We start from the raw sequence: 68252 nt of genomic DNA, 5'->3' as shown, positions 1-68252 counted from the left end.
TTAGCTTATGCTAATTGACCCCTTGTTTGCCTCCTTCTTATTTTAGTAAGGAGAAAAGAGGAGGAGAAAGCAGAAGGGAGTTATGACATCTGGATTGAACTGATAGAAGCTACCAAATGGGTTTCCCATTGCAGTCCCCTTTTCTGACCACTCCAGCATTTGTGCAACAATTGCTTATACAAATCCACTTTTGAAAAAAGATTTCAGTGTTTGTTAAAATAATTCACTTTCGATTTCAAACCAGTACCACCTAGTGCCTAAGCTTGCCATGATAATAAAAATATATTTTTTTCCTAAAAGTTAGCCTTCTTTGCCAAATGCATTTATGTGCCTGGTGGGTTAGGAAGCTCTGCACAGGTCTAGAGCAACCAGGTGTGTCCTGTTTTAACTGGATGGAGCCTGGTGTGTTACAAAAGGGATCTGCAGGATTCTGGATCATTCCTTTCTGTCACCGGTACCTGTTAAACCAGTCCCTACAAAAGCAACCAGGACTATGAAGAACACAGTACTTTAGTGTCCTGCAGAAGTTTTTAGAACATGAGGACTTGTCCATGTGGGAAAGGCGGTGTAGATTAGATCTGAATAAAAGTAGAGTGTTTAATCTGAAAATATTCAAGTGCAGGAAATAAAAAGTAGCTGTTTCAGATTAACTTCACATTGAGACAAGACCTAAAAAGTCTTTCAGTGGGAGAAAGAAGGATGTCTTTTTCAGCTGTGGAAGGTATTTTGGGACAGAGGGACAGAGCAATCATGTCCACCTCCATACACTTTGCCCTGTGAATTATTGTCCAGATTTTGCTGTTGCAAACATTGGAGCACCATGCCTTCATCAAAGTTACTTCTTCAGTTATGGCCTGGGTGGTCAGCAGAACTCAGATGTTCAGCTGTAGTGGAAAATGAGGTAGTTTTCAAAAATGTGAGGGGTTTTTTTTTGATCCCATCACAGGTCAAAACACTGCAGCTGTTTGCCAGTTCTCCCCACTGGAGCTTACTCTCCTTCCATTTGCAGGATCCTGCTTAATTTCTTCCAGGCAAAGCTACCCAGGTTATCTTAAAGAGCCTTCTTTTCCCATTTGAACTGAGCCATGTGTCTTGATCTGAGAGAGGCTGGAAGTTACTTGTGTGGCTTTCTCATTCCTCTTTTAGCAGGAATAGTACTGCAGTTATCTTCATTTGGTGATGACAGTGCTTTGCATATTCATTGCTGACCAAAACAAGGGGTCTCTGCAGGACTTTTCAGATTATTCCCTTGGATCAGCTTTGGGAAGACTTTTAATTTCCTCCATGAGAAATGGAATAGCAAATGTAAAATAATTAAATTCAGTGGCTGAATAATTTTTTACATTTTTTTCGTCCATACTGCACTGATAAGTAAAGCTTTAGAAAGCTCTACAACAGGGTGCTTGGAGCAGGGAAGGGAACCTGCATTTACAGTAATGGATGCTCCGGTCTGTGTGTGTTATTTTACAGTACGAACAACTTTTGTGTTTACTGTTTACATGTTTTCATTTAGAAACCATGCCCTCTGTGTGATGAAGCAAAAGAAGTTCTCGAGCCATACAAGAGAAGGGTAATGTATGGAAATACAGTATATATTTTCTATATGGAAAGAACAGTTAATCAGGGTTCTTTCTTTGTAAAAAGAAAACTGGTTGGATTTATTTGCATCTGTTATTCTTTCATGGATGACCTCTTTAAGACAATTTCAGCACTAATTTACATGAAACTCATTATCCAACAGCATTTTGTGACAATGCTACAAAAATAAGTATTGGCAAACTAAATCAATATACACCGTGTTGCAGTAGTTCTTAAAAATGCTCCTTTTGTAAATACTGTTGCTTCGTCTGAAGGAGGAGTTTGCAACTTTTATGAGGCAGCTAATGATATAATTTGGGAAGGATGTGGCTAAGTGAGGCTTTGAATGTTTGAACTACGTGTGACTGCAATTTTTGCCATTCTTTGATCAGGTTTTGATCTCTCTGTTGAAGGATGAAACTTTTAATGGAAGCATTAAGAGCTGTTGCACTCTTCTGCCTGTTTTGTTCCCAGCTGTGTGTTTGTTGAGGTTGCTGCCCACAGGAGAGTGGTTCTGTACAGTGGAACAAGAGTATTCTGGGTTGGGGAGAGTCCCTTGTGGAGAGGCAGCCAAGGGTTGTACCTACATGTTTTTTGTTCCCAAAATACAAGGCCCTTATCTACAACACAAAGAACAATCCCACAAGCTTCAAGAAAACAGCCTTGCATTTCTGAGGAAAACACTGATCAGAAGACAATCAGGTATTGTTTTCCAGTGTCCGGTAGGAACTGACATGTTTCTTTTCTGCCACAGTTTGTTCTGCAGGAGGTGGATATTACCCTTCCAGAGAACTCAGCATGGTATGATAAATACAAATATGACATACCTGTTTTTCACTTAAATGGGAAGTTCCTAATGAAACATCGAGTTGACATTCAAAAGTTTGAGGACCGACTTCAGAAGCTGGAGTTGCAGAGTGAGGGAAACCAGTGAAGAAAATGCAGCTGCTTTGATGCAGATCTCAAAGGTGAAAAGAACTATGTGGAAAAAAAAAAAAAGCCATATTCATTATCTGGCCTTAAATTTCTTGTGAATTTTCAGACTCATATGAGTCTGAAAAATGTGAGTGACTTGTGTTCTATTTTGTATTAATCACCCAGCCGAGCTGCAGCAGGAGCCACCTTTTCTGTGCCGTTCATTTGCTGCTCTCATAGCCTGGTTTTTCACTGGCAAAATAAAAGCTGCTCCATAACAGCAGATAAAGTAAATTCTGCATGGGGGTGGCATGGCCAGGTTTGGGTAGTGGCTGTGTTATGGGGGTGATTTGTCTGAGAAACTGCTAAGAACTGTGTCCAGCTGAGCCAATGCCAGCCAGGTCCAGAATGACCCCTCTGGCCACGTCTGAGACCATCAGTGATGATGAGTAAGATGGAAAGAACATTTAATAAAATGACCACAAACCCCGTTCTCCATCTCCCTGAACCACTGAGGGGAAGGAGGAAGAGATAACTGAGAGTGAAGTTAAGCCTGGGAAGAAGGGAAGGGTGGGACAAAGGAGTTTTTAAGATTTAGTTTTTAATTTGTCTTTATTCTATTGTGATTTGATTGGTAATAAACTAATTTCCCTAAGTCAAGTCTCTGCCTGTGACAGTGACCATTGACTGATCTCTCTCTGTGTTCTCATCTCAGCCCACAAGCCTTTCATTGTATTTTCTGTCTCCTGCCCAGCTGGTGAATGGACTGATAGGGTAACCTTTGTGGTTGTGTGGCACCCAGCCAGGTTCAGTGTTTAAAAGGATGATTAGCAAGTGTAGATTGTAGTTGTGTATGAGACCTCCTTGGAGAAGTCTAGGAGCCTATCCTAAATGGTAATTTGAAATGGAAAAGAGGGCATTTACTGTTAAAAGGACACTTGATTAAAGACCACACACTCACTGGAATTGTGTCTATAGAATGATCATCACAATTTGATACAGGTATTGCTAAAACCTAACACTGAATAGTTTATTTTTCATATTTCAGTTCAGTTTGCTACACAGCTGCAAATCCATTTATCATGTGGCAAGAATGCCATTTTATCAAGGATTGCTGCAGTTACATTAGAGCACCATAGGCAATATAGGCCTGTGAAGGAGACAGAATGCCCAAGTCAAACATATTTTCAGGAAGAAGAGAATGACAGATTCAGGAAAAGTCAACCATTTTGGGCTAAATAGTCTGTAATAGAATGGAGAAAGATGCTGGTGTTTTTGATGTACTTAATAGATTCTTTAACACAGAAGCTAATCCCTACCTTCTGCATTTCTGTTCTTATCATGGTGGTATTCAGTCTTTTCTTCTCACTAGGAATTTAAGCAGGTTCTCTTGATAGATGTGTCTTCACATGGAGAAAAATCCAGACGCAATGCCTGGCTGGAACAGCAAACTGAAATACAGCAGGATTCATGACAGACTCTAAGTTTTGGAGTATGGTTTAATAAGAAGTCAGCTGATCTGCTGTGCTGAAAATGGGCTGTTCCTTCATGGCCTCATCCTGCAGTGTCTTTAGCATTTGACAGATAATTTGCAATCCAGTTTTGATGTATTCCCTAAGATGGAGAATTTCTGGGGAGTAAGAAATTAAAACTTCCTTCCAGTTTAGCAGCTTCAGTCCACTCAGGTTGGGGTCTGAAACTATCCAAGATTTCCCAGGAGGGAGATCTATGCCATTTTTATAGAGGACTTGAGCTAAGTTCAGCCACATCATGGATCTACAGTGTTTTTCATCACCATTAGCAGAAGAACAGGGCTCTAGAGACAAAAGCTTCTGTCAGCAGTTCATAATGCTATGGTCAAACTTGTAACTGTTCCACAGGTTACTATTAAATAAAAGATCTGAATTACCTCTGTATCAGCAAGTACCACTCAGTTTTCTTCTGTGATTTGGGATGGTTTCAGAGGCACAGGTTTTTCCCTTACTGAGGTTTTGTGATAAGAGAACTGCATGAAGCACTTGTCAACCGTAGCTCAAGTGGTCTTCTAAAATGTCAACAGCATTATCTGTAAGACAGGGAGAGCAGAGGTCATGTGGACTTTGCCCCATTTCCCAAAATACAAAACTGACAGAGACTGGCAGAGCTCTCAGAAAGCATTTTGCCTTTGTTTTACTTTAATAAGGTCTGTTTTGGGAAGGGGAAAAAAAAAACCAAAAAAAACCCTAAAACAAATCTTCTTAATCATTTTAGAGTTGATAAATCCCTTGTTCCTTTTTCTGTCAGACTGTGGAGATTTTCCTCTGTAGCCAGTGCCAGATACATTTTCCCCATTTATTTTGTAAAGTAAGTGATAACAGGATTTCCATTATAGCTTTTGTCCATTGCGTAGCTTTTATGAGTGAGATGGAGCTTTTCCATTAAGGTTGTGCTGCCAAAAACCTACCAGTGGCTTTACTGTTCTACACTTTGAAGAGAGTGGAAACCTTCTTTTCATCAGTTTGGACACAAGGATAGGAGTGTTGGCACAGTGACCAACTTTCATTTGGTTCGTTTTCCAAAAGCAAGAAAGGTTGCTTCATATTTGAGGCTTTTTGTTAGTTTTATTTTGTTATTATTATTGAATGTAAGAAATGCAGCAGTCTCCCAGCACATGCATCTCTCTAATCAAATGTGTTAAAGTATAACACGGATATTAGAATGAGAAAGTATATGCTGAAAATATATTTATGGAGCAATAAGCAACTTTGTGAAAGCTGGCAGTTTACTCTTTTGATAGTGAGTATTGGCAGAAGGGCAAAACCTCAATGCACTATCTCTGTAGTAAAAGGAGCTTGAATACTAGATGGATTTATTTTCTATTTCTAAAATAGGAAATAGATAATGTCCCATCTTCTTCCAGTAACTGTATGTAATACCCACTGGGCTTACATTCTTATATGTTCTGTTTCTCTGACTCTTTTTTTGTGTGTCTTAAAATTGTACACAAGACATAGAAGAAAATATCTTATTTTCTTTAGGCACAGCACTCCAGGCACAGTGTCTTCCTGTCCAAACTGGCCTGTGATACACAATCTCAGATTCAGCTGTAATCACATGCCCATCTGGATTAACTACACGTGGAAGTAAACAAAGGCACATGTGCAAGTGTTTACAAGATAATTTATTTTTTTCCCCCAGGCAGTTTTTCTTCATAGTCTACCAATAACAACTTTCTTCTTTTCCATCATACTCTGCTGGCAAGAAGGCTCCATCCCATTCTTGTAAAGCTGCTTTACTTTTTAGACCCAAACCTGAGTTTTCGAAAGTCATGTCTGGAGCTGTGAGAACAGAACAGTTTCCAGTTAGGGAAATCCAACCAAATAATGGCTTGAGCTGCTTTGGCAAAAAAACAAAACAAAACAAAACAAAACAAAACAAAACAAACAAACAAACAAAAAAAAAACCATACTAAGAACAATAAAACCATTCTCTGTCCTCTTTCTTCACCTCTTGCAGATCAAATTCTGGTTCTTGGTCTGCATCTTCCAGAGATAAATGACGTATGACCAGGCTATCCAAAGGGTAAAAATGAGTTCCTGCAGGAGACAAATACTTTCAGCTGTCTGTCTTGTGCATGGAATGAACTACAGGGCCTGAGGGCTCTTCAGACCTTCCTCACCTTCCTTCAGTGCTGTCTTCTGGGGCACGTGGTTGATTACAAGGATAAAAACTAAATCCCTTCCAGTCACAGATCTGACTGAAATGAGACACACTTGTATTCACTCATTTTTCCTGGGGAGAAGGCAGAAGAACAATGGTGTGGCATGGATGAATGCCCCTAGACATGAGATCAAGTGTGCAAAATTCAGGGTCTTACTAGAGGCCAGGTAGTTTTAGCCTGCGACCTAAAGAAATGAGACTTGGACCATGTAATCTTGTGTCAGTTCAATGCTTTTCCTTACTTTCTCCCCTTCCTTGTTCAACAAGGCTCAACAAGTTCAGCATCTGGGGTTTTTTCTTGAGGGTTTTGGTGGGTTGTTTTTAAGATTTATTTCACAAAAACCTTTTTGTTTGTTATGTTGTTTGTTTTTTGTTTTTTTGGTTTTTTGTTTCTTTATTTTGATGTTTTGTTTTGATTTGAGTTGGGTTTTTTTCCTTAGTATGACACTCCCTGAACATTCTCTGGACATCTACACTCAGAAAGGTGGCACAGTGGAGAAAAGCATCAAAACACCAAACCACATTGATACACACAGGTTGGATTTATACAGTAGGCACTAATTCAAGCTGCTTCTCCAGGGGGTGAGACATCCATTGCAACAAGATCTCCAAGGTGCCAGGAGTTGAAGCTGCAGATCTGTTTGCACGGCTGGTATCCAAACGACTTCGTTGTTGTCCCCATTGCATTGAACACCTACATTTCTGCTTAATTTACCTTACCTGCTTCCTAAGGTGCGCTGAATGACTTGGACAGCCCGTGTCCAGCTCTCCCTTTTTATTTTAATGTACAGGCAGCACCTGTGTGCTGTTTCCATTTCCACCTGGAAGCGCAGCTGTGTGGCTGGGGGTGAACACACAGATACAAATATGGGTGGGTATTTTTTTACTTCACTGGCAGGAAACCAGATCAAGGGCAACTCCTCCCTGCCCCTGTGATTTGCCTTCTAGTAAAATTTTAATCCATCTCGTTGCTTTAATGGGCAGCTGCACCCAGCACACAGCAATTATATGAAATACCATCTCAGCCCTGCAACAGTCCTTTATTTCTGAGCAAAGCAAGCGTAACCGAGGTGGTGAAATGGAGAACCGTGGCTGGGCAAGGAAGAATACTAGCCTTAGGGTTTACCCATGGCTATCTTTGTAACTTGGAGCTGTCATTTTTGCAACTGAGTCTCAGCAACTCGGACGCTTTCATTATTGCCGTCAGCACCGAAGCAGCTTCGGAGGTGCAGCCGGCTCTGGGAAAGCTTCATCCCCCTCGGAGTGTAGAGACACGGCTCTTTTGAGGCTTTTTAACTCCCGTGTGATGAGAAAGGGATGCATTCCCGGACGGATCGCAGTGTTCCAGGCGCGCTGTCGCTCCTTTGTGTCGCTGCTGCTCCGCGGGTGCCGCCGGGGGAGGACGAGGAGGAGGCGGTGGAGGAGGAGGAGGAGAAGAAGAAGAAGAAGGAGGGGTTGATGGAGCGAGGTCCTGTGGCGACAGCCGAGCTGGAGGCTGCTGCTGGTGGCTCTCTCCCGTTGGTTTGGCCGCTTGGTCCGTGTTTTTGGAAGGACAGCCTGGGTGGAGGGTCCGCGTGGAGAAAGTAAGTGTGGCTGGACACACGGGAATGGAAATGCGTGGCTCTGGGGGGGGGGGTGGGGGGGTGGGAGGCGGGGGGTGTTTTCTGTGCTTTCTTGTTATTCTTCTTCTTCCTGGTACTATTGTCGCCGTCATCCTCGTTTTGGAGTACTTCAGCTGCGGTTTGGTTGTAACTCTTTCATTAAAGAAGCAAAACCATGTAGAGAATAAAAATGTCCAGCGTGAAGAGATCTGGCTGGAGGCTCTTGCAGGCGGAATTACCTTCGGGACTTTGGAGCCGGGGAGGAAAGAAATACAGTTTCTTGCTATTCCAGAAGCTGTGACAAACTGTGGCCATTTCTAAGACTCAGCCTAGGAATTCCAAATCCTTTTTGCCTTTTAATTTAAATTCTTTTTCCTTCTAATTGCCGGGTATCATAGGGCTCTTCGCAGATATAAGGGGTTATGAAACTACTCAGCACATGTCAGAGGAGTTTAACTTTCAATGCAAAGCAATTGTTTAAACTTAAATTTAACCCTGTGTTGCACCCTCTGGGGCAACTGGTTTCAGGATGTTTGCCAAGTAGTGTCTCAACCTGAACAGCACAGGGCAATCCAGCCATTCCCAAGTCATCAAACCAGTGAAAGCACAGCATATTTATCTATTAGAAACTACTTGTTTTGGCAAGGATGTTTACAGCCTGTCCAAGGTCCGTCGGAATAAAGAGGAAAACTCTCACTGGTGATGACTCATGTCCGTGGGCTTTGGACCAGTGCGCGGTGTTGGAAATGTCCTTTGCCAAGTGGAACTCTGTAGGTAACCCTCCCACAGCCCCCCTGGCTTGTAAAGGGAGTGGGATGAGGTCAAGAGCAGTGTCAGACAATAACTTGTGGGTTTGTGACTTGTTTTAAATACATTTGCTAATTGCATGTGTGTTCTTTGGGGTTTTATATGTCATTGATCTTTAATTAATTGCTAATGGCTTAGTCTGCTGCTGCTTGCAAGGCTGATGAGGCAAATTGTAACCTGCCTTTCTGCAGTAATTGTTATTGTGACAACATCTTGGGGTGAGCAGTGTCTGCCCTGAAACTTCCAGGTTGTGGGGTGCTTGTGTTTGGGGGTTTACAGGTATCAGATTTATCTGGGAATACACAGATCAGCTGGCTGCCAGACTTCCCAGTCAGCAGGGACTTTTTCTAATACCTTTTTTGACCTCTTGCTTATCACAGGCCACAGGATTTCACAAATAAATTCTGCACCAAGCCCACGACATCTGTGAGGTCTCCTCTTGCCCTTATGGTCAGGCTCCATCCATGGCAGAGCTTCAAGCATGTCTGAGCTACTGGCTGGTGGCTCACAGGCTTTAGCTGTGAAAGGGTGAGTAATATCTTCCATTCTAAATGGCTGTAATTAGGCTAAGAGCCACTTTGATCTATCAAAATATGGGGGTTTTTTTTCAAGTAATGCAGTTAAAACGCATCAGGGTCACTGTAGTTGTTGTGGCACTTGTGTTGGCAGAGCCACTTTCTCTTTGAATTTGTACAGACTCTCTCCTGCAGCAGATGCAAAGAGATGTGTGTAGTTTCTATAGTAGCAGAAACTTCTCCTACATTTGCAAATTCATTTACCTAGTGTGTTCTTTGCAGTCCTGCAAGATGTTTTGATACAATTTTTTGGAAATTTGTTTCTGAATGATGTTCTGGATGGATTCATCCTCAGACCACCATTGATCAGATAACAATATTTCCCTGAAGATGACTCTACCTAGTTGGAGCAGGCCCAGAAGAGCCATTGTGGGCATCCTTACCTTAAAATAGAAGAGGTTATAGACCAATGAAAAGTGTCTGAGAGCATCACAAAAGTGGTCATGGCAGATTTCTGCTGCCAGGAGGATGCCCTGCTTTCCTTATGGGAGCTGGCAGGAAGTAATGCTGTAGCTGCTTAGACCTACAGTCTGAAAGGAAGGGAAATTATTTGTGACACACTGCAGGAATGCTTGTCACAAAATTAAAGTACTGAAAATCACCTAAGTGATAATAAGAATGCTTATCAAGGGATTCTTGCATTGCTCCCGTGTCATCCTTGCTGTGTCAGCCCTCTTGGTGCTGTGCTATAGACATTTTTTAGGTCCTTGCTGTGGTACAACCCCTCCACAGAGTAAAGAATCTCATATCTTTCTTTCTTGTGATTACTGAACCTGTTTTCACAGCAATACAAAGCAATAGGAAAGGGAAAATAATATCTGGTATCTCTCTCACTTTGCTCTCATTTAAGCTTCATGCAAAGCAGTGTAGACCAGAATTAATTACTAATTCTAATTATACTTTGTGTCTTGGAGATATTGATGATATTTTCAATTTCAAATTTATGCATCTGCAGCTTCTTTTTTTTTTTTTTTTTTTTTTTTTCACTGCAGCAACAAAGCCAGCAAAGCTCTTACCACATGCCTATTTTAAGCCTGCCAGCAGTCCCTTTCACTTAATTCAGCTGAGTGGCCCAGGGTGGCCCAGGGCAATTGTTCAATATAAAATTCTCTCTGTCCTGATGGCAGTCAAAGTTGTGGTTTTTTTCATGGTTTGGAGGGAAGAGGAGGTGGGGGGGAGAAGGGAAGAAGTTGTTTATTCCTTAAGCCTAACATGACTTGGCCAAAGCTCTTCTGGGTAAACCCACAAAATAGGGATTCTTCTATGTTACAATTTCTGGTGTCTTGGTACTTGTTTTCACACTAAAAAATGCTGGTTTTACGTGATACTCATGCATTCCAGACAGTTTTAGATGGCCTTGTTCATTCCCATAACACTTAATTATAACAAAACCACAGTTAGATCTGCCTCAGACGTGTCTGTTTCCAACCTGGAGTATGTCCATGCCGTGGCACTTTAGCATCCTTCCACACTTCCTCATCTTCACCTTTTTCTGCCTTAAGCTCTTGCACTTACCTTTTTTTCCCCCTAATTTGCCAGTATTTACCTCACACTTTTTCTTCCCCTGCAAAAATGTAGCTGGCAGAACCAATATATTTGCCAGCATCACTGGCAAATATCACTCTGCTTTTGTGTTTTCCTCTTCTCTGTTCGGTGTCAGCCTGAACACTCAGAGCAGCTCAAGACAAGGATTTCAGTCATCCCTCTGTGCTTGGACACTGGTGTGCACTGCTGTGGTAATCACAGTAATATTTTATTTCTCTGATTTTGTCTCAGATAGGTGTGCCAGAGGAAAACTGCTTGTTTGTTTTCCAGTAGGAACAGTTTGGGGGATAATTCAGCGCCCAAATCTGGACCAGTGTGAGTGTGAGTTACCAGGGGAAAGGAGAGAACAATGATCAGCACCAGTCCTGACACTGATGAAATTTGACTAATTTGGGGCAACCGTGTCCCATTTGGTTTGCTGAATATCACCTCATAAATTCTTGGTCTTTGGACCCTCCCTGGCTTTTGAACTCAAAGCTGCACCTTCCCATCCTTGGTTTTTTGTTTGTTTGTTTTTTTTAATTTATGGATGTTGCAATTAATTCTTATCTAACAGCAGTGCATTTGTTATGCTCTGTTCTGAGAAATGATGATTATTAGCACACTTCTTTCCTAACAATCGGCTTCCTCTTGGAGGTGTCACTCAGTTTGATTTGCTTATGCCAAAGAGCAGCAATATCCTGCTGGTGAAACCCAGTGCTTGAAACCCTGGTATCTCAAAATACACAGAAAGGATGAGGGGACTATTTGTAAAACAGATTGTGGCCAAAAAGCTTGTAGCCCATATTAACTAATAAAGAGAATAAGGCATTCTTGAAAGAATTGGTAGCAAAAGACCCTACAGTTTACCTCTCTTTAAATTCAGTTTTAAATTGAAGTTATGAACAAATCTGTCCCTGATATTACCATGTGGTAATATGCATGAATATCTGTTAGTCTTTTGTCTCATTTGAAATGGTATTTTGGTTATTTATTTTTTTGTAAATTAGTATTTGGTCCCCAGCACCGAAGGTACCAGTAAGGTATCTGTATTAAAATTTAAAGATTACCTCCATCAATTTTTAATAATCTCCACTTATTAAATTTATTATGTAAACAGTTTTAAAATTTCATTTCTTAAGCAGCTGCATTTCAAGCTGCTTTCTTGTCATTTTGGATGTTTGGAAGGGCAGGGTTTTGGGCAACAGTGGCAGAGGAGGTGCAGAGCTGTTGCTAATTCACAGAGGAACAGTCCTTTCTCAGGTCACTTACTAGCAAAAGACACCAGAGATTTTGAGTGGGCTTTTACAGATAAATAATCAGTATAACTCCAGCCAGTCTTCAGAAAGGTTATTTTCATTCAACTAGGTATTTAAAAGAAGGAGAGAGATATTTCTAAACCTGAATATTTGTGATTCAAAAGTATTAATATTTAACAGAGCATTTTAGTCTTAGTTATTGTTCAAAAGAAGGTTTCATAGTTTCCTTTTGCTTTCCAGCATTGTAAGTGACTTTTCATTGTACTTCTGGCCCTTTTTGGATTGAATTCTACTGTCTGCACCTCAGTGTCTGTGTGAGGAAATTTGATCTTGTGCGGCCACTGCCAATGTAAACTCAAAGAGCAATTTCTAGAAAGTTTTGAACATTATGCCCATAATACTTTTTATCAGAAACACATAAGAATTTCAATTCTGCTATCTCTGTAAGGATAATATTAGCAGAGTTCTCATCATCTTTGCACTGTTCTTACTGGAGTCTTAGCTTTGTGTTGAGAGCTCTTCTGGAGGCATTCCATAAAATTAAATGGAGATTAAAACTAATTGGTTTCTATGTAAGCCACTGTAAAAACCTGAATAATAAGTTGAGGAAATTGTCTTTTTGAAAGGGTTTTTTTTCCTACCACTGAAAAACTTTATCAGAAAAGAATTATTTTCCTCTCCCATCCTATAAAACTTTTACTAATGGCAAAGAATCTTTTATTATATGTCTTAAAAGAAAACTCTAAATAATAAGAAATAAGAATCCATGTGATTATTGAGCATAATTTATATCCCCAAAGTTTCAATGATGCAAAAGCCAATTACAGGAGCACTTCCAGTATCTCATTTATTATATTTTGCTAATATTTGTCATGGTGAGTTTCTGACTAGAAAGATGAAAAATTCAGTTTTCATTTTTAAGATCTGATATTTAAGCTTTGAAAATCTCAAGAAAAAAAAGTGGAATGAGGAGGTGATTCAGTGGTGCAACATGGGACAGGAAATGTCTCAGCTTTTAGAAGCCAAACCAGTGCATTTTGTGACTTTTGCTGTTGCCCACTGGTGCTTATCTGAAATCCAGTATGGACTGAATTTCTCTGCTTAGGAACAATGCTAGGAAGAACTTCTTCTTTAGGCATTACCCATTGTCTGCAGAGAGATTATTTCCTTTGTGAGGAAAATTAAGAGTGCTGTAGGTTTTTCTGCAGCTGACCAATTCTTTGCAGCAGGATCCCCACTGGACCTTCTCTGATTTTTGAATCTTCTCATCTCTTTCTCTGTTTCCTTGTGGAGTAGCTGAGTCTTGGTGTCCTTATCTGAAAACATATTTTGAAGGGACTAGCATCCCTTCTAGGGATGCTAGAAGGGAGGCATGGGACTCAAGACACTTTTGAAATGCATGGCATAATATTCTGAAATAATTCAGTGCCCCTGTTAGGAATAGTTTTTAATTTAATCTACTCATAATAAAAAGAGAAATAGAGTGTCAAGGGGGAAAATACTTACATGTAATCAGGTTTCACTTAGGTACTTTTACTTAAATTCCTAGGTTACCTTACCTTCTGTTTTACTTAGTTAATCGTAGCAGTTAGGTGTCTGTTGCCCAGTCCAAATATTTGGCTCCTGTTTAAGTTGAAAATGATTGCTTCAAGTAATTTGTTAGTGTTTTGTTTGCTCTCAGTTTAGTAAGAGAACCCAGTGGCTATTCAGATATTTTTCTCTAAGATGTATGAATATTTTAGATGGAAATCCTTGCTAAAAGGTGTTTGCATTCTGCAGGAGAGCCTTCAAGTTTTTATAGGAAGTGGAAAAAGAAATTGACTCAATTTATCTTTGAAAATTGCAGTTATTGAAAAAAAAAAAAAAAAAAAGGGGGGGAGAGGGTAAACTTAGTAATAATTTAATCAGAATTTTGAAGCAAAACAGAAATTTGCATCCCGGCTGCTTACAGGAGTATATTTACTAGTGCCAGACTGAGACTGGCTCTGGTTGCTGACAGGAGCCATCTCCTCATGCAAACTTAGGTGGTTGAACAGATGCCCAAAAGCCTGGGGTTATTTAGACAAAAGTAGGTAGAGTTATGCAGCGATGACTGAATTTGAATCTGTTATGAGAGAGACTCATCATTCCCTGGCTGAAAGTCTTGAGCAGAAATAACCCAAACACAGGGTGCACCATGCAGATGACTGCTGCGGCAACCTGTAGAGACTTCTGGGCTCTCATTTTCACATACAATTCTTTGATGGAACACATTTAATTTCAGGCAATATGCTTTAAATAAGTCTCTCAAACCCTTTTGGAAAAGGTTGGGGGGGTGGTGCGGGAGGGTGGGTGGGGGTGGTTTTTGTAGGGAACTCCCAATGCCACGGAGTGTTTTAGTGACATTTCAGATTAATAATCTTCATTGTGCTATGGATCTGATCATGAGCTCTGTAGGCACGACCTGGAATTCCCTCCCTTTTCAAGCTATGGATTTTTTGGAAGGAGTTTGAGGTCTGACTGTCCAGAGTTCAAAATCATCCTAACAGAGGCTGCTGCAAGCACATCTGTGGCTGTCCAGCCAGCCCTCCCTGTTTGTGCTGGGTCTGGCTGGGGTGGAGGTAATTCCCTTTAGTAGAAGCCCATCAATTGCTGATGTTTTGGGTTGTGGTTGGACTGGTGCTGTTGTGGTTTTCGCTCTCTGTGTCTCCCTGTCCCCACAGGTTGTAGGTTTTTGTGCTGGCCAAAGGGTTTTCCACAAAATGTTGTCATGCCCAGCAATAAAACCTTGGGTTGGGTAAGGTGGATTGAAGGTCTTGTCCCACAACTGGCAGAAAGCTTTCATTGACTGTGATATTTATTATGATCAGTAAACATAAATGAATAAATAAATACTGTTGTGAAGCTGGGACAGCCCAGGCAGTCTGAAGTATTTAAGAATTGGTAATTTGTAAAAATCTAGTATAGAAAAGGAGTTGTACCAATGAGATTTCATCCAACATTTTACCTTTTATCCAGTGCTCATGTTATGGCACCTTGCACTGCCTTCCAGTCTCAAATGGGACAATCTCCATCATTCTTTTTACTTCCCTCTGAAACCCTTGCCCCAGATTAGCTTCGTCTTTCACCTATTAAACTGAGTCCTGTCCACGCAGCTGAGGATCACCCTGGGAATGTGGTGGCAAAATAAATCTTTGTTTTTTCTTTGCTGTGAGTGCCACCACTAAAGCTGAAACCTGTTTCACTTCTGTTGAGTGAGGTGATGGATAACCAGCATTGAATTTGAGCACTGCCCTACAGGCAATTAGCTGTAGATTGCTCTAACCTTGTTTTTCCCACTGGCCACAGCAGTCCTTGACACAGATTTGTCACCTTCTCTCTGGATGCCTCCATGGAACTGAATTAAAATCCTCATCAAATCCCACTTCACTTTACCTGCTTGACACCTCTTTTCTGCAGTGTGTTATATCCACTTGTATCATCTCTCTGACCATCTGGGCCTGTCTCACTCCACCCTTTGACCTCTGTAATAATTTCTGTGTTTTCATTTGTGCTGCCATGTGGGGGAAGCTGTTCATGACGTTGTCCTCCAAAAGTTCTTGCTGGTGCAGTGGAGATGGGCAAGAAGACTTCTGGAGGTCCCCTCCAACGCCAGCCTCTCTGTGATTCCACTTGGAACAGCTACCCTCGACACCTCATCCAGTATTTTTCAGTGTTAGCTGTGTATATTTAGAGCTGACTGTCCATTTTAGTTAAGCACCAGTCCTATCTCATCATTAATTATTGTAGCACTATAAAAGGGGAATTACCTAGATGTGATCACCATTTGCCTAAATAAGCTGTCACATTTCCCTTTAATTGTTTTATTGTATTTGGATTACAAATGCCCTTGGCTGAAGAGTTTGCTTATTATTCCTATTTGGAAAACATTTAATATATTAGCATGGCCATTAAGAAACTTGCAGTAAATAATTTTTGGGTGCAGTGACACTATAATTTCATGGCTGGCCTTCCAGAGGAGTGCCGCTGCAAGTTTGCAAGTGGTGTCCATGTGTTCATGTGCTGACAGATTCTGGAAAACCAAAATGAAACCTCAGCCATTATTGAGGCTGAAGTCTGCGCATGCACTGTCACCCATCCGCCTGTCACCAAAACAATTGCTCCAGACCACAGGGGCATTTTGAGACTCTGACTTTGCCAAGACGATTTCCAGAGCTAACAAAGGCTGATGTGCACTTTTTCAGGTGATGGTTTCCTCTTTACTCCCAATATTTACAATATATTTACAATACTTGCAGTATTTGAAAAATCGTTGCGGTAATGAGATCATGGTAAATGTATGCGTCCTACCTTCAGAATAATGTATGTGTCCTGCCTTCAAGTTTTTGATAGTAAAAATGGTGGGGTGTCATTTAACCTGAAAAAATAAAGGAATTATTTATCTATCTCTGAACTGCTGATTAGTCCCTATAATAGTCAAGATGTTTAAGCAGCAGCATAGAACAATAATAGAAGCATAACAGTGCTTAGAAATACAGGTTTTTAGAGTGTGCTGTTGACCTTCCCAGCAGCCTGTGTTCAGTAACTTCAAAAGGATGAGGATACTTTAAATTTGTTCACTGAGGGGTTGTATAGACTCGTGGTGTCTGTAGGTGATCAGTTGTAACGTGAATATTCTCTATCCTGTGTATTCTGTAGAATATATATAGTAATCTGTAAATATGTAAACATAAAATGTATTTTCTTTCCTTTCTGAACTTAGCAAGTAATATTAAAACCAATTTTATCTTGTGACTATATTAATTTTTAAAGGGAATCCTTATTAATAAAATCTTTGTAGTGATGCTAGGATTTAACATATTTCTTAGTTGCAGGTATAATGCTAAAGAAAACTTGAATTATCCTTTGGCTCTTGTTCAAACAATGAATCCAAGACAACTTCTACCAGAGTGCAGTCAGTGTTGTCAAGGAGAGTTCAAGGGTTTTCTGGGCATTTGCAAATAGGGCAGAGGAGAGTTCTCCTTCATCTCACCTAGGCAGTTTGCAGTGGAGACATATGGAAGAATTTCAGCCAAAAAAAAACCTTCAGCAGCACCCCTGAATTTGTGGAAGGACCAGTTTAAGCCCAGACTTACAGATACATTGAATTTACAGACACAGCACCCACAAATTTCAATGAAAACAGCATGTGTCCTACCTCATTAAAAAAAAAAAAAAAAAGTTTTGTGTGTTGTGTGATCTAGTTGGTCTATTAAGAAGAAGCTGAAACTCCTCCCTTTTCATGTTGTTCAGTTTCTCTGCATTGTGCTGGAGCAGCCAGCAGAGAATCTAGCACCAGAGAAAACATGGGGATTTAAAGTTGGAGACAAAATCTTGAATGGAATCAGTCTTTCAGAAAACTGTGAATTAGTACAGAAAGAGATCCTGTGAATAAACTGCTGTCTTCTTTAAGGAAAGGTTAAATTCTGACTCACTCTGATCGTCCCCACAATTTGTTGTGGCTGCCTAAATGTTTTGTGGGAATCAGCTGAAGGTTGATGTTTCTCCACTAACTTGTGGTAAATATAAATATTCTCAACCTCTCTCCCTTCCTCTCTCAGTGACAAATGAATTTAACAGGACTGGATATAAGTCGTTGCAAATCTCCTTCTATTACACATAGATATTTTCCCTTTTCTATTTCTCTATCAGTTCTGAAACTACAGCTTCCTTGTAGACAAGAGCTTTTTTTTTTTTTTAAGAAAAAAGGTTTAGTTTCTGATATTTTCTGATGTTCTTAATGTCTGAATGAATCTCTGTGTGTTTATGTGGTCACACCGACCTTCTCAAAATGAAAATCTGGCAGTTTTCAGGTGAAACCAATAGTTTCATCTCAAAAAGGAATCTGAGAGAGCATGTGTGGACAGACTGGAATGGGAAGTGGAGCTTAAGCTTGGCAGCAGTGAAGATGAACTCAGTGGAAGTTCAAGTGGAAAACAAGGCTTTACCTGGAGGTGCTTTGGATTTGTGTGATATTTGTTCCACAACTGACCTTAATGTGCTCACTTGGTGCTCAGAGCACATCTCAGAGTACATGCTGCTCTGAAAAATTGTGCTACAAGAACCCTGCTATTCTATAAACTAACCAACTTTTACACTTCATTTGTACTGAATATTGCTGCCGTGGAAGCATGGCCTCTATAGAGAGCAAGTTCAGCTAAAAAGGGAAATTTGCCAGCCTATTCCTGCCACTGCAAATGGGAGAAAGCCAGGCAGTACTTCCTTACACCTCAGTTTTATGATTTGTAGTATGAATATGACTGCCTAAAAGGGATGGTTTCATATTTTAGTACTGGTCCACTTTGCTAAGAAAGGTTGTAGCAGCTTTGCACACTACCCACAACTTCAGTAAAGTGACAATAGCAGAATTTGTTTATCTGTGATGGTCAAATCCTTCGGGACATTCTCTAAAGCAGTACCAGATATGCTGTTTTACTTCTGTTTGTAGATTATTAGCCCTTTCAGCAGTGATCATCAATCACTGTGTTTCCTTAATGGTAGGGAATGAATGATAGCCAAAGGCAAGAGTGATTTGTCTTTCCTTAGCTTTGCATTTCACTTCCCTGTGCTGGAGAAGTTACATAGTTCATTCTGCTTCAGTGTTGGCTCAGCCTTCTGCATAAAATGATCATGATCAAAGCTTCATTTCAGAAAGAGTTTGAAGAGGTCATTTAGAAAGGACAGAATAGTATTTCTTGGTTTTTAAACCTTGCCAGTCCTCAGTAAATTTTTGCAGGTTTACAAATGTATTCACCCCTTCCAGAAAAAGGTTTGAATTTTTTTGTTGTTGTTGTTGTTTTGGTTTTGCTTTATTTTGTTCTTTTTGGTTTGTTTTTTTTGCCTGAATTTTGTTTTGTGTTTTGCCATTGATGAATTACTGCTAGTTAATTACCCTTTCCCTGTCTTCATCTTCCTTCTGCCTTGATTTGTTTCCTTTCTCTTCTGCTTCCCCCTATCTCCTTCTCCTCCCATATCCTTGGTTTTCTTCCCACTCACACCCATCAGGGCTTCTCAGCAGTAGGAGCCACCAGCACCTCTCAGTTCTAATCCTGTAATTCATGTTGGCTGCACAAATTCTGGGACAAAAGGTCCTTTGCACTGCCTTTTTCATGCTGGCAATGATCTTTTTCAGGTGAGCATGGCACCCACCCACTGGGACATTTCAAAGCTGATGACCAAACCTTTTTTGCAGTACATGCTGGTGGCTCATCCTATCAGAAACAGCAGAATCTGTTTCATCAGCCATTGGGGAAAATAATTGTCCTCCACAGATGTCTGCTTCTGATAAACTCTGCTTATGGATCTGTGGATCTTTCCAGACGGAGCAGTAGGAAGATAAAAAACAATTTTATCTGCTTCATTTGATGTGGTCCTGGATCTAGGCTACCCTCCATAGAGAATTCATTATTCCAAATGTAAAACTCCAGCCACCTGCAGTGGGTTAGTTCTATTAAATTCATTACCATGCTGTAAACGGCAAATGGAAATATTATTATTTCCATTATTATTTCATTTACATTTTGCACTTTACATTTTTTATTTATTTTCTATTTTGTATTTTTATATTTTATGGTTTTTCTTTATTTTATATTTTATATTTTATATTTTATATTTTATATTTTATATTTTATATTTTATATTGTATTATTGCCCTTTTCAAAGGCAGTATTTCCTCACTGCATTTTGGACACAGATCAGTAAAAATATGACATTTTAGACAATGAACTGAGGCCTGGATCTCAACCTTTATGTGCCCCTTGTCTTGTGTCACTGCTGTGATGCAAACTCCAGTACAAGGGAGCACGAGGGCAGAACCCTCTGCTTTGTTTCCTGTCCAAGCAGGTGTGATCAGAAGCCTTTTGGCATTTATGGTCATTCAGCACAAATTATTGAAGTATTTTGCTGATTACCAAAAGAAAGGTAAGTATACTCTTGAATTGCTGCAAGTTATTTGCAGGAACAAGAGTAACATCCACAAATCCTGGGCTTTAACCAGGAACACGTATAGGATGGTGGCTGATCACACCTGATTGTGGATCTCTGGCTGGAAGTTTAATCCTGTTATTTTTGAAAGACATTTTTACACCACATTAAAGATTTTCAAAGTGCTGTGCAAGGGTATAGGGGTGTTTAAAAGTGTGCATGAGGATGTTATGCTGTTGTCAACAGCATTTTTCTGGCAAGAATGATTTTTTTGTTCTCCAGTGTGTCACATTTTATGGCTTGGTTCACTTTTTAATGGCTCCTGGCAGGTCCCTAAACTCTGGGCTCCATCCAGAAGAAGCAGCCAAGGTAAAGCTATGCCAAACCACAGCTACTGTGCTGTTGATTTGTTAATTTTTATTACAGGCACAAATTACAGTATCTAGCAAGCAGTCATTCACTGAAATTTGCAGCAGTGGCTGAGTTTCTCAGTGTCTTATTATTAAATAAAAATAATAATATGCGTCATAAAAAGTCAAGAAAAGCCTAAAGCAGGGTCTTGGAACTTAGTACTACACAGAACTTAGATATGATCTGAACTGGAATCTAAGCTGTGAATTTGGTTTTTTTCTGCTTTTCTAAAGGAAGAGAGAATCTTGCAGGGGGGATTTCGTTGTCTTTTTTTTGGTGTTGTTGGTTTTTTGTTTGTTTGTTTGTTTGTTTTTTGTTTTTTTTTTTTTTGCTTGGTTTTTTTTTCGCTTGTTTTTTTTTTCTAACTTTTTTTTCTAGTCTCCTTTTAAAAGCTCTTGCGTTTGGAAGGAATCAGCTGCCCAATTTCCTAGGACTCTACTCTAGGATCTCACCACAAACTGTGTGTAGACATATGGATATACACACATGCACACGAATATTTATATTTAAGTCAGACATTAAAATACTTGAAGCTGATTTACAGGATGTCTTCACGGTATTAAAAAAAATGGGAATATTCTTGATTTCCCATAATGACATAGTTCTTATTCAGCCTTCTCTAGGTGTAGGGTAGCAGATAGCAGCAGCTTTTTAGTATATGCTACCAAAAATAAATTAGGATTTTCTTTACATGGAGACACAGTGCTTAAAAGATAAATAACCCCATGAATTTTGTGTCTCCTCAAGTTCTCTGCCTGAAAATATTTTGACTAAACCTTTGGGGTGAAGATGTGGTATTTCTTTTCAATGTCCTCTTGTGCTTTTTCTTCTCACTTGAGAGTTCATTGAAATATGCATAAATTAGAGCTGAAGTTTGGTCAGGCTCTGCTTGCAAGAACAGAGAAGAGTCTTTTACAGAGCTCTCTATGCCCTTTATTTTTTATTAGAAGGTAGCTGGATTTAACTAACCCACACCAAGTGTTTTAAATATTTAATCTCTTACATGTTTCATCTCTTACTTCAAAATATTAGTCAAAATAGAGGTTTTTTTTTTTAATCTGATGAGGTTTCCTGCTTCAGAAACAAAGAAGTCAAATCTCTTATATTCCTAAAAACAAAAAGAGAAATACTTTCAGGGTGATAAAACTGGGTCTTTATGTGAAAAGCGAGACTGAGAGCACCAACATATTTTCCTGTCATTTGTGGATCTTTTTAATGGGCAAAAATCCATATTGGCAGCCTTGTGTGTCAGCCCTTAGGCTGTGTAATTTCAATCTTGCCTAAACTGTTTTCCTTGGAAGAATTGCCATTTCTCATCACTGAGAAAAGTGATGTTAAAAGTCTCCTGACTCTCCCAGGCAGCTTTTGAAACAGCAAAGCAGAGGTTGTGCTTGTGCCATGTGTGCGTATATGTGTGTGTGATTTAACTTTTCAGCATTCAAATATTTGCCAGAATATTTGCTTTCTGTGTTTGCAGAAGCTGCTTCTCTTGTGTGATAAGGTCAGGCAGCCTCTGAGCCCTCCTCCCCCACGCCTCTGTAAGACATTAACTCAGCAAGAATGACTGAAGAGGTTTAATTTTTTTTCTCTAGGAAATGTTTCCTCTTAGCTGGAGGCTTATGTGAAAGAGATATCCATGGAGTAAAAAAAGAAAAAAAAATAATGCATACAGTGAAAATCCAGAGTCTTGCTCTTTTCCCAGAGGATAGGAAAGAGACTTAACTTCACAAACATTTGCAAATCTTTTTTTTCTCATTATTAGTTTAGTCCACTGACCTCCCTCATTTTTAGATGGCAGCCTTCTGTGTATATCTTGTATGGGAGGAGAGAGCAGCTGGGTGAATAAGGGAAGAGAAGTTACCAATCAAAAGAGAGCTTTAGCACAAAAACAAACAAAAGCTTAAGCCTGAGATGCAGGAGTTGAAGGGAGGAGAGAGTAAAAAATCTCTGTGTATATTTGAAAGGAAAAGATTAAACACGCTGAATTCCACTGAGGAAAGGGCACTGCAAACTCAAACAAAATTTAAAATAAAATAAAAAAAAATTAAAAAAAAAAAAAAAAAAAGCCAGGAGAAGGAGTGAGAAATGCTAAGGTCACATTATAAATTACTTATCTCATTCTGATTTCAAGGAAGAAGTTATTTACACCGTGTCAATTCACACGCTTCCAAAGAAGCCTTTAAACCTGAAATTCTTTCATGGATTATTGACTGTTAAATGAAGGGCAGAGGAGGTGCTGATAGGAATGGCAGCAGGGACTATTCCAGCTGCCTCTTTTTAATTTTTTCTGTGCTAATTTTACGGGCACATTTGAACAGGGGTCATGAGTCCACAAGTCATTCGCTGGCCCCAGTGCCAGCTAGTCCTGAGTATTTCATTGTTGACAACACTTCTGGTTGGTTTTAAGTCCTTTCCCCTTACCAGATTCTGGTCTGTCAAAATCAGAGAAGATAGAGCTGTGCCTGCTTAGCACACTTAAAAATAAAGTCACAAATCTGATTTTTTACTTTATAGCTAGGATTTTTCTCTCCTTTTTAAAGAAGAGGAAAGAACAGAGTGACACAGATGAGGATTATAGCTCGTTTTATGGTATAGTCTTCTCACTAGTAGGTATAACATCCAGTTCACTTATCTTCTGAACATTTCTTAAAATTAAATAGTCATCTCAGAGAAAGCCATTGCTACTTGCTGATGAGAAGCATCAGTAATTCTTAGCAATGGGTAAGAAATTGATAAGTGTACTATACCTGCTGTAGTCCTCAAGACAGACTATGGTATGTAAAAATTTCTGTCTAAATTAGAAATTAAAAAACCATGAAAATTAAAAAACTGCTATTAGGAAAAAGTCTTTGTCCCACAACAGTAACCACTCACTGTTTTGTGTGGTTTGTTTGGGTTTGTTTTGTTAAGTGACCTGGCACAGTGGGCTTTTCTGTAGAAATTGCCATAATTGCCCTCACCATTCATCCTATTCTGGGTGCTTGAAAAAGTAATTCTCTGCTGTTGGTTTTATGCTGTCATGCAAGTACAGGTGAGCTCCATGCACTAGGAAGTCTCTCTGTTTGCTGGAAGGCATCTTCTGTGGCCTCAGTTAAAATATTATTATTATTATTATTATTATTATTATTATTATTATTATTAAGAATAAGAATAAGAATAAGAATAAGAATAAGAATAAGAATAAGAATAAGAATAAGAATAAGAATAATTGAGTAATTTCCCATTTCTTTCAATTTTGTATCATGGAGATGACATGCAGCCCTTTGTGTGGCATGAGAGGGACACTTCCTTGCTGGGTGAACAGGAGGGTATCACAGGTTGGGAGGCTTTAGGGATGAATTATGGACAGATAAAAAAAAACTCTGTGAAGAGGCTGAGAGAAAGCAGAGAGGACCAGTTTTAATTTACTCTTGGGCTGTCTAGCATGGCTTGTTCTGTTGGGGTGGTGTGACATGCATGGTTCTGGTGTCAAATTTTGGGTGTGGGATGACTTTGCAAAACACTCAGTGATGGAAGTGCTTTATTTTATTTTATTTTATTTTATTTTATTTTATTTTATTTTATTTTATTTTATTTTATTTTATTTTATTTTATTTTATTTTATTTTATTTTATTTTATTTTATTTTATTTTATTTTATTTTATTTTATTTTTTCCCTTCATTATTCTCTGTCTTGGTGGGAAGGAAAATAACCCGTCTCTGCAGACACTGCTGCCAGAGATGCACTTACTCTCTAGGACAGAGAATTCTGCATTTGCCTTTGGCCTTTTTACAGCTCTCTTTCTGGCCATGCAGTTTTCTTAATGGAGTCACATGCCTGATCCTTTTAGCTGAAAGAAGCATTTCAGCATTAATGGCTAAGAAGAAGTTAGGGCTCTGTGTGTGCAAGAGAGGACCTCAGGAATACTGTGGGAGGCAGCAGTAAATCCCCAGGTGGTTGTGGCTCTGCTGAAAGGATGAGAAATCTGTAAGGATGGAAAACAGAATTTTAAAGCATTTAATGAAATACAACAAGATTGCAGCTAACTTGTGCTCCCTTTGTGTGGGTTTTTATTTGATTTATTTATTTTTTAATGCAAACACAAAGTAGGCATGAAAAAAAGAGGATGGAAGTGCTCACCTCTATCATTTCTGTCCTTCCATGGTCAGCTTTTAATCACTGAGCTGTTAACACATCTGTGAGCTAGAAGTGGTAGAAAGAAGGTTATATAGCACCAGCTCTTCCAAAATCCTGACTTATTTAGAAAAGTGATGCATTTCACAATGAATTCGTTTTTCTCCAGTTGAATACCCCTGTGGGAATAAGTTTGGATGATGCACAACTCACATGCAAAATTAGGCATTGCAAAGATTTCATGGAGACATTTCCCCAAGTTTCTGAAGTATTTAATTTACAAAGCAATGTGGAGAAAATTTAAAAAGTTAAAAAAAACCCAAAAAAACTATCAGGGAAACATCTGTTTGCTTTGGAACTGTCTTCCAAAGGTGTACAGGGAGCTGGAGCACAGGAATTGTCATTCTGGATTTGGAGGAAAGGAAGAAAAATACATCCAGGGTGAAGCCTGCTTTTTCATTTTGCTTTGTTGGTTTTCAGATATTGATGTTTGTGACAGGGGTTTGCAGAGGAAAGGATTTGTACACAGGATTTGTATTTTTGTTATTTTAAAACTTCCCTGTATGAAAGAAAATTACTTTCACACAGTCTATTAAGATACATGGGAGAAAACAGGAATATGTTTCTGGGGGTAGAAAATGGTCCTTTTTTAGGCATGCTGAGCTTTGAAATCTTCTTGTGAAGTTTTCATGCTAGATGTGACAAAATAAGGTGAAGGTAAATTTAATAGATTTAAAAGGCAGAAATCACAGCTACTGATAATTGTGCAACATTTGAAATGTGATTTTGAGACTGAAAGTTGAAGACCAGAGACACAAATCATAGGGATAGATAATCTGAAGTATATTTGGATATATTTGGATATACAATAATATAATTCTTGTGCTTTAAATGTTCCTGAAGCTTTTCTCTTAAGGGAAAATGGGAGAAGAGTTAGGAGAAGATGTGTTTGAATTTTGTACAGTGAACAGTTATTTATGTGTTCATGACAGAAGTATAATTCTTCATTTAGCCCTATAATCTGAAGAAAACAAGAATGGAAGACATATGGGATGTCTTCAAAGTCATAGAAAACTAAATGAAGTTTTAGTGTTTGTGCATTGTTAGTGTGAATGAATGGCTAAAGAGACAAACTCAATTCTGAATATGTTAGGGATGGTCATAAAAGTCTCAAGAATGTGTTATAATTGGTTTTGTTGAATGATTGAACACATACTGTGGGGCTGAACTACTAAAAGCTTAGTGTGAGTGCTTGGAATTCCGCTGGTGGGAGAAGATGCCCTTGGAAGGCATTCCGTGCCCACAGAGATTTCTCAAGCATCTTGGCTATGTTTGGCCAACAAGGTCTCCCTCCTGTTTTGTCAGGAAGGCTAAACAAATAATCTTCTGGTTTTATTACTGCCATGAGCTTAGAGAAGAGCTTATCATAATCAAATGGGCTCTGAGTACCTGGTGCTTTCTTTTGTATCACACAATTGGATGCCCTTCTGCTTCTGCAGAATTGAATTCTGGTAAAGCAAAACATTCGTAGAGAGAGGCTCTGGAAGGCTTAAAGTCATCTCTTAGCTTTCAGCTAAGCTGTGGTTCAAAAAACCCTGCTGCCCATAGATGTTGAAGCTATCCTGGAACTGCATTGTAATTCCCAACCAAACCCAGATAAAATAAAACTGCATGCCAGCTTTTCTTGCATTAAAGCTTTAATAGAAGGAGAGTGGCCAGCTGAGCCAGAGATCTGCCCCCACAGCCTGCTGCTTTGTGTTACTTTGAGCTTGCCTGGGTAATGCATCTCATGGAAGCCTTCTTTTCCACCTGCTGGTCTAGTGATACATTAAGCTATAACAAAACATTAATTCCCAGAGCCTTGAAATATTGTCCCTCATGCCTGTGGCATCGTGATTGACTGGATGAATTTTGGAGAGCAAGCAGCTACATATGTGGATGGTTATACATGACTGAATGATGAGCTAAATATTCTTTGCTTGAAATCTCTGTCTTGCTGTAGTGTTGTGGTAACTAACCTGTGGTATTGGTACAGCATAAATTTAATTTTAATTTTAATTATAATTTTAATTTTAATTTTAATTTTCACATAACCTCACTTGAACTGTTGGGAAGGCTGCTCAGCCTGCCTTAGGACTGGTGTGAGGAATTTCTGACTTGGGTTTTGAGATGCTGAAGACAAAAATGGCCACCAAATATTTAACCCAAAATAGCTGAATATCAAGTAAAGAATCAGAGAGAAATAGCTTCATTATAATTTTGTCAGCTGGCAAAAAGGAGTTTAATTGCTGTAAATTCTGTTTCTTAGAATGATTACCATTTGTAATTAGCAGTTTTGTAAACTGGGTTCCCAAGCCTGTTCTGCAAACATGCAGAATACTTGGTCTGGCCAAGAACCTCCTGACATGGACCTTTTTTAAAGCAGCAGGATGATGAGGGCCAATGCAACAGCAAGGAAATATTGACCCTACTGAATTCAGTGGCAAACTTGTCCTAAATATCAGTGGATTCAGTTCATCTTAGGTGCTGGATCAGAACCCCTGAAAGTTGCTGGAAGTAGGTGGAAGGCTTCTGGTGGAATCTGTGCTCATAAAGTCAGCAAGACAGGATGGGTTCCTTTCTTTCTTTCCTCTGCTTATGTTGCACTATTGGATTTGCATCTGGCTGATCTCCCTCATGATGAGCTTGCCTTACTCTCTGCTGCAGGGCTTTGTTTCTGTCACAAACTTTACAAAAATCTGGGGTTTTTTCTCTCAGTGTGGAGTCTTAGAAAACAGCCATCCTTGTTTTTCAAGTGTCATGAGTCTGGTGCTACTCTTGGATCAGTCCAACAGAACAAGGACCAAGCTGTTGGGCCTCATTAATAAATAATAAATAATTAGCTCCCATTATTTCCATATTTGGAAATACATTAGTTTATTTCCAAATAAATTTTGGAAGAAAGCAGCTCTGTTGTTCTGTATCCCGTTTTATTATTTGGTGCCTACAGATGCAATCACTTAAAAATTTAAAGCCTAAAATTAAAAACAGTGGTTTGTTGTTAACTTCAGCCCTTGCAGAAAATTACTTACATATATTACTTACATTACTTAAATACTTACATATGCAAATGAAGTCAAATGTTGCAGAGGATACATAGATTTTAACATTTTTTTCCATGAGAATAAAATAAATCAAAATACATTATAAATTTGTGCTTGGCAGAAGGAGAGAAGTACTGGATTACACCAGACACAAGTTTAAGAATAAAATACTGGTAGATACTGTAAAAATACTAAATTTAGTATTACAGTACTAATATTTAGATTGTGTGTATAATACCCAGACTTTACCCACAGCCAATGCACATTTTACTCTCAACACACCCTAAAAGCCACTAAACTTCTTGTGCACATAGAAAGCCTCCCAAAATCGGAGGAAGTAAATTCATTAAAAATATATAATTCTTCTTAACAAGATGACCACTAAGATGCAATTCTTACTACCAGTGGAATAAATCCTATTACTCCTTATCATATATAAAAGGGAAATATGTGATCAGTTACAACCCAGGTTAACTGCTTTGTCTGCCTTTTAGGCATGCAGACAGGCATGTAAACCTAAAATGCTTTATGGTTTCATAAAACCTAGTATGAAGTGATTCTAGGAAAGTCTTCTAAAATTGAAATTAACTAGAAACTTGGTGCAACAGTCATATCTCCAGCTCTCCAGATTATCCCAAGTTTTCCAGAAAAGCCTACCTTCTTAAAAAAAAAAAAAAAAAAAAAAAAAAAAGCAAGAAAAAAAAAAGCATTAACATAGATATTACTTTAACGTGACCAAAAGTCGTAGTTTTGCATCACATTTTCCCTCACAATTTAACTGTAAGTGCTTTTAAGAAGCACTGAAAGTGAAACAGGAAACTCAGTTTGGTTTGAGAAAACTGCCTTTCTTGCTCTGCTACTTGTCTAGCTGAAGCACAATGTGAATTTCCACTGAGTGAGATACAAGTCAGTGGAGGTGGATGTATTGTACAGAGAAGTCCATGCGGTCAGTGAGAAAATCCCCCTGGCTGTGCTGTCCTACCTGCAGATCATTGCATTCAGCAGCACTATAAACTCTATATAATCAGCATGGACAGCTCGGGCAATATGTGCTGATCCTCAGACTCCTGGAATGAGTAAAAGATTGTGTCAGCTGATGAAAAATGTTAAATTTTACAGGAGGGACCCAGCCTTCCTCCCCTGTAATTGTTTCTCTGTGGTTACATGACCAAGGAGCTCTGTGATAATAATGATGAATTATTATCTGAGGTGCCCTCTCAGTCTTACTCAGAATAGAGATTTTTTTCACAGCAGCATTATCTAAGGAAGGCCCACAATAAAGAGAGTAAGAAGTTTCATGGATCTGGGATTTATCCTTTGGAGTAATTAAAAGCTCACTGTACTGGGCATTTCAGCCTCTGTTCTTTGTAGAAAAATAAGAAAATTAGTAATAGTTGCCATTTTTATTTAATAGAGTGATGAGGCTTTTTTTTTTTTTTTTTTTTTTTTTTTGTTAGCAGAACCAAAAAATTAGCAATCTTGTTAATGTGTTCTGCTCAAAGATATTGGTTGTCATTGCAACACTGCTTTGCCAAGGACAAAGGAATGGAAAACAACTTTGGATAATGTAGTCTATCAATTACTTTCACCTGAAGACCTAGTGTATTCCTGTGCTGAGCAGATCCTAGAAAAATGAATGTTAATTAACTGACTGGTAGACATTTGTTTCAAAGAGAAAAAGTAGGAGTAGGAAAAAAATGTTATTAGGAGAGAACAGAGATATCATCTACTTTTAATTATTCAACAGTATTTTGTAGGGATGAATCACTGCTGGCACTGCTAAAGCAGAGACAAAATATTTAGTCTAACATTCTCTTAAAAAACCGCTAAATGCCCAAGACAGATCTTGGATGCTTTTTCTTTGATTCGTGCAGATCTTTACTTAGTTTTATTTTGTGGAATCACACAGAACCACGGAAGGAATTAGGTTAGAAATGAGCTCTGAATCCAACCTGTCAACAGAGCAGAGCACTCAGTGCCACATGCTGTCATTCTTTGAACTCCTACAGGGACAGGGACTCCACCACCTTCCTGGGCAGCCTCTTCCAATGCCCAGTTGCCCCTTGTGGGAAGAAATTCCTCTTCATGTCCCACCTAAATCTCCCCTGCTGCAGTTTGGACTAAGCTGTGGAAGTGGAATGAGGATATTTTTTTTTTTTTAAAACTTGTTTTAATTTTTTTTAATATTGGGTGAGTCTGGTTCTACTTTTAACATGAAGCTGCTGAATTTTGAGGACAAAATTTCTGTGTCTAACTTACGGCTTTGTGTAGAGAAGCACATTGGCTTGGACAGAGCACACTGACTCTGACAAACTCTTTTACTTCCATTCAGTTTCACTGATTTTTTAATGTTGGCTGTTCTGTGAGAGCTGTGGAGACATATCCTGCCCTGAGGGCAGTCTCTGCAAGACTGGGGATTGCTAGCGTACGGGGAAATAGTCACAGCTATGAAATAAATCTGTGGTTCATGAAGCTTGCCAGAGGACCTTGATAAACTGTGCTCAAATGTTGCTCAAATTTTTAGAAGGAATAATTTTAAAAGGTAGAAGCCATGCTTTTCTACCTGGTGTAAAGCAGCAGTGGAATTCCAGTGCTGCTGGAATTTAGACTAGAACTCTTCCAGATGGAGATGACTGATGATTTGGTGTTTTTTTTTTATTATTCTGTCACATTTATATTAGGCTGTCTAAACTTTACAGCAAGTGTTGTAGGACCACTAAGCAAGTATTAAAAAAACTAACACATAAAATTTGCAAATGCATCTCTGTATTAAAATACACAGGGGAAAAAAGAAGGCACTAGCAAAGAAAACTCTTTTTCTTTCTGGCTTTGTGAAGACAGTCATGATGAAAAGGCAAATTTTGCAGAAGGTTAACCAAAGGATACAGGCAGCTGGCATAAAGCTTTTATTGACTGTGATATTTATTAGGATAAGACAGTAAACAGTAATGAATAAATATGTTGTGAAGCTGTTACAACCCAGGCAGTCTGAAGCTTTTTAGAACTGTTGTGTTATAAAAAGCTAGTGCAGAAAGAAGTTGGCCATATTTCATTCCTTCAATGGGATTTCTTCCAACGTTTTACCTTTTATCCAATGATCAGGTCATGGCACCATGCAGTGGCTGCCAGTTTCCACTGGGACCATCTCCATCATTCTTTTTACTTCTCTCTGAAGCCCAGATTAACTCCATCTTTCACCTATTAAACTGCTGAGTAAACAGCTCAGGATCACCCTGGTTACTTCTGGAGATAAGGTCAGGAGGCTGATGCTGCTGCAGGACTGCAGTTCAGCTCTTTCTGCATTTCCTCATTTTAGTAGGACCTGGGATTCCTATAGGCTGATGTTCAATTCAGAGAGGTTTAAAGCACACTCAGAATGATGGCTGCTTTGGGGTACTGACCCATAGCCTGGTGAGCCTTTATTGCTGCTTAACCCTTAAGCCACCATCAGTGACACAATGCAATAAGAAATAATCCAAGAAGTTTAGATTGCAGGTGAAGTGCAGTAGATCTTCATGTTTTGGGTTTTTTTTTTTTTTGGGGTTTTTTTGTTGTTGTTTTTGGACTTTGTTTTTGGTTTAGGTTGGTTTTTTTGTTTTGTTTTGTTTTGTTTTGTTTGTTATGGGTTTTATTGGTCTTTTTTCTGTGTCTTTTTTTTCTTTTTTTTTTTTTTTTTGTCATCAAGTCTCTACTGTCCCAGTTCTCATTGTAATCCCCACCCAATGCCTTTAAGGTGGTCTTTAACAATCCATTGTACCTCTCCACTTTACCTGCAGCTGGTGCATGGTAAGGGATGTGGTACACCCACTCAATACCGTGTTCCCTAGCCCAGGTGTTGACAAGGTTATTCTTAAAATGAGTCCCATTGTCTGATTCGATCCTCTCAGGAGTACCATGCCTCCAAAGGACCTGTTTTTCCAGGCCCAGGATGGTGTTGTGGGCAGTGGCATGAGATACAGGGTAAGTCTCCAACCATCCGGTGGTGGCTTCCACCATGGTCAGCACATAACGTTTACCCTGGCGGGTCTGAGGCAGTGCGATGTAATCAATCTGCCAAACCTCCCCATACCTGTACTTGGACCACTGTCCTCCATACCAGAGGGGCTTCACCCGCTTGGCCTGCTTGATGGCAGCGCAAGTGTCACAATCATGAATAACTTGAGTAATGCTGTCCATGGTTAGATCCACCCCTCGGTCTCGTGCCCACTTGTAGGTAGCATCCCTCCCCTGATGGCCTGAGGCATCATGGGCCCATCGAGCCAGGAACAACTCTCCCTTATGTTTCCAATCTAAATCTATTTCCAACCCCCCTATTTTTGCTGCTTGATCTACTTGATGGTTATTTTGCTGTTCTTCGTTAGCTCTACTTCTGGGGACATGGGCGTCCACATGGCGAACCTTCACGGGTAGCTTGTCTAACCGAGTAGCTATGTCTTTCCACTCTTCTGCAGCCCACATTGGTCTTCCTCTGCGCTGCCAGTTCGTCTCTTTCCATCTCTGCAGCCATCCCCACAAAGCGTTGGCTACCATCCAGGAATCAGTGTAAAGATAGAGCTTTGGCCACCTTTCTCTTTCGGCAATATTCAAAGCCAGTTGGACAGCTTTGAGTTCAGCGAATTGACTAGACCCTCCTTCTCCTTCAGTAGCTTCTGCAACCCGTCGTGTAGAGCTCCATACAGCTGCTTTCCATTTCCGATTTGTCCCTACAATGCGACAGGAACCGTCGGTGAACAGGGCATAACGGATTTCCTCTGCCGGTAGCTGGTTGTAAGGTGGTGCTTCTTCAGCCCGGGTCACTGGTTCTTGTTCCTCGTCTGTCACACCAAAACTTTCTCCCTCTGGCCAGTTGGTAATTATTTCTAAGATCCCTGGGCGATTTAATTTCCCGATCCGGGCGCGCTGTACCTCAAAGAGAGAGAGCATCAGAAGCATGAGGCAGGGTCAGAGCTACAATAGCCTGCAATCCTTTCTTATCCACATGGTTCTTCCTACCTCTGTGTGAGCTGGGTGCTTTACAAGCCTCTCTGGGCTGAGCACTGAGGAGATTAGTTTTCTCCAAACTAGCTTATGGTTTAGGTAATTGGTTTTCCGAGGGCTTAAAAAATAAAAATTGTAAATCTGACATAAGGTCAGTGTTGGTTCTTTGCTTATCTGCTCCAGGCTGTTTATGAGAAGCATCAAATGCATTTATCTCTGAAATGCTTGGAAATAAAACCGTGTAGCATTTCATGGCTGCAGCTAAAATATAAAGGCCTTGTTTAAACCTGTGGTATCTTCACATGAGGACAGGTTTATACCTTCATCTTCTGGGCTGTTTGAACCCCCAGTTTCGTCTTTAAGGTCTCTATGAAAAACAGAATAAGATACCTTCTGAAGGCCTTATGAACTTCATGTTACAGAGATCCTCAGGCTGCTCCGCCCTAAAGTGAACTGTGCCTTGTCTAAGTGGGCTGGTGCAGCAGAGGAGGTATTAATTCAGTGTCAATGGGAGTATCCATAACACACAGAATAAGCTTTGTTTTCCAGGACCAGCCCCCAGAGACAATCAGAAGTTGGAAATTGAATCCCACCTCTCTTTTCTCCTCCTGGCAAATTGCAGATCCACTTTTTCACAGCTGCTGAAGTTGTAGTTTGTCTGACTCAGTGCATGTGCCTGTGCCAAAACAGGCAGAAAGATGAATCTCCACATTCCTGCCCTCCTTCTACTTGTGCCCAATTCATGCAGCTCAATTGCTGCACAAAAGGATAGTTGCCCTTGCAGCAGCTTATTTTAAATTTAGGCATGTTCTGAAACCCAGGAGATCAAAGTACATTCAACAGCACAAGTGGAACTGATCCCTAACAGCCCTTAAAGCCAGCTCCTTGCCTGTAAGCTGATTTTGTTGTACAGCAATGGTTGGTGGCTCACTGTTTGTGACTGCAGGATTCTGTGACAGTCCTGCTTCTAAGCATGTATTTTGGGCTGGGAGTAACTGGCAGCTGCAAGGCTGGTGTGGGCTTCCAGCTGTGACACACAGCACAGAGTTTATTTCTAGCTGCTGTTTGACTGCCTGCTATTCAGTTGTGTGCAGTTTGACTGACAGTATGGACAGCCAGGGGTTTATAAAGACTGGAAAACTGCAATGGAGAAGAACAACTGGAAGTACTTCACCAGATGTTGCTGCTGTTAATCAGGCTCTGCTGCCACTGAGGTTTGGAAATTAGAGACAACCCTCTCAGTTCTTTGAAATATTTTATACGTGTACAGATCGCTTGTGCTTACTGGCTCTCAACCTGCTCATACAGGTTCCAGACAGAGTTTAATTTAAAAGCTTCTGTCAAGTAAATCAAATTAAATAATGAAATATCTAATAGAAAAAAAAATAAAATGAGAGTGACTGTGGGTGCATTTTCCCCATGTTTTGTATAAATCTGTGTTAAAGCCAGGTGACACAAGGGCATTTCCATCCCAGCTCACCTGGACTGTGGCTGCCAGACCTTCACCCTTTGTCTGTTCACACTTTGTTAGGAGCACAACCTGCTCTGAGGTGTGCAAGTGGGTCTTTTTTTCTCTCCTCCCTGAATACTCAAAAGGCAATGAATCTGTTGCCATGTCCCATTTGCACACACACAAAAACCACCACCAAAGTCCAAGTGAGATTTTCTACCACCTGGACTCCCTCACCTTCTCCAGTGCTGGCCTGTTGCAATTGCCTTTGTTGATCATTAAGTAGGCTTCTCTTGTTTTGCTTTTGACAAAAGACAAGTGTGCTCTGGCCTGGGCTGAGATTGTTCAGTATTTTGGGGCTGGGACAGTGAATTTCCTGTCTCTGTTTTGCTTATTTCAGTCCTGCTTGGCAGCTAAGAGCTGATGGCTCTGTGCAATGAGACAGATAGTCCGAGTTTCTGGGAACACTTGGTCACAAATTCCTATCCATAATTAATTTATCTTTGGTCTGTATCAGCAGCCAGGACTGTAATGTGCTTGAAACAGATATTGACTGTCAGTAAGGACAGATCTCACAAATATTGGAAGCAAATATGTGGTTTAATTATTGCAGTTATTATATGGGACTGTTCAGCTTTGGAGATGATCTGCTCTGAGCAGGGGTTTAAACAAGCCTTTGGCTTACTTTAAACTAATACTAATTTTTGTCAGTCTTTTAACTCACTGTTCTTCATTAGGGCTACTAATACGTTGTATGCCTGGAGAATGTTACAAAGACAAGTATGCCAGGAATATTAAGATATATTTTATAGAATGATGGGATATCAAGGATTCATTCTGCTTCTACGGCTGTGGTAGGAGATAAACCAGGAGTTAGAAAGGAAGGAGAGCTGCTGGAGGATGTCAGCCTCCTTAGAAAAACACTAGGGATTCATTTGATGGAAAAATTGAACAGATTTAAGGACTAGTATGACTAGCTGAGGACAATGCCCAGTTGGCATGGTAAATATAATTAACCTATGGCAAATGTAGCAGTCTCAAAATTACTATACAAAAAGTCACTAAGATTCACTAATTTATTAAGACGTTTGTACACAAAGTGATCAGTTTTTCAACTTCAGCATCAATGCTATTATAAAATACTTGTGGAAGTATTTTAATACTTTTTAATCAATGACCCAGAAACACCCACTTATAATCTCTCTAGTGGCAAGGAAGGTAAAAGTGATGGAGATAGCCTAACATAAAACAAAAAAATGATTGAATCTTACTTATCCAATTTACAGGGTGAAAAACGATTTTTCCAGCAATAGGCAAAAGCTAGGAGACATGGTACTTAATGAGGAAATTTGTTTCAGTGCTTTTCTCTAACAAGGTATAATTTCTTTCTGACCTGACAGGCTGCTAAACCTTGGGATGCCGTTAAACTGGTAATGAAGTGCCATGCTAAAAATATTCTGCTTTCTTTCTGGTTGCCAGAACCAGCAGAATCATCTGTATACTCAATTTACCACTCTGTGTGTGTGAGACATCTCTGCGTGGAGGCCTCCAGGAAGGAGGAGTGTCATCCTTTCCCTGTCACACAGAGCAGAGCTCTGTGCCCATCAGGTGCTAAATAGGCAGACAGAACTGGGAGCTGGGCACTTGATCCTGGTTTTTGTTCACTAGGTCTGGATTATCATGTAGTGTGCTATGAAAGCTCGGTCCTGAGCATTAACTGAACCTCCTCATGGAAAATGTGGTGTGCTGGTTTATTCTATTAAATAGCAGAGTGCCTTTGAAACCAGGATCCTCAAACTTTGCATTTCATGGGCTGTGTAAATATAAGTTGCTCTTGATTAAGAGATGGAGCTGGAGTACATAGCTATGGCTGTTTTTTAGCACTGTTAAGGTTCCATTTTTAGGTTTCATTGGTAATTGTTTCTACTGAAACACTCCTCAATTGCTGTTGCGGCCATTGCACCATGGAAGATGAGTGAATAGATTCTAGAAATTTCCACAGCTCTACGGTAAGGCTTGCTGACCCCGAACTCTGGTGTTTAGAGTAGTGGAGGGGACAGAAACACACAGAATCCTGCATTGTGGAAGATAGAAATCAATCAAGAGTTTGTGGAAAACCTACATCCTAAACTTCCAGCAGGGTTTTCCTTTTTACCTGCCTCAGCAGCAGGCAATAGCAGGAAGGCAAGACTTGGAGAGTTTTTCAGTTACTTGTTTACTAAGATGGAATAATTTTTTGAGGATGAAGTGGGCTGGTAAAACACATTTTTGAAAGCAAATAAGTATTTTGTCTTACTTTGTACTTCTGGCTGCCCACAACATCTCTAGAAACCACAGAATTTTGCAGCCCCCAGGGTAAAACTTGTAGATACTTTGCCCTTTGGCAACAACTAACTTCACACAGATTCTTCTGCAACAGAGCCAATGTGCTCAGCCAAGTTTTAGCATTTCCATGCTTCTGGATGATTTTTTTTTTTTTTTTTTTTTTTTTGCCATGGGTCATGTCTTACAATGTGCAAAGTGGTACAAAGATGTGCAAATACTTTGATGAGACAAAACTGGACACTGGGGCTTGGAGCAGCCTGGGATGGTGGAAGGTGTCCCTGCCATGGCAAGGGTGGAACTGGAGGAGCTTTCAGGACCCTTCCAGCCCAAACCATCCTCTGATCCTGATACACAAAGCTCCACCAAGTAGCAATCACATTATGGCCCACAGATGTGGTTTCTGGATTACAAATACTCAAATTCTTAAAAAAGGATTCATAATTCTCTGGCAGTGAAAACAAATAGCAGAGCTTGCTAAATCACACAAAAATCTATGAAATTTCTTGCAGGTCCAATTACACAATACTGTATTTTTTTAGCATTAGTCTGGCTCACTACTATCCTGCAAAGTTCTAATAGTCCTACACCAAGCTTGTCTTGAGTGTGCAAGAAAATCTGCAAGTCATAGTTGATGTCAGTGCAGAAGTCACAATAACAAAGTAAAATCACAGCTGAGATCAGCTCAAACCCACTCCAGACTTCCACTGCCTTTATTTCTCACAGAAATAAGGCTAATTCCTAGTTCACTTCTAACTCTTGTTATTTTTCTTTTTGGTATTTCTCTTAGTTTGATAAGAACAATAATGTTGTCCATTCCAATTTTACCACTGCCATATTGATTTAGTTCTGTCTTGTAGTTTTGATTCACTAGTGCAGCATTTCAGTAATTTGTTTGAGGATTACTGAAGAGCAGTTGAATTTTATGTGCTTTATTTTGCTGCAATAACTTTCTTTCCAGGTCTGCATGTCAGATCTGATTTGTTTGACCAATGCCAACTTCATGTGACAATGACTAAAAGCGTTCTTGGTGTGCTTGCTACTGGAAAAAATGGAGCTGTTCAGTCCCCAGAGCATATAGTTTTATATAACACATCACATACCCATGTAAAACTAGTTACTGTAGAGAATTGTCACTGATTTTAATTAGCTCAAAATATTCCCATGTGTTTGTCTCATTCTGGACTACAGTGCAAGTCTTGGACTTTGATGAAAAACTCTTCTCATCCCCATACTGAATTTCAGATGGGAAATCTTTATGTAAATATTATACAAACCCATGGAGCCCACAGTTTGCTCCTGTTGCGAGAAATAGACTGATACGGGAGCAGGAAGGGTTTATCTTCCCATGTGAAGGAAAATGCAGCAATAATATTTTTAACTGCTTTTGACTGAAAAGTAAAAAGGGAAAAGAGACAGGAATAAACCTGCATTTGGAGTAATCTTGCTTTTTAAAGTGTTTTCCTCTTTTTCAAACAAGGTGTTTGGAAGACTAATCCCCCCATCTTTAAACATCAAACATTCAGCTGCTGTCAACTGAAACACAAGATAAAATAATGCAAAGTAAATTCTCTTCAGGGAGGAAAAGTGGCCTGGTGGATTGGCACCTCCAGAAACACCTGGGGTGATCCCACGGTCTTGGAACAAGAGAAAGCACATATTCCACATGTAAATATATTAGTTTGGGACATGCTTTGCAAAGCATCTCACACAAGCCAAGTTTCATGTATTTGCAGACTGTCATCCAGGTGATTCATTGCTGAATAAAACATGAGAATCTAATCCACCCCATAGAGTTTTCAGTCTTGTTGCAGAAGTGACAAACACAGTAGCTCGGGAAGAAGACAAAGGCCTTCTGGTTGTACTTGGTGCACGTAGGCTTCAGTGCAGTGCACCAGACGACATTTTTAGCAATGCAAGTACCTTGCAGACAATGAGATGTTTGAGATGCACGATATGGAAATGAGAGAAGCCCTCTGTGCAGGAACTAAATATTAAACTTTTATGCGGATGAAGACTAATGAAGAAAGGAAATTAATATGAAGGTACCTGACTGATTTCAGGTTAAATTACAATGCATCAAAACAGAGGTATGCAGGATATAATAATAATGTTTGTTTTGAAACTGGAGTCTTAAAGACAAGTTGTGCTTATTGAGCTTCTAGTGAATCTTTTCTCTAATGCAGGACTGATGCAGCCAATATTGCTAAACTCTGGAAGTAAAATATAAAGCTATTAAAAAATAAATTCTTTCAATCTTCTGCTAACTTTAACTTGAAAGTAGGTTTAGTATCTTTTCTAGGTTTCATACATTGAACCTTTCCCCATCAGTAGTGAGAAGTATAAATGCAATATTTGTAATCGGATCATATTCATTTGCAGTATTGACTGCAGGAGCTGGAAGAATTAAATGTACTAAAAACATGCAAATAATTAACTTAGCAATGACAAAGAATTAGCATTTTTGTTACGCTGTCTGTAGAAATACCATGACCACATTTCTCCAAGTAATCCCCATTAGTAGTTAAAAACATTTTGCCTTTTGCTGGCTCTTTTTGCCCTCCATTTTTCAGGCTCTTGCCTCCATCACCTGCCATCACTCTCTGTGCTCCCTGTTGCTCAAATTCTTGTGCAGACACATTGCTTGATCACAGCCTCAAAATCTGTATGGATTTACCTGTGAGCCAGGTAAAACCACAAGCTAATTTTGTCAAAGAGTTAATTTACACAAGATTTACATGAACAGGAGTTCATTACCAAACCCCAGGCATGAAGTTAAGCCTCAGGTATTAACTATGTACATGATTTGCAGTTTAAGCAGGTCATTTTCAGCTTGGCCTTGCCTGGCCAGGAGGAATCAGTTGGATTCAGCTGATGTTTACCTGTGTGAGCAAAAAACAAGAAGTCAAATTAGGGATTTATTACATGGGGCAGGGCAATGACCTGTGTGATGTTGGCAGCCCTCCTTCCAGTCTTGCAGTGGAAATGGGGAGAGCTATTTTTGAAGCTGAAAACGTGGCCCTGGGAATGCAAAAATATTTAACTTCGAGCATTTTCCCCTGAGCTCCATCCTACAACTGTGGGACAGCAGCTCTGAGTCCAGCCTAAATGTGGGGAAGGTCAATAGTTACAGTTCCAACAAATGCAGAACATTTGGATCAGATCTGGCTGAATTTGCCCTCCTAAGACCTTGTATTTAAGAAAGACTTTAAGGCTTTATATTTGGCAGAAACACTGGTCCGCACACTGTCTGAATTCTCCCCATCTGCTAGAAGAATACTTGAAAGCATCAAGGTGTGGCAGGTATAACTTCTGTTCCGTTTCTTTGGCGCACTCTGCGTCTGCAGGTGTGGTGTGAGTGTCAGAGGGTGGAATGACCATCCTGCACTCTCAGATTTTGTTTTTCTGATGAAACAAGCAGCAGGAATGAAGGACGTAAATTGAACAGATGTCAGAGTCCAGAGGCACTGGCTGTTGCAGTTAAAACTGCTGCTGTTGGCAATTGCAAAAGACAGGTTTTCTGATGAAATCCGAGGTACTTGCAGAGAATGGGACTGCTGGAAGTTTTACAGGTCCCATGATGAAGGAAGTGCCTCATCAGTAAAACACAGTGTGCAAAAAATACAGTCACTCTCCAGGACAAAGTGATTTTTAGGGATGAACCCTGGCTTTACTGACAGGGTGTTCTTAGTCCTTCGACTGCTGTTGTGAGCAAGCTAAATTCTTATCTTTCACGTTTTAGGCCAAAAAGTGTTTGACTCATTTGTATAAAGTGACCTAATTTAGAAGAGGAAAGAGAATCCAGAACTTTCCAGTGCAAAAACCCCAAACTTCTGGATCTTTTAATATGCAAGCTTTGAGTAAATAAGAAGATACTAATTCTTTCACTACGTTTTGGTGTCTAAGTGTGAAAACGTTTGTGGTTTAAGCCGTGTTCTGGGGCCAGAATAAGCAGGAAGTTTGTGGATAGGAGTGGGGAAATAGGGGAGTGGGGGTCTAAAGCAGATGAGGCAATGAAGAAAAGGGAATTTAGGAACATGTTAGATTGTGTGCCTTTGTAACCTATGAGGAAAGATATTTCTGCTAGAAAAAAAGCTAATACAAGGAAAGAAAATATACATATTGCCTTATACCTTGGGGAAAAATTATTATATTTACAGATCAGTTGTAAACTGAAATTGTATCTTCTGTTTGTTTTCTTATTAACACAAGGCTAAAATGCCACCACCACAAGTATTGGTGGTATTTATTAACATCTGAAAATTTTAATTTCAACAGCCAACGAAAGAATACAAATCTAAGTAAATTACTCAAGTTAGTGGCTGTGCAGGCATATAAAGAAATTTATTAGAGTTCACAGTGCCAAAAAGTCAGTCTATTGCTCTCATGGAAAGTGGTTCAAGGTTCAGCATGTAACAAAATAGCAATGATTTATGGGTGGGCAGTGAAGTTTTAAATGCATGGTCAGACTCTTAAGGGCTATTTATGCTGGACTGCTTTGTGCTGGTGCCTCAGACGAGCACTCAGTTTTTTGATGTGCTTGTTTATAAAATTTCGCTTTGAATGCAGCCCACAGCGTGGTAGTTTTTAAAAGCCCCTGGAGCTCAGACCAAATGAATGGGAAATGCTATTTACAGCATAAAAAATTAGTAAAATGTGGGCTGAAACAGAGCAAAATTGCCTAATGTCATGCGGGTTTGGTACTGTGCTACTTTCTATGTGTCAAAACTCTTTAATGTGAAATCTGTCCTCCTCAGCTGGTGAAAAATTACCACATCTTCCTCTTGCACCTTTCAGTGGTCTCTCATAGCTCCTTAAAAGGTGGTGATGTAGTATAGCAAATTGGATGCTGTTGACCAAATAAAATTTTCTCCAGCCTTCTTCTGCTGCCACCATGTCCCAGAACTGCCGTGTCCTTGTGCTGCCTCTCTCACTGATGGCTTTAGAACTCCAAGATGAACAAACAGGTCAGGCAGCATTTTTTTTCTTTCTCCTTGTGCTGAGCTATGTCCTTATCAAGTGTAGGAATTCATCTTCTCAATTTAGAGAAATTAATTCTTTTACTCTGGGGGACTTGGGGGTCTTGTGTTGCTGCAGCATGTTCCAGGCTTCAGCTGGAACTGCCAGTCACTTCACAGATTTCTTTACTTAATATTTGTATATTTGGAACCTGGAGGGCAACCATGAAGCCCTTTGTGGTAGATTGTGGAGGGAAGAGTCAATAAACATTTCAAACTATTCCAGATATGAGTGTCTGAGAAAGGGCACACATAAAACTCAATGTTTGTCCATTAAAATAGGATTTTCAGGTGCCCCAGGGGTTCTTACCTTTTAAAAAAGTGTTCTGTCTATTCCACCTTCACAGTACCCTGCATTGTTTCTTAGTAGGAAAAATCTAGGAGGTTTCAGAGTGCTCTGGAGTTGAGAATTTTGGGTCTTATTCTGCATTATTTGGTGGGAAGGGAGAACAGGGATCACACAGCAGCTGTGTGTGATGTGAGTGCAGTGGCTGCTTTGGTCTCTGGAGCACCCTAAAGGGTGGCATAAAATTATTTTCTAAGCCTCGAAGGGAAAGGAGAGTTCCTGTTCCCCATTTCTAGAAACAAAGGCAATGCATGATCTTGTGACACTTGAGCCAATGGAGAACAATTTTTCACTCTGTCTCTGACAACTGCATTGCTGCCAGCTCTTGAAAACATTAGTTTATTACTTAGAATGCAACAGTTTGCATCCTGAGTAGCCAGTCAAGATTGATAGCAGAAAAGAAGGTGAGAGATGCTCCTCCACAATTTGCACCATTCTTCCAGCTTGCAGTAAGATAGAGAATTCTATCTGTGCTGCAGATCTGCTGACCTGTCCCGGATAAAAAACTGCCCAAAATTTTGTAGTAAACTGCACAAAATTATGTGACATTACATAAATAGGAAACAAAAACATATCTGTGAAATCTTCTGAAAACTATAGGGTGGCTTTTTGGTGATTATAGGCTGTTGGTGGTTTTTCTGTTTGTTTGGGATTTGGTTTTTTGTTTGTTAGTTTCTTTCTTTCTTTCTTTCTTTCTTTCTTTCTTTCTTTCTTTCTTTCTTTCTTCTCTTTCTTTCTTTCTTTCTTTCTTTCTTTCTTTCTTTCTTTCTTTCTTTCTTTCTTTCCTCTATCTTTCTCTCTTTCTCTCTTTCTCTCTTTCTTTTTTTCTTTCTTTCTTTCTTTCTTGCTTTCTTGCTTTCTTGCTTTCTTGCTTTCTTGCTTTCTTTCCTCTTTCTCTCTTTCTCTCTTACTTTCTTTCTCTCTTTCTTTCTCTCTTTCTTTCCTCTATCTTTCTCTCTTTCTCTCTTACTTTCTTACTTTCTTCTTATTATTTTTCTGTGTGGATATGTATTTGAGATTTTTCTGTTGGTGTGTGGGGTTTTTTTTTGTTGTTGTTGTTGTTAATAATAATCATAATCATAATCATAATAATCATAATAATATGTCTATCTTTTTAAAATAATGCAGTATTTATTGAGAAAATGTCTCCAGGTGGGATGCTAATGTTTTTTTATACATTTTTAAGTCTTGAAGCTGACTGATGCCAGCTCACGTCACATTGAAATTAATAGGATGAACTTGTGGGAGCGTGGAATAAGAAAGGTAAATGGGTTTACAAGTTTGAAGCCATGACTGAGAGGTGGAATAAGTGCTATTCTTAGCAGAGATGCTGAAGAAAAAGGAAAAGGGGACAACTCCACGAGTATTTATTTGTTCAACATTTGCAACACACTTCTTGAAGTGTAAAGATCCTTTTGCCTTGTGCAAATCTCAGCCACTCACAGCTTCAGCAGGAAAACAGCACTGCTTTAAAAAAAGCTCTGCAGTGATAATTTAACTCCTCACCCTGCTGATGTTCTGTGGGTCTAAGAATTGGGGTGAACTCATGCACAGTCAGGAAGAGTGCAACAAGGATTCCAGTTGTATTTCAGGTCTGCAGATGGCTCGGTCTTTAAATTCCATTTCAAGGAAGTGATGCTGGATTTTAACATCTTATTTGAGTGCAGCTCAGTTGGAGTGGTGTTGCCTTGCTCGCTGGCACTTGTTGAGCCTTGTGGAGTTTTTTTGGTACAGAACTTATAAACCTCTTGAATAGGAATATAGCATCATATAAATTACTATGGGGCAAAGGATGTCTTCTGCACTTGAATCTTCTGCCTAGTTTCAACATGTCCTCAAATAATTTGCTTGAGTTCATTGGTTGATTTGTCATTATTTTTACACTTACTGCATAAAGAAAATACCTGCAACACCTTTACTTTTACTCTGATACCCATAAGCCCATATATGAATGAAAATATGGTACTAGTGACAATACAGAAAAGAAAAAACAAAGAGCTAAATACTGCCATACATTCATCATGCCAAATTCAGCCACTTTTCTCAGAATTTTCTGGTGTCTGAAATAAATACTGATATTCTGTCTTCCCCAATTTAATATTGCCTGTCTTCATAAATACTATCTAAACACATCTTCCTGCTTTTGTTCTTTATTTTCTCTTTTATTGAAGCATTTTTAACAGATTTCCACTTGTTGTAGGTAAAAAACTTTTTTACATAATACATGCATATCGGTAAATACTGAGTTTGGGGGGTTGTGACTGTTAAGATTTACAGTTCTTCAATGCTGCTTTAATTTAGGATTTGCTTAGGATTTCTGTGCTTCTCAGGACAACTAATTTCCATTATTTACCATGGGGTTCAGTATTAAAGCACAAGTAATTCTATAACTGTATCACTTTTCAGGCACATGCACTGATTTTGTGTGAAAATGGTTCTTCTGAATTCAGAAAAATAGGTTGTAACTTTCAATTTCCTTTTAAAAAAGTAGAAGGGGTTTACCTGTGTCTGCTCTGCCAAAGTGGGATATGAATGCAGTGCTATAGGCAGATATTTGAATTAACATTGTTGAGATATAGCCAGATTATATCCCTTGTGCTTTAAAAGTTTGCATTTAAATGCATCTTCTGATGCTCCAGCAAACTCATCAAGTGACTGATGGATGTGTTTGTAAAGGCCTGGATGGTCATTTTTTATGAAATTACAAACCCACTGTTGTACTTAATAGGGTCAGTGAAACAATCAGGAAAGGAATATCTAGTGTGGGTCTGTAAGCATGATACTTCTTAGGCTTTTTAAGTTTAATGGAGCAGCTACTCAGCAGCTGAACATTCTTGTTAAACAGTCTCAGCATGGATTTTAAAACTAAAACATTGCTGAACACCATGGTGTCCTTGGAGAGTCTGTGGCTCTTATTCTCTTGAAATGCCTGCATCTTTTATATGTTAATGGTTTTGACATCAGGTATTTGCTTCATTTTCGTTGTAAATGAGGCCCAGAGTCCGATTCCCTTCCCCATTCCCTGCACTCTTTCTCCCCTGTAAGCTGTCTCATCAGCCTCCAGCTCGCTCCCTGGGGTGTGCCTGGTCTGAAAACAGCAGAAGTAATCCTCCAAAGCAAGTGGTCTGCCAAAGCATTTTCCTATTTTGGGATGCCTTTCTAAGAATATGAGTCCCTGTGTGAAAATTTGTGAGGTGTAACTGGTCCAGCATCCACACCAGTCCTACAAAATCTTACTTCCAAAGACATTCCTTCAGGGAGCAAAGCCAAATCACAAGGTTTCTTCTACATTTTTGGAGAAATACCCTAGTTTAGAGGGTTTTATTCATGTTTGGTTTTCAAAAATTCTTCTCAGCTGCAGTGCTGACACCATACAGCTGCGGTCAGTGACACACAACACTTTTATCTGAGGGGGGAAGCTCCTGATTTTAACATGAGAATATCATCATTGCAACCTGCAAGGCTTACATGGGACTGCAGCCAAGTGTCCCGAGGTGTGCTAGGGAATCTTTCCCCCCTTTTGCAGAGGGATTAACCCAGCCTGTGTATCTGTTTTTGGTGCCTGACCTAAGGGGAAAGTGGCAGGGACACAGCCTGGTTGGAATTGGAACCCTCCACTACAAGCACACACAACCAGGAGCATCCATCTCACCAAGGCATCAGGAACTGCCCATGCTCCTTGTTCCCAGCACAAACCCTTCCTTCCCAATTGCCATGCTTGAAAATACCATACAGAACAACCTCATAGTGATGTGAGAAAGAACAAAGAAGAGAAGAGAGACATGGGCAGGCTGTGATTTCTGCCTCACCTTGTGGCATAAATTACTGCTGCACACAGGCTGTGATTAAGCAGGTTTGTGTGACTAAAACACTGTACAGGATTAGTTGCCAGGTCTGTGCTCTGCTGTGGGTTGGTGATAGAAGGCACTAAGCAGCAGTGAAGTGTTTTCAAAAGATATTTGAAGTCGCTCAGCCATTTTCCCCTCCAGTACATAACTTTCTCCAGTGGCGGACAGTGGCAGCCTTTAAATTTGAAAGTGCAGAGGTTGGAGACTGTATATTCCTTTGAAACATTTAGAGGGGGAGCGACAAAAGGTTCAACCTCTCTATTTATCTCTCATGACTTCTAGAGTCTGCAGAGAGAAGAAAGCAGGGTTGCTGGCTTACTGCTTGTGGGATGTGCAGACCACTTTGTTTTTTCAGTTTTTTTGGTGACACCTGGTGCTGTAAACCCCTTTTCCCTGCTGAGTGGGAAATCTGGGGTGGGGTGTGAGGGATGCTCCTTCTCATACCTGGTGCTGGCCAGGTAGGGAGAGATGTGCCCCACAGCACCTCCCTGTCCTGGTTCCTGCCTAGATGGGGACCTGCTGCCCAACACCATGAGGATGAACCGCTGCAGCCACCTTCCTGGAGTGTCCCCAGAGTGCCCACGCCCTCCAGCCCCCGATGGAAAGAACCTGCCCGGCAGCAGTGGAGGCCTGGCCACCAGCTGTCCCCCCCAGTATGTCATGCAAGTGTCCTCCAAGGATGGGCAGCTTCTCTCGTCTGTCGTGCGCACCCTCACTATGCAGAGGTATGTGAGGGGGCAGAAGGAGGGATGGTTTAATCCCATCTGATTAAACCCCCATCCCAGCATCACAACCATCATGCTGCACAATACATCACACTTCCCAAACACTTCCCCAGTTGGTGTGCTGAGCAGCAAGACAACTTGTTTTTAGCACCAGCGTTGCAGCTTCTGTCACTGTCCGAGTGATTGACCAGCTCTTTCTGCTGCTGGTTTGGAGAGGCAGATCACTGATGAAATATATTGTTAATTTATGCCTCTGCAGCATGCCTCAGGCTGGCCTTGTTCTCATTAGAAGCAAGAAAGGCTTTTCTGATCTATTTGGCATTATCCAGACTCGATGCCTGGGTCAAAATTAAATTTGTATTTGCTGGTGGTGAATTGGAAAGACTTCATGGATCTTAAAGCAGTGCAGAAGAAATACCCACATGCAGCCACACAGCAGGGATGTGTCTGGCACAGTTCTGTACAGTTCCTTGACCTGCCTGTGGGCTGTCCTGAAGAAAGTGAAGCCCTTTCCAGGTAGGGGAGGTTTCTGCCTTCTTGTACTTTTCTGAAGTTGTAGCCCTGCCTTTGGGGTGCTACAGGGCAAGGCGCTGAAATATTTCTAGCTTGTGACAGACAACAAAGCCTATTGCCACAGGCCTTGACCAGCAGTTTTCTCTCCCTCTCCTGCAGCAGCCCCTTCAATGACCGGCCCATCTGCAGAATCTGCCACGAGGGCAGCAGCCACGAGGAGCTGCTGTCCCCCTGCGAGTGCACGGGGACGCTGGGCACCATCCACCGCAGCTGCCTGGAGCACTGGCTGTCGTCCTCCAACACCAGCTACTGCGAGCTCTGCCACTTCAGGTTTGCAGTGGAACGCAAGCCCAGGCCACTGGTGGAGGTCAGTATGCGGTGGGCACGGCCCTGAAATCTTAGTTTGTCTTGGTTTGAAGGACAGGTGTCTGCTAAGAAAGACAGGAGCCTCTCTTGAAATGGAAAATATAAACCACCTCCCTCCAAAATATTATAATTTTGAAATTAAGACGCTCTCAGGCAAAAATATGGGAATTAGGAATAACAGCTCTTTACTAGGAAAATTAAAATAAAAATACAGTATTACAAAAAACAATCCCAAAACACTGACAGAGTCAGAATACAACCTGACACCCCATCAGTCAGGGTGTTGATAGCAGTCCCATTAAATGCTGGCTGGCAATCCTGGAGTGACAGACATGGTCCTGTTGAAGCAGTAGTCCCGTAGAAGGGTGCAGTTTTCTTCTGAAGGTCCAGTGATGATGTAGAAAGGTTTGGTTTTCCTCAGGGATCCAGTGGAAAAAGGCTGCCCTGATGTTCCAAATCTCAATTTTTATCTAGATTGGAAAGAGTTGCCTCCTCCCCCTGGCTGAAGCATCTCCCAATGGGATGATGTAATTTTATCAGTCATACAGTGGAACTCAGTGGCCCATTAAAAGAAGATATCTCCCTGAAGGGAGGATGGGTTGTGGAAAAGATAAAGAACAATGCTCCACTGCTTTTTAACAGATGGTGATAGAATACATACTTTTGGTTACATCCTGCTTTGCAAGCCAAGACATTGTTTTGCTGGCAAAAATCCACGCCTGCCCTCATGCAAGCATCACAAAGCCTCTGGGGCTCCACTGGGGTTTGGCAGTGTGAGAGTGGTAGCTCAGGGAGTAGCAAAACTCCTCATTTGGGAGCAAATCAAAATCAAATCAAAACAAGTTATTAGAGTGGGATCGGTGGGCTTGCTTCACTGCAAACCTGAGTGGAGGTTTGGGAAACAGTGTGCAGCAAATTCCTGAAATGCCAGCCAGCCTGACTCTCTTCTCTCTTGGAAAAGAGGCAAGCAGGAGTTTCTGTGGAATGTGGGGCAGTGTCTGCACTCAGCATATTAAATATAGGTCAGAAATTATTTTTTTTTCTTCTTGCTTTTGAGAGGTAACAAACTTAGGAGCCTCAGAAACTTGGTTTACATGTCAAGCCCACAAGAAGAAATTGCTCTTGTTCAGTTTAGACGTTTGTGAGTGACCTTTTGGGCTCTTCTTGCCTGTGTGGCGGAATCAACAACAAGTTGGACAAATGTTTCTACCTTATCAATGAAAATTCAGGTTTTGAGAACTAAATATAGCAGGCCCATGAAGTTTCCAGGTTTTAGGGTATTTTTGGTCCTCAGGAAAAGAAAAGAAACCAAACTAAGTTCAGTCTCTTAACACTGTTAATGACTTTTTTCTCCTTTTTTTTATTTTGGAAAAAGATGAAGCAAAGTTAGGATTTCTTTTGGAACTGAATACAAATAACCTTTGACAAAATGAATGAGAAGAAGAATTTTGTACCTGTTGGTGACACAGGCCCTACATGCAGAGCTGGAGTTCAGGACAAAGTGTGTTCCCTGTGCGTCTTAATTGTTGCTTTAAACTGTGTCAAAACTGGTGGAAGAAGTACAGTATTTAAAAATGGTAGGGGGAAGCAGCATTTTGTTTCTCTCCTGTTCACAGATAAGAAGACAGAGGACAAAACTCTCTGCTGGGAAGTGGGTCAGGGGATGAGCAGCTCAAGACTACCAAAATTGCTTTAATTAGATAGGCACGCTCATATTATGTGTAAGCCTATGGATGTCTTCATTCTTCCTCAGGATCCTCCCACAAAAGGTACATGACAGAGCATTTAGTATAAGTCCTGCACCCAGAGCAAGTCTTGGACAGCTGGTTGAGGTTGCTGTCTGGCTCTGCTCTCAGTCTTTGGTGGAAGAACAATGCCACTCTGAATCTGCCCTTTGAGAAGAAAGATAAGGGATGCTGAGGCATCACAGTTTGAATTTAGAGCTCAGTTTCCTGAAATTGTTCCCATCTGATGGCTCCTGGTGGAGGATTGTGCTGCACAAATTGGATGTGGTGCTGGCCAGAGCTGACGATGATGATGGAAGGAGTTGAAAGCAAAGTTGACCCTGCCCAGGCTGGGGCACAGTGGTTGCTTGATGGTTCCCTGATGAAATGAGGCTTCTTTTTTGGCAAAAGCGGTAATAAGTAATAAAACAACAGCAATGGTATTTGGAGTAACAATGGTAAATCTGCCAGTTGTTTCTCAGCTGAGGACAAATGAAAACCCTGACCAAGAACATTTCTGAAACATAGCTAAGTGCTTTTATCTTTACTACTCATTATTTTCTGACTTCTCAGCTACTTACACCCACAGTATTTTAATGCATAAATTAACAGTTGGGTGCAGTTGCAGAAAAGGTCATAAAAAACCCAAATCCTTTGTGATCTTACAAAGGGAATATGTTTTCAGTTTAGAAGGAAAATGAAGATGTACTTTCAAAGCTGAGAGCAACATAGACAAAGAGTAACTAAAATGAGCTCTATGCCAGGGGGCAAATTAAGTAGAAAATAATGGAACTTCTTGATTTCTGTCAGTGTAATTTAAATTTGTCCTGGAAGTTTCTACTTATTTAGTTCACAGTGCTTTGAAATGCGAAGGCCTCCCTATGCAAATAATCACAGCAAAAATCTGAAAGTTCCCAAGGCAGGACTAAAACAGATGCAAGCTGCCAGATTCCCATATCTTCTGTGTCCTAAAAGTACTTTCCTGCATGTCTATCTGTGTTACCTAGAGCATGAGGATGTGGAAGGAGGTTTATCAGGTGTAGTAGGACCATTTGTCACAAAAATCCTGCCGTAACATTTGGGTGAGGGACAAGCCAAAGTGGCCACCTGCTTTTAACATCTCAGTGTGTGTAGGTTTTGGGGTAAGGAGTCAGAGTTTTCTTCATTTAGTTCTCCAAAGATTCCCCTGACCTAGATAATGGAAAAAGTAAATCATTCTCCTTTCACTGGAGATGAATGATGAATTTTACCAATGCATTTTAGTAGGTCAAGAGGGGCCATTGTACTCATAAAGTGATTAATAGAGCCCAGACTCTAAGAACCTATCCAGTAACTCCTCAACAGGCCCCATCTCACAGAGTTAATACATCCCATTCAGGGGTCAGTGACAGGTAATGAAGAAATGCTCAAAGCAATCAGTCATCATATTGATCTTTTCTCCTAGAGATCTTAGACTATAGTGGGAAAAAAATCCCAAACAACACGTATTTCCAGCTGTTCCAAGACATAATATATTCTTTTCCAAACTGCCAAAAAAAAAGTAGGAAAAAAAAAGAAAAACCCCAGCTCGCTATTAAGTTTTCTCCTCATCACTTCACTGCTTCCTACTGACTTAGACATGGGTGTGGAAAAAGTCTCTTTCAGTGGAAACAAATTGAGGCACTTTACTCGTTTTATCCAGAAATGTCACATGTGAATTTATTCCTGTTGTTTGCAGGAGAGGGTTCAGCAGCAGAGAGTTTTAAACGGAATAAGTGGCATGGCTGATGGTTCATCTGTGTTCCTTCCTCCCTGTGTCCATCCTCATGGAATCAGCAGAGGAGCTGATCAGAGACAGCTCTGTGCTTCTCCTTGTCTCTGCCACAGGATGTATATTTTTGTCTGAGGGAGAATCTTGTCCCTGGAAATGCACAATGTGCTGACTGTTTGATGAAACCCAAAACCCAACCACAGCAGCAGGCAATGGTAGTGCAGCCTGTCAGGCAGACCCATCCTCTCAACAATAAATTTGTGATGCTTCTTGGTTAATTTCCTTTCTTGGACTCACATTGTTCTCCCCAAAATGATTTGTGTTTCCACACTGGGTATGTGAATCAGGCACTACGGTGGTGATTAAACCCCTCCTTCAGCATTCACAATGGAGCAAAATTCAGTTAGAGGAGTCAGGGTCTGAACCCACCCCTCCTACCCAATGACAAAGGAAAGAGAAATCTGTAATAATGTGTAATCATATAATCCATATGGTGATTGGTATGCACCAGCTGATGTGCCTTGTGACAAGCCACCCAAGGACCTCAAAACCACCACTGTGAAACCTCAGACTGCAGTAATTCCATGACTGAGTTTTATGGATCTTCCAGTTTTATATTAGCTGCCTTTTTAATGCAGCCAATCCTCAGGAAAAAAAAAATCTGCATTAGGAATGTGTGATATTATTCATGTAGCTGTTTTTGCTGCGTTTCAGCATAAAGATTAGTCAAGCTTTATGTAAGTATTATGTATCATCTTCATTGCAATTTCCACATTGCATCTGTGTTGCTTATACTTGGCTTAGTGCAGAAGCAGGCATGAAATATGGCAGTACAAATATATTTATGTGCAATAATAAAATGTTAGGGAACAGCCAGCTGCAAAATAAAAATGGTAAAAGAGTATTATGTGACCATATAAGTCAGGCTTGTATTGCTTGTTAGTTACTTACATGTTTTAAACCAAAACTAGATACCAGATTTGGTATCTATTGGTTCACTTTTTTTTTTTTTTTTTTTTTTTTTAAACAAAGAGAAAGCACTTAATTAACAATACAAAGCTCATAAGCAAAACAGCATGACTAGGAGAAAAAATAAAGTCAGGATAATCACAGCAATATTGGCCAGAAATTAGCTTCAGTTTTTTCCTGCTGTGTTGCTGGCTATAGATTGTATATCAGTGAGGTAAAATAAATTTTAAAACTCTTTAAAATGTACACCTATGCATGAAGTATTCAAGATGAGCTTACATTATAAATTAAAATCTCCCAAATCCTTACAATGAAATATGAATTTATTTCCTGTGCAAGACTTTGAGTCACGATGTTTTTATCCGTCTGGATTATTTGTACTTATTTTTCCTCTCCACTGTTCAGTGAAGCAAGTCATTAACATTAAATTACTGTAATGAACAGACACCACATTTGCTGGAGGTAGTTTATAAAAGGATCACACCTCAAGCCAGAAGGAAAATAAATGGTTCCTCAGCATAGTCACCCACAGGAAAACTTTCATAAATCAAAATTTGGATGAGCTGTCCATACGGCATATTAGGGGTGGGAGCAGACAATTAAGGTTATTCATCCTCCTTCCTTTCTTGACCCAAAAAATGGCAGATTAAAAGGGCAAGGTGATAGAGACATTTTTGTCTCTATCTAGTTTGGCTGTGAAAATAATCCCTCCAAGACCAACTCACACAGAGAGAATTTGAAGCAGCCATCTAGATTTCCAATAGAAGTATATCTGGGTTAAACAAAGTATTACAAAAAAAGAAAATTAAAAAAAGTAAAACTCCCCAGTATAGATTTAAAACCATAAACTCTTCAAGATTCATTTTCTTTGAATCTATTTATTCCTAATGCAGTGAAACCGAGACACCAAACCAGAATGTTCTTTCTCCTTTAAAGAGAAATTAAGTAGCTGTTTTATGTTCTTTGCAGCAAGGATTTGCTAGAATGCACAAATCTTTCTTATAGTACTGGCAGCAAGAGCGCAAACAAGAACAACCCACTCCCCATAAAAAATTAAGAATTTAAATTACTTGCCAGTGAACAGACTAGTCACATCTGTACCTGAACAAACCACCACATTTGTAACTGCTCATTCCTAAATTCACAACAATAAAGGGCCAAAAACCTGGCCCTGGGAAAATTCCCAGGAGAAAGTAACTGAACAACAGATTTACTTCAAGAATGAGCAGGATGGGGGAAAGATGCTGGGGTTTTCAAAACCACAGCTCATTTTGTTTTAGATAACGGGTTTGGTGAATTTTCTTTGGACATCATGATCCTGTAAAATAGTTCTATGCTGCCCAGTTGTCTGTCCTTCCTGCTGGTAGCATTTCCTTCCTTTGATGGGAGCCAGTCAAAGTTTACATTTTCTAGGAAAATAGAAGTGGTAAGATTTATTGCATCTGTCTTTTTGTAGACCCATCAAACATTTATTATTTATCATGTCTTTGGTTACCCATATATTTGAGCTTGTAGATCAGGATATTTACAGGATATTTACTTGAAATAAGTTTTACCAATACCAAAACTGCTTTTCTTTTTTTTTTTTTTCTTTTTTTTTTATTTTTATTTTTTTTTTTTTAATGTGAAATGTGATTTTTGTTGATTTTCTTGAATGCATATATTTTTCTGCCTAACTGGGAATACAGTTAGGCAGACAAAACAGATTGAGAGTATTGCAAATACACATAGATAGAAAGAAACACCGCTTTTCCCATAGTTCCACAGAAATATTTTTTTCTTGACGCATCCTGAAATCTTTTAACTGATACAAGAGACATCTCCAGAACTATAAATTAAAAGTGGCTAGCAGGAAAACAGAACAGCAGTGAGCCAGATTAATGTTAAAAAATTACACTATTGTATAATTGGACCTGCAATACATTTAATAGTTTTCTGTAGTGCCATTTAGCAAGGTCTGCTATTTGTTTTCACTGCCAGAGAATTATGAATCCTTTTTTAGAAGCTGAGTATGTGTAATCCAGAAACTGGACCCCACATCCATAAGCCCTAATGCTGCTTGGTGGAGCTTTGTGTATCAGGATCAGGGGATGATTTGGGCTGGAAGGGACCTGAAAACTCCCCCAGTTCCACCCTTGCCATAGCAGGGACACCTTCCACCATCCCAGGCTGCTCCAAGCCCTGTCCAACCTGGCCTTGGACCCTTCCAACAGTCTATCAAATCCATCTCTCCCCATGGAGAAGGCTTCCAAAATTGCATGATGGAACTGAATTCACTATGCGTAATTTAAATGAAAATGTGTAATATCACATAGTAAAATTTTCAAAATTTGGGGTTTAAAAATATAGTAGAGTGTAAAAAACAAAATGGAAGTTTTAGGGCAAAAGTTTCTTTCTTCTTCACCTTCTTCTGAGAGTATAAGTAGTACTTTTATAATTAAATAAAAAAACCCCGCATTGTGGATCACAAATGTTTAATTTTGAATTAAAAGTAAAAATAGTTTAAATGCCCATTCTTAATTAAACAGTTTATGTCCATTCTTAACTAAACAGTTTAAGCTTAAAAGACCTTGTAAAAATACTTTGTCATTTTAAACTTGTTAACTAAAAGTACTGTAGCACTCACTATAATATAAATAAAAATTAATAAACATCTAAGTCCAAACACAAACATCTCAAACTTTTAATCCCAACTCTTAAAAAACAAACAAACAAAACAACAACAAACAAAAAACAAAACCAAAAAATCACAATAAAAATAGGTGCAGTATTTCCTCTTTTTTCAGTCACCTGGGATCTCACCTGGCTGCCAGGACTTTTCCAGTGTCATGGACAGTGCCTTGGCATCTCCAGCAGCCAATTCCCTGGGCACTCTGGGCTCCATCCAAGCAGGTCCCACAGAGCTGAGCACCTCCAGTTCCTCAGCTGGCCCTGAGCAGGATCTCCCTTCCAGGGGCAGAGCCTTTGCTCCCCAGTGCCCTTCCTGCTCTCCATCCCCTCAGGAGGGCTGCCAGGAGAGGTTGCCACAGGAGACTGAGGCAAAAAAGCCTTTGGGTACATCAGGCTTTTCCCCATCCCCTGTCACCAGTTTGCCAGAGTTGTTTGGAGTGGGGAAAACACTTTATGTGACCTTTCTTTTCTGTTTAATGAAGCTGTAGAATGTCCTGCTACTCTTTCCCCCTTTCCAGGTTCAGTTCCAGCCTCACCTTGGTCTTCCTGACCCCAACCCTGCACAGCCTCTCAGGGAATTTAATCTCCAGACTTCCCAGGTCACCTGTCCTTGCTTCCACTGCCTGTGCATTTGCTTCTTTCCCTTTCCCCTGGCCAGCAGGTCCCTGCTGACCCATGCTGGTCTCTTGCCTTCCCTGCTCAGTTTCTTGCTCCTGTTTTTTGATTGGCAAATGAGCCAAGGTCTAAATTGAAAACTGAGTTGTGGTGCGACAGCAACAGGCTGTGGTGATCTCACAAAAAGGATCCAGCCCTAGGTGGTAGCTGTCTGTGCTGTGATTTACCCTTTCTAGAAAACAAAACAAAAGTTCAAGTTTTATCATACACCATCCTTACAATGGAAAATGTAATTTTTCCCCTTCCAGAAGCACGCAGACATAGCAAAAATTATTTGCTATTTCAAAAAGAAGCCTTGGCTCATTGAGACATCCACATGTAAAATATTCTATGCAATTCAATTTAAAGTAAGGGTTAAACTTTAGTAATAACAGACTCATTTGCAAAGGGGCTACAATATTGGCACAATAACATAACAGAGATCAAATAATTTCAATTCCAGCTCTCAAATACACAGGCCTCTGAGATCAAATCATCATCTCTGTGAGCTGTCACCATGACCTTTCTAAAGGCATCTACTAAAGACAATATCACTGTGCCAGAATGTTTGATAAGGAGGAGACCCAAAAACCGAAACAATGTTTTTTTTAGCCAAAAAGTAATTGTCAGATATTGTTTTCCTTGGCAAAACATTAACCTAGGAAAGTTTCAAGTCACCCAAAATCTTTCACGACACCGAAAGCAAGCACATATACTCTTCTAGTCTGGGAAATTTTGGTTTTGAGTTACATGTAGTTAAGCCAAATTTCAAAACATTTCACTGAAAAATGTTAAAATTAGTGTTTCAAGTAAAAATAGTGTTAGGAAAAAAAAGGCTCAGATGCAATCTTTTGGGGATGGGCAATAAATGGGAAGAGGAGGAGCAATAAATGGTCCTCTTGGTCTTTCAAAATATTCTTCATTCCAGATAAATATCCTTAAAAAAAAAGGATACATAAAGCCCAAGGGAAAATGCTCCCACTGGCTGCTGGCACAAAAACAGAAACCACAATAATTTCCAGCACTTCAACTTGGGTACAGCCCACTTCCACCACGACTCACTGCTGACCCATCAGCATGAAAATGACAAAATAAACTGATAAGGTTTGATGTGCAGTGAGCTATTTTTTGCTCAAAGGACAAAGAGTTTAGAGGAGATAATGCCTTCCTGTCCTTCCTCCCCAGCTTCGTGGTGTGACTCCAGTAATATTCAAAATCACCTCTCTAAGGAAAATGCACTGAACCAGAAGGGGTTCTCCAGCAGAAACAGATTGTAGCCCTAGGGTCTGATCAGGAAAAACTATGCACACGCTTTACTTTTATGTTTGTGAGTCATCTAATTGAAGATAGACCTGTAGAGATGAGCACTTCCAGGATTTGGCTTTTGGCAGTGGTGAGGCAGCTCAGAATTGTGGAGGTGTTTTACAGCAGTGCTCTGCTGGCAGCTCATTTTATTTGGGATAGATAAATTCAGAGAGTCTGAGCCTCTCCAGGGTGTTCTGGTCCTTGGCTGCTGCTTGCTCCAATGATTTCCTTCTCTGATTTCAACTCTGCTTTGTGAAGTGGCGGCAGCAAATCTTTCTGTGTGTATTACATGTGTGGGGTAGAGGAGCGCCAGGTGTGTTCACAGTGTTTGACCGAGTCAAATGCAGTACAACAAAAATCTCTTTCAGGATGTTAAGCAAGTTCCCTCTCAAAACTGTGTCAGCTTTTAAGGGTTGTAGCCTAAGCTGCTCTTCTTGGGAGGCTGCTCCAGGGCTGGATCCTCTGAAGGATGAGGATTTTTTTTTCTGATTCGTATCCTAAATTTATTTGGGGACAACTATTATCCATCTATCCTTAAGCCAACCTTAAGCAGCACTTTTACTTCACCAATAGCTCCCTTCATTTCTCCCTTCTGGCTTTCCTCAAGATGCCACATTTAGAGAGTGACTTTGTTAAGAGAAATGTTAATCCCCATCTCTCTGAGGTGCTGGATTCTCAAAGAGTCTCTTGGTTTTTCTCAGTTATAAGCCAAGATTGGGTTTTGCATCATGTTCTATGCATAAAGTTCTTGAAATATGTTTTGCTGCCATTGCTGGAGTCATTTCATGTCTTGTTACTCCAGCTCCAGCTATCTGTGGATCAGGAACAGGAAACCCTGACCACTTTAAAATCACAAAATGCCAGGCAGACCAGCATTTTATTTCAAACATGACCTTTTTTATAACCTCTAATTTCCATCCCCTACAGCTCCCTAAATGGAAATTTTCCCTCTGAGAGTCTCGACTTATTGCAGAAATAATTGGACACATTGACACATTTTCATAGGACGGATTTCAGAGTGTAACAGTGCAGATCTGACAGCTTCATCTGGCTTTACATCTCGTTCTTGGCCAGCAGGGTAGTCCATACCCTACTGCCACAGCAATTAATCAGCTCAGGGCTTTGTTAGGATCCCTGTGTGACTATGAGTTGCACAAAAGGATTTGCTGACTTAGCTTTCTAGCTATAAAGTAACTTGACAGTGCCCATTCCATTCCCAAAACAAATGACTGGAATCTAGAAACAGAAGCAGATTTAGAAGCAGGTATACCCTACTTCAGGAGAAAAATAGGTGCTGTGACTGAAATCTGTACAACCACTGAAATTGCTTAATCTTTGATTTTGACTTATACTTCAGAGCTAACTAATGAAATCCTTCTGGCTTTTTCAGGTTAGACTGTAGAAATGTGATGGCTTTATTTATTATTTAATACTACTCTTGCCTGTCACAACCTCATCTAATATTTGAATTGCTTGGATTTGACTCTTACGCCACAAGGCATAAGGAGCAGCCATCAGACTGTGAAGCAGCCCCACACCATTTTAATCTGCTCAAACTTTCAACCAGGTTTGATGGCACAGTAAAAAATGCTGTTTTAATTCAGGTGCACTGCACTGTGTTCTAGTGACAGTCACAGGGTAGGGACAACAGCACATGCCTTAACATGCGTGCTCTCTCCCCTGCACTCATGATGTTTTTCCTCCTTGCTCAGAGCTAGGAATTATTTCTTGCACTACCTGAGCTGCATGGGCGCCAAAATTTTGAAGTCTATCCTGGGAAAATGTTGAACACCTGCAATTCCTGTTGAGGTCAAGGAGAAATGAGCAAATGCTTGGAGTTTTCTTTTCCAGGTCACCTTTCAAACAAGTGCTTTTCACAAAACCTCTTTGCTGTCTTTAAAGCCTTCAAAATCACAACCTCTACTGTCAGGTGCTTTCAGTTTCTCTTGTTTTCCTGGTGGTTTCACACTGCAAGGACTCCTGGAAATAGAACAAGGGGAAGGTTGCAATTAGTCCTGCTCAGAAGCAGCCAGATACAACCTGGAGCTGTTGTGCATAAACTCATGGGGCTGTGTGAATGGATGAAAGCTCCAAGGAAAGTAGTATGAGACTTTTGCTCACTTTTTAGCATTCTCTTTAAAGCAACAGTAAAATAAAATTATATTCAAATGTAAGTGTATGGCCCCTAATTTTGCACAAGCTCTGCTGAAGAAAATTCTGCTTGCAGCCTATTGCTGTTCTCGCCCTCATACTGATGGGATAGAGGGGTGAGGAAATGGCTATGTGGGGCTTCAGCTGCATGTTGGGGTAAACTGACCATGGTTGGTTACTATTTTTCCTGGCTAAGGAGAGGAAAAAAACATTATTGAACCTTCCTCTTTAATTGGCATCTTCCCTTGCAACTTCTTGCTTGTAGTAATGCATAGCTGGTTTTAAAGCACTTTGCACCTCCTCAGCATTTCACAAGTATTCAAGCAAGTTAAAAGCCTGCATCCTGAAAAAAAAAAAGTTTATGAAGATGTTTTCTGTGTTCTAAATTCCTGAGCTGTATGTGAGACAAGACTTCTACTGCCATGTGTAACACACTTGGAGAAACAAGAGGACCAAAATGTTCAAGGATGCATGAGCGTCATCTGGTTCTATATAAGGATGCTGTAGAGCAGGTTTGACCAAACCCTATGGCTCATATTGGCAAAAATTACAGGGGTGGGTAGTTTTCCTGTTCAAATATTGACTTGTGTGCTGAGGGTTGGGTGTTTTTTTTTCCTTTAATTAAATAGCCTCAATGCACTGTTGTAGAACTTCTCTCCCCTCTGCTGTCTCAAATCCTGTTTATAGAAATGTGGGCGTGTGGGCTTGATAGCTGTTCAATCCTAACCTTTACTTCAGCAGCTGACTTTCAGGCACTCTGTTTCTCAAGATTAATACTCTCTTAATAAAAATAGCCTGTGTGCATTGAAATCTGCTTAAATGTGGGTATCTGAAAACAAGTTGAAAATGACTTTGTGAATGTTATGAGTAGAATATAAAAAAAAAAAAAAAAGATAAAAAATCATAAAATAGCATGGAAAAATGTTAAAACATTTTCTGCATGCTCAGTTACACATTAAGAAGGGAGTTTTTTGCCAGTGGGCAAATGCTAGGGGCTGCACTACATAAAACACCTCTCAAGGCAGCCTTTACCACAGCTGAATTAATATGGTGGGTACAGCCAGAGGTGGACACCAGCAGGAAGCAAGGAGGAGAAATTCAGGTCTCTAGTGCTGCCTAAAACCAAAGGAGAACCTTGCAAACAATATTAAGAATGGTAAGGTATAAAGCAGCTCTTTAATGAAAGCTTTAATGTATACTAATTATAGGTATGCATGTGAGTGATACAGGATTTTAATAAGGTTAATTAATTAGTATATCAAGCAGGTACATCAAATAAGAGACCAGTTGCCCTAAGGTCTGTCCCTTGGAATTGGTCCAGGGGGTTGTTTGGCCTATATTTTGTTATACCTCTCAAATCCTGGTGAAAAACAAGGTATCCTGGTTAGAAGTTCTCTTCCTGAGAATGAGACTAAACAGAATTTCAAGTGTTAGAAAGGGGTCAGCTTATTATTCTGAAATGTGAGAGAGGGCAGGAAAAGCACCAGGAACTCTACAGCAACATATTAAAAATCTGCAGGCACTTGAGAGGCATACCTAGGAACACCCAAAGCCACGTTCTGCTCCACGCTCAGTCCTCCAGGCGTGGGTTTGTGCTGTGAGCTGAGGGTAAAACACCGTCCCTGTGCTGACATGTGCCTTGTCTGTGCTCTGCCTGCAGTGGCTGAGGAACCCTGGCCCCCAGCACGAGAAGAGGACTCTCTTTGGGGACATGGTGTGCTTCTTGTTCATCACCCCGCTGGCCACCGTGTCCGGCTGGCTGTGCCTGCGGGGAGCCGTGGACCACCTGCACTTTAGCAGTAGGCTGGAAGCTGTCGGCCTCATTGCACTCACTGTGGCACTCTTCACTATTTACCTCTTTTGGACCCTGGTAAGTGTCAGGGATTTTGTTTAACTCGCAGGAAAAAGGGGAAGAGCAAATGAGAAAGTTAATCGTGCAGAGTGCTCTGAGCATTGCATGGAGCATTGCTTCTGTGCTGGTAAGTGCAAATGCACCTGCAAGAAACCTGTTGTTTCCACACCATTCAAGTCCCCTGGAACATCACAGAGTTTACTTGAGGGTAAGGATTCGCAAATCCTAAACACCAGTGGGGACAGCAGGAAGGAGACAGGGAAGTAGCACAGAGGAGTTCAAGATGCTACAGGAGGGAGTTTCATCAAATGTGATGTGCAAAGGGTGAAGGCACAGCACACACATGCAAAAAAAATTTTTAAGTAAACAACTTGGCTGCCACAGAGGATTCAGATTTTATTCTAATACAACGTTAGGCAAATGGCAACATATTGCAAATTTTACAATACAAAAGTGTAGGATGTGGGGGAAGCAGAGCATGCAGGGGCCCAGGTCTGTGAAAACTTAAGCTGCCTCTAATAGAGCTGCAGGTTAAATTGCATCCTGCACCCCAGCATGAGTCACTGGCATGCCAATCCATCCTGAGAGCCACTTGTTCTGTGTCAAGTTGTTGAATTGAGATCATTCAGTGGCCCCAGTGCACTGACAGGCAGCTAGCCCAGCAGAAATAAGAGGAACACGATGGACAGCTGCCAAAATGAGTGTTCATCGAGCCATGCTCACTGAAAAGCCCAGGTTAATACTGTGTTTGTTTCACACCTCTTTTTGTGCAGTGGGAAGAGCAGGGTGGGTGCAGAGGGGGAGAACTCACAGCACCGCAGTCAGATGCTGCCAGCCTGAGCTGCTGGGGCAGGAAACACATCCCACATGCTGGGGCATGGCCACATGCCACAGGACCAGCACACAGCTCTGCCCCTCCCCGGGTATGGCTATGCTATAGCCAGACCCCTTCCAGCAGATCTGGACCCGTGTGAGCTGCTAAGGAGGTGGAACTTTTTATAGACTGCATTGGTGGAGGAAGAAACCCCCTGTGCTGAGCCCTGAGGAAAAGAGGGTGTGAGGGGACCACAAAAACCCCACACTTCCTCACGAGTATCTCCAAGAAAGCTGGGAAAGGTAACATCTCATTTACACATTTGTGAATGCTGTCTCACCCACAGAGGAGTGCAGGCAGGAGGAAAAGCTCAGTTTTGCCTCAGCCTGATGAGCTCAGTGCAGTTCACCTTTTGTTGTTTCTGCTTTTCTGTGGAGCACCAGCACTCCCTGGGGACAGGCCATGTACTCTAGCAGTGAGGCCACACTTGTCTTCCCTGCAGTGCTGGGTGTAGATGTGCCTGGCAGGTATGCAAGAAAATATTGTTCAAATTTCCTTTGTGTATGGCTGTCTTAGAAACCAAAATGCTGAACAATTTGCCTAACACAATTTACCACCACCAAAATTGTTGGAAGTGGTAAAAGGCATTTTTTTCAGGAGGATTTAATTAGCTATGCCACATCGGCTTATCCAACCTTGCTTATTAAGACTGCAAAATCTCAACTTTGGTTCCTATCCCTGGGTATTGCATTTGGATAATAAGAGGAAAAAATCCCTACTATTCACTTCACAAATTTTACCCCTTCAAAAGCATGCAGAGAAATGTGCTATTGGCTCTTGGAGAACATGATAGTGATAGCTGCCTTATGCAAATGCATACCTTGGTTGAATGAACCGAAATTCAGTATCTTTGACGCTCACTCAGCTGTAATTCCACACTCAATTGTTATTTAGGGCAGTAGGAGATGGATGGATAAGGAAGCACTGCGTTCACCTGAGAAGGGCAAGGCAGGGGGGCCTTTAGGGGACTGGATCACCAAATGGTTGAAGCTGGGAGGCAAAATAACCTTCCCCTCAGTGACCTAGGAAAGCCCCAGTCTGGGTTTGCCTTGGGGAGGGCTCCAGGCTCCCCTTGTCATGAAGGAAGGAATGGTTCCACACACAGAAGTGTTAATTCCGTCGAATTCTTCAGCAGCACATGCCTTGTCACTTTTGGAAGTGGGAGAATCCCTTTACATATCTGTGGCTGTGCAGGGAATTGGTTCAATGCTGTGGGGTAAATGACACACAAGATGATACAATATTCCTTTAGGTCCTGGGGAAATTAAGAGAACTAAAACTTTGTTTTACTTCCAGTAAATCAGCTTTCCTTCTCTGGAGGCAAAAGCTGGCATTCAGATTATTTACACATCACAGTAATCCCAGTGAGCAGTGAATAGCAGGAGGGATGCTATTTTTAGCATCTCAGAAGCTGTTTTATCCCTCCATCCCTTTAAAACAGACTCTAAGTTAACCATAAAAAACTGCTGCTTTTTACTCTGTGTTTTAACACACATCAAAAAAAGGTACCTTGTCCTCCCAAGAAGAAAGATCCAGACACAAAAAGGGAATTGGCACTTAAACAAAGAATTCAGGGCCAATTTGCTTTCTCTTGTATAACACACACACCTGGTTTAACAATGCAGCTGCTACTCAAAGAACCTCACGTTCAGCTGCTTGAATACCCAACCTGAGCTCCAGCTCACTCTCCAGAAATTGTCACTGCATTTTACAGGACATCCACCTTTGTAGATGTTGGGATGTTTTAACCTCCTCACTACTCCAATTGGTTTCTGCTGCTCCTGCAGTGTCTTTTGAGAAGAGATTTCCCATATTCCTTCACACACACTGCTCCACAGAAACAGAAGATGCAGGTTGCTTTCCTTCAGCGGGGAGGAGGTTGAAAGTTGGAGGAATCAATTTGAAAAACTGTCTTTGCAAAACTGCTTAGTAAGCCAAAGCTTTATAGCTTTCCTTCAGACAGCTGTAAACAGATCTAACTAAAATAAAAATAAAATAAAAAAAAAAAAAGAAAGGATTTTTTAGCCCTTGTAGGACATCATTGAAAGGTACACTTCTTTATTTAAAGGCACCTTTTTTGCAGTAAGGAAAGGATATAGCGCTTGGGTCAACTTCTGCCCACACCTCAAGAACAAAACAATCATCACTTGGCACGTTTCTCTCAAAATTTACAGTTTGATATTAGTTTTTGTTGTTGATGTTTGTTTTTGTTTTTTTTAACTGCACATATACATCCTCTTACACAGCTGCAAATCCCACAATGCTTGGCTGCCACTAAAACAAATTGTAAACTGTTTTTTAGCAACATTGGGCTGAGCTGTCTCACATCTCCACAGCAATCACACATTTCCCTAATAATGTTGAAATTACCTGATAACAACAACAAAAATTTTCAGAGGCAATCTAAATTTAGACACACACATTGTCAGCTCACTGCCTCTGCGCAAGCCCAACTTTGATGCATTCAGCAGTATTACAAGTATTTCAAGTACTACAAATATTACAAGTATTACAAGGTAGAACACACATCTCTGATCATCTGCCTGCAAATAATAACACTGTTTGTCAATTTAGCAACCTGAAGCAAGACATATGGATATCCCAAATTCTCATTCCATGTGTGCCAACAGCTCTTGTGAAAGGCAATAGCAGGATGTCTGATTTTTTCAGTCTGTGGAAAAGGAGAGGTAAAATAGGCACAGGCTGCTTTTCTCCTCTGTTGTGGCACCTTGGGGCATGGTGGGTCTCTCTTTTCAGCAGTTTTCACCCATTTTTGTCCCACTGGAAGGCATTTGGAGCCCTAGCTGGCTCCTTGCAGGGTGGCAGTGACTGAAGGTTGCTCGTGTCCCTTCTCCCCCAGGTGTCCTTCAGGTACCACTGCCGGCTGTACCGTGAATGGCGTCGGAACAATCAGAGGGTGATGCTGCTCATCCCAAAATCTGCCAACATCCCCTCCACCCAACAGTCCCTACTAGACCTGCAGCCCCTCAAAAGGAGCTCCAAGGAAACAATCGTGTGATTTGGGGTGGAGCTGTGCACTGAAGATGTTTATTTGTCTCAGACTCGTTGGGGTCGGGCAGCATCCAGCACCCAGGGATGTGCAATTTGAATTTACAGACTGACCACAGAGGGATAAATCACAGTCAGAATTCAATTTCATGGATGCTGCAGTCATTTGTGGCGTTTGCTAAGCTGCCAAACGTGTTTAGTTAGCAGGGACCCTATGGATTCTGCAAGTATGTTAATTGTTGCACCATCAAGTGATGCAAACTTTTTTTATTGTTTAAAGTATTAAACTATGGTAATTAACAATGCAAAACAGGTTTAAAAAGTGCTTTGTTTTTATGATTTCTTCTTCCTACAGTACTGTTTCTTTAGGCAGCTGGACAGTAACCAATATTTATTTCTGCTTCCTAAAGCATAGCAATGGCATTTCCTCATATGATTTTATCTGCAGGTCCATTATACCAACGTTTTGATCATTAAAATTTGTTTGTAATGAGCTCTACAAATTGGCACATTATTTAAATGCTACAAAGTGATTAGAAAATTGTATTACCCATTTCCTGTTTGGCAGGGAGGGTCTGATGGGGAGATTCTTCAGTTATGAATCCAGCATGCACAATGGAAAAATTAGACAAATTGCAGTAATCTTCCTATCAAAAATATTATAGTTTATAGCACTCAGGAAAAAAGAAAAATTTACTTTTCCATGAAGAAGCACCACATTCTTCAGTGAAATGCACATTCTGCTGGCATAAATTCAAACTCAGCCAATTTATCCTGCATTTACACCAGGCTGAATTTAACTTTACAGCTTACTTTTGTATAGGGAAAGCTCTGCATACATAATGAATGAGATCAGAGAAGTTTTAGGAAGCAGGGACTTGTCTTGCATAAAGAACAACATTATTTTAAAGGAGCAGAAACTCCAGCTTGAGAAGTAGGATTTAGCAGTGTGTGCAAACCCTGACCTCTCATGGTAGCACTGAGACAAAAAAAAAAAAAAAAAAAAAAAAAAAAAAAAAAAAAAAAATATTAAAATTAAAGGATTTAATAGAGTTTTCTGTGGTGATCAAATTGGACTTGGTGTAAAGATCAGACCATATTCCTGGGTGGCTTTATCTGCTTCCCTTTGGGTTTTATGCCCAATTCATTCACCAGTTCTTCAGTGCCAGGAGATAGACTGCGGATAGACATTTTAATAACTACACAAAATCTCATTACCAAGTGCTGCTAGAATTAGAAATCCATGCAGAGCCCCTCTGAACAGCTGAATTTCTTTGAATTGTGCATGGATGGCAATACCACCATGTTCTTGTTTTCCAAACCCTGCAGGAACGGAAAACCAAAGAGATGATATAGCAAGAAGGCTAATAATTTGTTATTCGTAAAGTTCAAGGTATTATGGGCATTTACCATCAGACAAGAAGTTATTTGATGTTTTGTGTCTGCTGTCTGTGTGTGTGGGGGGAAAGTTTAGCGCACCATGCCAAACCTGTTAAATTTCTCTATTCTGTCTATGGACTAGTCTAGCTTTGAGTGTGCAATTCAACAATGCTCTTTGTAACTGTCATCATGGGGATAGGAGAGTCATGGGGATATAAAGCAATAACAGCCTCATTCCAATAGAAAGGTACTTACAGAACAAGCCAAGGTGTATAGGGAAATCATGAACCTGCAGATCTGTACTCATCAGTCTGGCAAGGCTGGGGTTGCTTGTATTTGGCTGTGAATAACTGCTTCTGTTCCAGAGGAAATTACACAAGGCTCTGAGGATAAGGATGTCACAATCTCTGTGATAGCCTAAAACCTGTAATGCTTTATTTATCTTTATTTTTTTATACCTCTTTCTAAAGGTAAATAACTATTTGGAATGAAGACTAAACATGCACTTAAGCAGAATTCCAGATTTAAAAAAATCTGCTGGCCAGGGGCAAAGAAATGAAGCAAATCTAGCTGGGTCAGAATACTGTGTTTTAATGTCTACACACATACTTTAGGTATGCTTTCTTCAGAACTTTATTACTCCTCTCAAATTCTTTGAGAGAATTGTTATTCTTAGTGAGGTGAAGCTACAAGGTCTATGCAGATCAGTGGCTTGGCCAGTTCATCTGTGGTTTTTGTTGGTTTTGGTTCTTTTTTTTTTTTTTGTGTGTGTGTAAAGACAACTTTGTTTACCTGAAGAAGGCATATTGAAGCAGAGAGAGAGAAAAAGTATGGTCCAATTTAGCACACACATTAGCTTGATGCAGCAGCACAGCAGAACTCTCAGGTGAAGCCACCAGCACTAGTGTCCCATGGATTTTCTCGGGGAAAAAAAAGTGGCAGGAAAGATCCAGTCAGACACCACTGCATTAAACCCAGGAAATAATAATTAAAAAAAAAAAAAAAAAAAAAAAGTATTCTCCCTTGTTTCTCCTAAAATACGAGAACTGGGAAGTCAGAGATTTCTTAATCCCACTTCTGCTCTGAAAATTTACAGACAGATAGACCGGCCACGTGGAAGCTGACTTTTCTTCCATGAGTTGATGCTGTAGATGCCACACCAACCCCAAATTTCCATAAAAACCTGGATTATTACAGCAAACATTTTTCAACAGCAGCAACACCCATTTCTGTCTGAATAGATGTGAAAGGCAGAACAAACCACAGAAGCCACAGCCAGCAAAGCTCCTGGCAGTACAATGACACCATTGTTATGCTCTCCTTAAAAAGACAAAATTAATTAAAGAATATAATTAACGAAAGGATGAGTGACCACCTTGTTATTTTTTTAATGTCACTCAACTTCCCTCTCAGCAAATTTATGCTTTCTTCTCATGCAGCTGACCTTGTAATTCACATTCCTTTTCCAGATAAGTTACATAGAAGGAACAGTATTCAACACTATATGAGCCAGTATTTTAAGTTGCAAATGGTAAAAGCAGCCTGTTCTGATTCAGAGCAAATTGCAAAATGAGGAAGTTTTAGATTTTTTACATAGTCTTTTCCCTGCAGGATTTGCCCATCACATTACATAAAGATTTAGAAATACCCCAGCTTTCTTTTCAGCTGGAAGGAGGTCACAACAGAAAGAGTTAATAAAGATAATTCAGTTTTTGGTGTTGTTTGGGAGTTTTTTTGGTTAGTCAAATGAACAGTTCTGCCAGACTGAGACCTCAAAATGTTATTTACATTACATTTCTTTAAACCAGCTTTGCACCAATACAAAGTCACACAGGCACAGTGACAAGCCTGCATAAAGGGGCTCAGAGCCAATATACACATCTGGCCTTTGATGCAATGGGTACCATCAGAAAGAGATATGAGAACAGATACTGGGACAGATTCATGCACTAAGAGAGCTAAAGCAGTTCTCCTTTTGAAGAAGAAAAACAAAACAAGCCCGTTAAAAATTAAATATCTTTACTTATTATTTTTTGTGAGATGGCGCTTCATTTAACATTGAACTGGTTAATTAAAGAAGTATTTTCCTTGCAAGCACAACTGAGCCATGCCTCTTTACTGCCAAATTGGGTATTCAAAAGTATGTTTAAAAACTACAAAGCAAAGTCATAGAATCACGCGATTCTTAAGGTTGGAAAAGATGATGCATTGAGTCCAACCACGGACCCAGCACCACACTGACCACAAACCATGTCTCCAGCTGCCACATGCACAGGTTTCTTGGACACTCCCAAGGGTGGTAATTCTCCAATGAAGAAACTTTTCCTAATATCCAGTTTAAACTTTGCCTGCAGGGGGTTGCTGTGACCCAAGGGCAGGACCCAGCACTTGCCCTGGTTCTTCCTCACCTCACTGGGCTCATCCCATGGATCCAGCCAGTCCAGACCCTCTGCAGAGCCCTCCTGCCCTCCAGCAGATCCATACTCCAATTTAGTGTTATCTGCAAATTTACTGAGTGAATAAATTCCAGAATTCACTCCAGATCAATAAACAATAACCAGAGCTCATCTCAACACAGCATGCACTGATGATGACACCTCAGTAATCCACTGTGTTATTCCACATTTCAAACTTAGTTTCACATGCATTTCCACACGGGATAGCTTTTTCAAAACTCAAGGGTTACATCTTTCAGTCCTTAACCTGGTTAAATCTTTTGCTGACAGCCTCTCCTCCACACCTTACTTGTGGCAAGGCTGCAAAACACTTCTCCCTTTGGTGTTGAAAGTTTACAGAACCGAGAGGAATTTTCTTTATTCTCAGTGTACCAAATACTTTCCCA

At 40.3% G+C, this 68252-nt stretch overlaps 2 protein-coding genes across 6 annotated transcripts in view; both read left to right on the top strand.

Annotated features, from left to right (window-relative positions):
• CZH5orf63 (chromosome Z C5orf63 homolog) overlaps positions 1–4409 on the top strand; it is a 10192-nt gene extending 5783 nt beyond the window's left edge. For all 3 annotated transcript variants that reach the window (XM_056513466.1, XM_056513467.1, XM_056513468.1), the window contains 2 exons: positions 1514–1570; positions 2333–4409. In XM_056513466.1, coding sequence (XP_056369441.1) covers positions 1514–1570; positions 2333–2512 — 237 coding nt within the window. In that variant the 3' untranslated portion in view covers positions 2513–4409. The remainder of the gene's footprint in view (positions 1–1513; positions 1571–2332) is intronic.
• Positions 4410–9064: 4655 nt separating this feature from the next.
• MARCHF3 (membrane associated ring-CH-type finger 3) lies at positions 9065–65029 on the top strand. 3 transcript variants are annotated; one of them, XM_056513465.1, is made up of 6 exons: positions 41143–41223; positions 42807–42883; positions 45977–46193; positions 46866–47073; positions 59956–60165; positions 63882–65029. In XM_056513465.1, exons 3-6 carry the CDS (start codon positions 46000–46002, stop codon positions 64038–64040), a joined length of 771 nt encoding a protein of 256 aa, XP_056369440.1. In that variant the 5' UTR covers positions 41143–41223; positions 42807–42883; positions 45977–45999; the 3' UTR covers positions 64041–65029. The 3 variants fall into 3 exon arrangements, with proteins under 3 accessions (XP_056369439.1, XP_056369438.1, XP_056369440.1); XM_056513464.1 differs by lacking the exons at positions 41143–41223; positions 42807–42883 and adding an exon at positions 9065–9128; XM_056513463.1 differs by lacking the exon at positions 42807–42883 and having other exon boundaries at positions 41077–41223.
• The last annotated feature ends 3223 nt before the right edge of the window (positions 65030–68252 follow it).

The sequence above is a fragment of the Oenanthe melanoleuca genome, chromosome Z, assembly GCF_029582105.1.
Source record: "Oenanthe melanoleuca isolate GR-GAL-2019-014 chromosome Z, OMel1.0, whole genome shotgun sequence".
Lineage (NCBI taxonomy): Eukaryota > Metazoa > Chordata > Aves > Passeriformes > Muscicapidae > Oenanthe > Oenanthe melanoleuca.
Note: the sequence above shows the minus strand (reverse complement) of the source record. Positions and strands in the feature narration are given on the sequence as shown.

What these genes read in the sequence shown, in the direction of transcription:
- MARCHF3 (XM_056513463.1), top strand. Translation starts at nt 41,151, where the DNA reads ATGTCCCAGAACTGCCGTGTCCTTGTGCTGCCTCTCTCACTGATGGCT. An exon ending in ACTCCAAGATGAACAAACAG is followed by an intron (nt 41,224 to 45,976) that starts GTCAGGCAGCAT and finishes GTTCCTGCCTAG; the next exon opens with ATGGGGACCTGCTGCCCAAC. An exon ending in TTTACCTCTTTTGGACCCTG is followed by an intron (nt 60,166 to 63,881) that starts GTAAGTGTCAGG and finishes CTTCTCCCCCAG; the next exon opens with GTGTCCTTCAGGTACCACTG.